The 72,089-nt window shown below is 43.5% G+C and overlaps 1 protein-coding gene across 2 annotated transcripts; it reads right to left on the bottom strand.

The window, feature by feature from the left end:
* Positions 1–27,905: 27,905 nt before the first annotated feature.
* TENT4A (terminal nucleotidyltransferase 4A) lies at positions 27,906–71,647 on the bottom strand. Of its 2 annotated transcripts, none has more exons than XM_029053987.2 (13): positions 70,831–71,647; positions 48,984–49,107; positions 47,998–48,044; positions 46,968–47,088; positions 45,038–45,145; positions 42,697–42,825; positions 37,771–37,984; positions 36,713–36,839; positions 34,619–34,719; positions 34,282–34,457; positions 33,154–33,312; positions 32,103–32,267; positions 27,906–30,307 (listed from the first exon to the last, which is right to left on the bottom strand). In XM_029053987.2, the coding sequence occupies exons 1-13, from the start codon at positions 71,460–71,462 to the stop codon at positions 30,119–30,121; spliced, it is 2,292 nt and encodes a 763-aa protein (XP_028909820.1). In that variant the 5' UTR covers positions 71,463–71,647; the 3' UTR covers positions 27,906–30,118. The 2 variants fall into 2 exon arrangements, with proteins under 2 accessions (XP_028909820.1, XP_028909821.1); XM_029053988.2 differs by having other exon boundaries at positions 27,906–30,304.
* Positions 71,648–72,089: the final 442 nt, after the last annotated feature.

The raw sequence follows: 72,089 nt of genomic DNA, 5'->3' as shown, positions 1-72,089 counted from the left end.
CAAAAGAGAGATCTCAGATCACTGTCTTTTGTTCCTCCAACTCGCCAACTCCGTCTCTTTCTAGCCTTCATACCTAAGCAGAGTAGAGATAAAGCTGGTTTAACAAAACAAAAAAGCAAAATATAAAACAGACTGGGGCCAGGTTGGGCTCCAAAATTTTCATTTCTATAAGCTCTAAACATAACCATTATGCATAACAAGCCAGGGCCACATCTTTAAGGAAACTCCAGTAGGGATTCCTGGCCTTTACCTCTATCAAAGTTTCCCCCAAGCTGTTTTATTTGGACCCGGTGTAAGTCAGAATTCCTAAGAATCATCTCACCCCAGGGTCAAAGGCAAAAGTTCCGTTAGAAACACTACTTTAATGGAGATTCCTCAATGAAAGTTTCATCCAGTAAACACTGGCCATATAATGGGTTCAGGCAGAATAGTCTAGATGCATTAAAATTGCTTTTTTCTTTAGGGCCAGTGGAATTTATTTAGTTCCCACTTGGGGCAATACATTGGGTACTAGGCGCTTGGGAGGTACACAGTGATGAAATGACATATTCCCTGCCCACAAACACATGTGTCACTTTAGACTGTGAGCTCCTGGTGGGCAGGAAACAGGTTCCCAACTCTGTTGTACTGTACTCATTCATTCAATCATTCATTCATGAATACTCTCCCAAATGCCTAGTACATTGTTCTGCACACGTTAAGCACTCAAATACCATTGACTGAGTGATAAGGGGCTTCCACTCTACATGGGGAGTCTCACTGGACAGTCAACCTGAAAGGAGGGGTTAAACTTGAAAGACCATTCAGGAAACAAAATTCCCTAAACCAAGATGAAACTCCAAATGCCTTCATTTTGAAACCTCCTCTGCTGCTTTAGACATCGACAACTAACCCTGAGTCCTGCCTGGCTGTTATTTGCAGTCATCTTCATGCTTCTTCTTAACAGATCAATTTTAATTTACATCTACAGCTAACTGCAGCAGGGAGCCTCTAACCTTCCCAGCAGACTCTCCGGAAAGTTACTTATTCTTTAATGAGTGTTAATTGAATGGCATGCTATTAAGACTCTTATCATCCATGGAGGAAGTGTCTGTGGGAATATTTTTTTTCCTAAAGCCAGACTGAAAGATAAACATACCTCACTTCAAATGTTGAAATCATTTAGTGCGGAGGTTGAGTTTGATTTGTTCTAGTTGTATCTACCCCACAGTTTAACGGGGTGTTTGGCACATAGTTATTGTGCAAGGCTGTAGAACAGGTAGAACAGGGACTGACCCATGTCCCAACCCTGCTTCTCACCTTCGGCCAGGACACAACTCATCATTCTGTCATGGAGTAGTCTGTGAATCATGATGAATATCTCAGGAAAGCCTCATTTGCTTAACAACTTCCATCGTCCATGATGATGATGATAGTGGTACTATGTGTCAAGCACTGTACTAAGCGCTGGAGTAGATACAAGCTAATAATTAGGTCAGACACAAGTAGGTGGGAGAATAGGCATTTCATCCCCACTTTTTAAATTAACTGAAACACAGACAAGTTCAGTGACTTACCCAAGGTCATACTGCAGACAGGTGGCAGAGTTGGGATTAGTTAAATGAGGGAAGAAAATGAATTCTTTGTTTCCCCACTAACTCATGTCCAGGAAAATGCAAGAGGAAAGATGCAGGCTGGGCAGGCATGAGTTCATTCATCCATTCATTCATTCGTATTTATTGAGCGCTTACTATGTGCAGAGCACTGTACTAAGCGCTTGGAATGTACAAAATTCTCCCTAGTGTGCCTATAAAATTTTTTTCGGACTCAAGGATCTTCCCTTCATTATATTGCTTCTTAGAAAAGTAATATAACTGTATAAACAACTTCTGAGGAAACTGTCTAGTGAATGTGAAATTATATTAAGGGTCATTGAAGAAAGCATTTGCATTCAAGGTTTAACAAGTACAACAGTTCTGGACTCCCCTGGTGATAGCTTTATATGAATGAGAGGTCACTCACCTTCTAAAATTAAAAAAAAAACCAAACCTCATCTCAAACGCTCCTCGCACCCCACCTTCCACTAAGAATGATAATTTCACTACTGCAATTACATAAATATCTGACAAATCGGCACTAAAAACAAGGCAATCCAAATGATGGCCAAAGAATCAAGTAAATCATTACTTTGTATAAGTTTAAGTTCCAAGCATTAGTAAGTAGCATGTGCTTCAATCATAAGGATTGCCTTTCATGGAAACAGGGTCTGACAAACCTCCATCACACATTTACTAATTATTTTGTGTTTTGAGCTAATATGCTACTCGCTAAAGAGGTGACTGATGTATCTCCCTTATATTAAAGGCCAATCAACCTAGTATCTAGCAATCAGAAATGGGGTTGCTCATTTCTAATGGCAATTGTGGTATTTAAGGGCTTACTATGTGCCAAGCAATTGCTAGGTACAAGCCGATCTGAGCAGGCACCATCCCTGTCCCTCAAGGGGCTTGCAGTCTGGGAAAGAACTAAGAGGTTGGTTAAACTGTCACCGTAAAAATCAGATCGAGAAATAGTGACAAACCTCCAGTTTCCCCAGAGTCAAAATTTTCTTCCCGGGAATAAAGTCGGAACTTTATTGGAGCTTTTCTTATGATTCCAGAGATCTCTACACAGAGCTTGGGAAAGGACAGGCAGCCATATTTCCACGAAGCAGGTGATGCTTAAAGGGGCAGAGCAGCAGGAACTACTAAAGCCATGGCTAAAGCTGGGTTTTCACTGTCACGGCATCTTCTCCAAATGCAAATGACAACTGTTTAGGAAAGAACCGCATATGTATAACTTGGAAACTGATTTCTGATTTTACCCAGTTTCCACCAGCCCATTTTTTTTTTTTTTTAAGAAAATGACTTATACCTGAAAAGATGGATTGGGTCTCTCTGCTCCAATTTGGCTGCTTCTGTTTGCTGATGCTCCTCACCTCCCACTCCCCTCTCCTCTCCCTGTTCCTTCCACTCCAAAGTAACCATATCCCTCCTCTTCTTTTCCCTCTCTTATCCTTGCAGAGGTACACAGGGAGCAACGCTGTCGCTCTGACAGACAGTGATGCAGAGAGACTATACTCATCCCACAGGAGAAAAATATTTTCAAAACACAATTAAGTGAAACCTGAACTAGCAGCAGAACCTTCGATGTGGCAATTAGAAATGGGATAACTCTCTTGGAGGAAAGGTTTTGAGGGGTACAACATGACAGGCAGAATTAAAAGTCACCAGTCATTACAGGTAGCAAGAAAAAGAAATTAAAGCAGCAGGGGACATTTATCATTTTCTCCACTCTTTTGCCCTGGCTTTAAACACGCAGAGCTTTGAGAGATTCACTTAACTCAGTAATCCTCAGTAACACTTTCCATCTAGTGATGTCCTTGAGCTACCAGAGACCCACCCTGAACAGTCCACATCAACCTCCCCCGAAAACAAGACCAGGTTCTTCTGGCAGCCACGCTTCCACAAACAGCTGCTTAGCACCCGTCACTTGGGTTCGCACCGGCCGCGGCAGCAGCAGAGCAGATCTGACAGGCTGGAGTGAAGAATGCAAGGCGAGAGCCCAGGAGTTGGAGGCTAGCTCAGCCTGCCCACTGTTTGCCAAGCTGAAGCAGCTTTGGGGAGCTCTGCAGCTTGATTTCCAACTCCACCCCCCACCTCACCCCACCCCAGCTTCCTTGAAACTCTCTTGCCACTTCCCAAGTGCAAAATGCCAAGCAACCAACCTTGTATCATTTGCATTTAAATTAAAATGTACTAAAAATACACAGTGGCTCTGACGCTTAAATGCACTTAAGTCAATATGATTAAACCCAGTCAATCATATTTACTGGGCATTGTACTAAGCACTTGAGAGAGTACAGTATAACAGACATTGCCTGCCAAAACTGAGCTTACCGTATAGAGGGAAAAAACTCTAAATGCGGCATCTATCAATCAATCATATTTACTGAACACTTACTCTGTGCAGAGCACCGTACTAAGCACTTGGGAGAGTACGGTACAGTAGAATTAGCAGCCACGTTCCTTGCCCACAAGAAGTTAACGGTCTAGCCCGTGTGATATGGTGACTGATTGCCATTGGGAGACTCTTTCCCCTAACTTGAAAAATGAAAGCACCATCTCCCTCTCGCCCTCCCACGGCATCCATGGTAGAGAGCTGTAGGGAGAATCAGATGAATACACTACTAGGTACTTTTCCATTTTCAGAACATCCACCTCACATTTGCAGCAGAGGAAATGAGATGGAATTTTTCTCGCATTCTGGAGCACAAATTCCACCCAAAAAGGCAGGGTGAAGAAATGACTACGCTCTTCTTTCAGCTTTCATGAACTGAACATGTGTCAGTGAGGGCAGTAGAGTGCACACAATAAAAAAATGTGCAGGCAGAATTGGAGTGGCAATTTCTGTAATGATATACGAGGTGGAGCACCAACCACTCAACCACAGCTGCTCTAGCCATTCACACGTCATAGTTAGGTGAAACATAACCTTGCAGTAAGAAGATGCATGGAAGGTAATTCTGGTTTCCATGGCTGTGGCTTTTAAGCATAATCTTAAAAAATGTGAATTTAAATTTTCATTTCAGGAAGTCAGAAAATTTAAAAACTGCTTTACTTAGGATACGTTCCTGGTCTAGTAACAGTCCTGTAACTCCTCAGATCAATCAGAAAAGTTCAAAATGTATTTCTGTTCTCCAACAGGAATCAGTGTTTTGTGCCTATTCACGTACTACTTCACCCATTGCTAAAATAATAAAAGATACACCATACACCTAAATATCCTATCTGAAGTGGGCATTTTTTAAAGAAAATAATTCTCTGAGGTACACGATATTGCTTTTAAGACCCTTCCTCCATGTTTTTCCTGTATGAAATCTCAGAATCAGCACTAACACAGGATCAAGAAAGCCCATGACGGGGGTGGGGAGGGCGCAGAAGTCGCAAGCAGGTAGCCAGGATGGGAGTACGGGCAAGGCAGGGGAGAAATTGAGAGCAGGGACTGTGAAGCTTGTCACGGTGCGGCCAGCAGTTCTGATAGTCTGACCACTCCAGCAGCAGATGGCCCTCTTAGCAGGCTGCCCAGGCCATCATTACGGGAGAAATTAGCTCAGCAAGCAGTGGTCTCCAGCCGGACTCAGATACGTCCAGGTGTTTGGCTTGAGGCCGCAGACACAAATGCACAACCCCAATCTAGCCTCTCAGGCACTGGCCCTGCACGGAACAACCTGGCTAGATTCGTTAAATTCCAATTTCTTCTACAAGGGACCATCTCTGTTGTCCACGAACCAATTCTAGCTTTCCCTGTCACTCAACATAATCCTTCTGGCGCAATCTCTGCTAGACAGCTTGCGGAGTGTTATCTCGAAAACAAAAAGAAGCTCCCCCTAGCCTTAGTGTCTCTTAAGAAATATGCCTTCCTACTGAAAAAAGCCAAAAAGCATGACTGTTTCTAAGATGGATGTGACTATATAACTTTTTTATGGTGTTGGTGAAGAACTATATGCCAGTCACTATACCAAGCACTGGGGTAGATAGAAGCTAATCAGGTTGGCTACCATGTCCCACAAGGGGCTCACAGTATTAATCTCCATTTTACACACGAGGCACAGAGAAGTGAAGTGACTTGCCTGAGGTCACATAGCAGACAAGTGACAGAACCAGAATTAGAATAATAATAATAATGGTATTTGTTAAGTCCTTACTATGTGCGAAGCACAGGATACAAGGTAATCAGGTTGTCCCACATAGTCTTAATCTTCATTTAAGGGGTGCAAAGCACGGAGAAGATCTGAGTTCAGGCGGGGATGTCATCTGTCCATTCAGAGTGGAGGGGAGAGGGGTTGGAAGGTCATCTTTGCTTGATGGGATCTTTAGCTTCATGTCACTAAGTATGTGCTTGGAGTTCAGAGTCCAAGCGATACTTGTTGAGTGATCTTGGGTACAGTAGAGAGAAGCAGTATGGTCTAGTGGAGAGAGCATGAGCCTGGGAGTCAGAGGACCTAGGTATTAAACCCAGCTCTGCCATTTACTTGTGTGACCTCGAGCAAGTCACTTCACTTCTCTGTGCCTCATTTGTCTCGTCTGCAAAAAGAGAATTCAGGACCTGTTCTCCTGTTCTCTCTCCTACTTAGACTGTGAGTCCTATGCGGAACCTGATCATCTTGTATCTACCCCAGCACTTAGAAGAGTGTTTGCCACATAAGTGCTTAACAATTACCTCAATTACAATTATTATTAGGAGTGTTTAGTACAGTGCTTGCACAATGCAAGAGCTCAAAAAATGTCACTGATTGGTGTACCTAAACTGAACTGAGAACAATAAAAATGCAACTTGCAGCGAAAGCCATATTTTGTCTAGTTTAACAAGAACCACTGATTTGGGAATCCAGATCTGGAGTCATTTTTGTCTGCTCCGCCCTCTGAGGTCTGTATCCCAGACAACCCACATGTGCCCCTCAGCCATCCAGAAACATACATAAATTAGGTGTTTAATTTGGCAGCATAATCTGGGCCAATTCAACACAATGAAACAGAGCTATCAGCATTTATCTTCGTTACCTTGCTGCCTGAGCCGTTTGAAATACAAACTTGGGGGGGGGGGGGCAAAAAGTACTATCTCTTCCTTCTCCCCTGACTTTTGTTTGAGTGCATTAACTTGCTTCCTTCTGAGCTCATCCTCTGGTTTCACACCGTTAGGCCACACCGTGCAAAGTCCGGCCCCCTGCAGTTTTGTCTCACCACACAGCACTGTAAAAGGAATTAAGAGGGAAAGGGCCTTGCATTTGTTTTGTATTCGAGGAAGGAGCATAGTGTAGTGGGTAGAGATAGGCCCTGAGAGTCCGAAGGTCCTAGGTTCTCATCCCCAATCTGCCACTTGTCTGCTGTATGACCTTGGGCAAGTCACTTTGCTTCTCTCAGCCTCAGTTACCTCATCTGTAAAATGGGGATTGAGACTGTGAACCCTACCTAGGACGGGGACTGTGTCCAACCTGATTTGCTTGTATCCACCCCAATGCTTAGTACAGTGTTGGGTACTTAGAAGGCGCTTAAAAAACACCGCAATCATTATTATTACAAAATACCATTCAGCTGAACTGAGACATGTAGCCACCCTCCCACCACCCCAACCCTGAAATTTCCTTGACAAAACAAACTGAACTTCACCTGGCATTTAACAATCTTAGTATCAAAGTGCTCCTTCTCCTTCAGTGTTCTCACACCAGGGGAAAACAATGTTCGGAATTTCAGTCATAAGGAATCTTCGTTTCTTAACTCTGGATTCCACAGCTGGATCCTTTTCCTCTTTTGGGGGGATGGCAGCCAAGACAGTTTTTCTGCAGGCCTCCTCCATCTGTCTTCCTCATAAACCTCTCACCCCCCTAAAGAGCTGTTACTGTGCCCTTCCCTTTGTTGCCCTCAGCCGCAGTGAAGACCAGACAGAACTTAACAGTACAAAGAGGTGCCAGGCAAGAGAACTCACCCAACTCACTTACCAACGGCTTTGAGTCCCTTTGGACAAAAGTTTGGATTCCATTCCAGATTTTTTGGACATGAGACTTTGGAGAAAGGGAAGTGAGGAATTAATCCTCTTTAACAGGAAAATAGCACACTCCAACATAATCGGGAGGTATTTCCACTGTCGCCTGTGTGTGACATGGCCAGATTTTCTCAAACCCAAAGTGGGGCGGACTCCTGGGATGGGGGCAAAAAGGAAAACAATTGGGAGGGAGGTGGGGAATAATGGTAGAAAAAGGAGATGAAGAGAGAGAAAGGGTGTGCAACTGAAAAATAGAACAAGAGAGAGATAGGAAGAGCATTAAAGATTGGGAAGAGATTAAAAGCAGCACATAAATAGCAAAAGTACACAAGGCAAGACGGCCCCACCATTTGTAAAATGCCTGGGCCAGTTCCCTGAGCCCCCAGCAAACACACAAAAACCCTGCTGCCTAAGACCTTTTATCTCCTCCCTAATAAATTTGGGTAACTCCTCCATTTCTTCCAGCTGGTCACCTCTTTGACAGGCTTTTTTTTTACATTTGAACAACAATTCTTATCTACCAGTAGGGAAAAGGGTCTGAAAACCAGCTCTGCTGGATCAGTGAAACGGCATCCTAATACGAAGATATTTTGATCGGAAAATGGATTGCTCTACCCACCAGGAGAAGAGGAGTGAGGCAGAAGCCAAGGAGCTCGGCTGATTAATATTCCTATCCACTGGCAGTGAAACAAGACCGAGATTAAGCACTTCAGCTGTACCCAAATTGGCCTGGGTATCATCTGGTTCACGGATGCTTCAGATGAGGAGGGCAGACAGAAGAGGGGTAGTTGCCCAACCCAAATGCTTGAAATAATGCATATCTGGAAGCAGTTTAAAAAAAAAAAAGAGTCAGGTCCAGAATCCACAAACAGTGATTGATTACTTTTCTCACCTAAAGAAAAGGGCAGGAGGAACCGAAGACCTAATTCTGTGTCTTAATGGTCAAATTGATCACGGTTCCATCAAACTTCACTTCATTTAAAACCTATCCAGTTGAGACCCTCTTCATTATCCGCCTCTATTAATAGGATCCGGTCAACCTGAAACCGGTTATCGGGTGACACCCAAATGATGTAAAGAGTGTTAAAGAGGTCATATTAACATTTTCACAAGGAAGAACAGAGGCAGGATCAAATACCAAAAGGAGTTTTTTCTTCTTTCTCCAAAAGGAAAAAAGCAACTAAAATTAAAAGTCCAAAGGATCATAACTATATAATGGCTTAAACTCGATTAGCATACAAAAGGAACTTGGATCTTTTAAATAAGAGGTTTTTTTTCATGGATTAGATGAAGAACTTTGCTGCCGATGTGCAGGATAAAACAGTAGTAGATGTTGCTGATCTTTTCTTTTTACAAACCCCAAAATCTCTTCAAAATGAGGAACTCCTTACCAGGAGAAGAGATGTATGAATGATAGGCTCCTGAAGAAGAGCAAGACTGGAAGAGGTTTTTTTTCCTGCAAATTGACTTCATAGTGCTCTACATTCAGGAAGGCTGCCAGGGTGTGTGTAAGGGCTGGGGAGGATCTTAGGAAAGTTAAGGTCTATTAGGCAATAGAACAGAAGTTGGCAGACCTAACACACATGGCTGACACCCTTCAGCCCCTTGGCAACCCTCATCTCCCAGATCTTGGGAAACCAGCAGCACCAATGGACCGTGGACAGGGAGAAAGAGGGGAGGTGGAAAAAATGCCTTTCGCTATGTCTAAAATGTCTCAGTTGCTGGGTCCTCTAAGGTCAGTAAGTGAAAGCAGAGACCTGCGTGCCTGTGGATTTAGGGAAGCGGTGTGACCTAGTGGAAAGAATGCAGGACTGGGAATCAGGAAAACTGAGTTCTAATTCCAGCTCGCCCACTTGCCTGCTATGTGAACGTGGGCAAATCACTTAACTTTCTTATGCCTTCGTTTCCCCATCAGATGCAGGGAGATTCAATGCGTCAGCCTCCAAAATGACCTCCCTGTCTCCTGTTTCTCCCCACTTCGGTCAGTCGATCGTATTTTTTGAGTATTTACTGTGTGCGGAGCACTGTTTTGAGTGCTAGGGAGAGGAGCACATCAATGCAGGAGCAGATATATTCCCTGCTCACAACGAGCTCACAGCCTAGAGCAGGAAACAGACATTAATTTAAATGAATGATATATATGTACGTAAGTGATGAATAAAGGGAGCGAGTCAGGGCGATGCAGAAGGTGAGAGAGCGAAGAGGGAAAAGAAGGCTCTACTGAAGTCCACACTTCACTCTATTGTCCGGATCATTTTTCTACAACGACATTCAGTTCATGTTTTCCCACTCCTCAAGAGCCTCCGGTGGTTGTCCGTCCACCTCCGCATCCAACAGATACTCCTCACCATGGGCTCTAAAGCGCTCCGTCCCCTTGCCCCCACCTACCTCACCTCCCTGATTTCTCTCTACAACCCAGCCCGCACACTTCACTTCGTTAATGCCAACCTACTCACTGCATCTCCATCTCGCCTTTATCCCAGCTGCTTCAGACCCTCTGCCCTCGGGGACTTGCAGAATCTTTAGCACCTCAGTGCCCAGAGGTGGAGGTGGTGGGAAGAGAACCATTGTTCTTGCCAGACCCACTGGGGTCCAAAGTCCAGGAAGAGAGTTTGCACAGAAGGAGGGATGGAGTGGTTCAGCAGAGATTAAAAGTGGAACAATTTGACGTGGGGCAGATTTCCTCCTCACCAGAGAGCAGAACCTAAATCTGGCCCCTCCTAAGATTAAACTCTAGTCCTCGGTTCTCCTTCCCTTGAACGTCGGTTGCATCTTAAAAACACCTCTCTCAGGAGAAAGAGGTGCCACATGAGATTCAGTTTATGGACTTGAAAAAAAAAAACCCAGGGAGGCTCAGCTTTTTGGCTCAGAATGAGGGAAGTTCTTTCTAACTGTAAAGTCGAAAGGATAAAAAAGGCTTTCATTTTGTCTCTAAGACCCTCTGCTTAGCTAGCGGTGGGATGAAAGCCATTTCCAGGAGCTATTGGAGCTGCCAGAATAAAGGATCAGCCTACTGAACGAGCTGATTTTCCCCAGGCCAGTTGAGCGGCTCAATCCACTGACTCTCCATCATCTTACTTCACCTGGGCCCCAGGTATTTTAATGTGGTTCACATGATCAGTTATAGAGGTGAGAAAAGGAAATTGATTGTGATTTAAAATATGAGCATTAAAACTCCTTTATCGGGCTTAAATTAATGAAGAGTTAAGCATGACTGCAATCCCTTTATATTCTTGTCAGAAGCGTAGGCTGCAGTGACTGTATTCTGCTCTCTCTTAATTTGAGAAGCAACAGGGCCTAGGAGCTGGAAGGAGTTGAGTTCTAATCCTGATTCTGCCCCTTTTTTTAAATGGTATTTGTTAAGAGTTTACTAAGTGCTGGGATAGATACAAATCAAATAGGTTAGACACAGTCCCTGTCCCACATGGGGCTCACAGTCTTAATCTCCATTTTACCAGATGAGGTCACTTAGGTACAGAGAAGTTAAGCGACTTGTCTGCTGTGTGACACTGGGTCTCAGTGTCAGGGCAGATGCAATTAAAAAGATCCTTTTCTGCCAGAATAGATTTGGGACTCTATTTGTATTTTGCCAGAGTGGCAAGAGTCTTTGAACACAGCTAGGCATGATGCTAATCCAGTGTTATACTCTACCCAGTACTTTGAACAGTGCCTGGCACATAGTAAGCACTTAACAAATACCATAATTATTATAGTTATTAAAGAGGCCAGATAAATCACCACTTTGAAGGGCCAATCAATCATTGAATCAGCCAATGGTATTTATTGAGTGTTTACAGGATTTGGTCAACAGGAAATAAAAATCAAAAATAAAGATAAAGAGCCTTCCTTGCTCTCCTTTAATGTGTAGCGTGTAGTTCAGGATTATTTTAAGGTAGAAGCAATGGGGCCTAATGGATAGAGCATAGGTTTGCGAGTCAGAAGGACTTGTGTTCTAATCCCAGTTTTGCCACTTATCTGTTGTGTGATTTGGGGCAAGTCACTTTACTTCTCTGTGCCTGTTGCCTCGTCTGTAATATTGAGATTAAGACTGTGAACGTGATGTGGGACAAGGAAATGTGTCCAAACTGATTAATTTGTATCTTCTCCAGAACTTAGAACAGTGCCTGGAACATAGTAAGTGTTTAACAAAACCATAAAAAAAAAAAAAATAGGTTTCCTTTCAAACCGAAGATTTGGTCCTTGAAGACAAAAGCCATGGAAGCTTAGTAAAGGACACACATTCAGGCATAGTTTGCAACACTACCTGCTGATTTTCCAACAAAAGAGAGAAGTTCAAAGTGAATGAATACCCTAGACTGTTCTCCCTACCGCTTAGTACAGAGCTCTGAACACAATAAGCGCTGAATAAAGTCCATTGATTGATTTCTCTTCCTATATATCTTTTAACTCAGAGCTACTAAATTGATTTTTGAGGTTAGGTTTCATTTTGCCTACTCTACATTTAGACACTTGAAAGGGGCAGGAAAAAAGACACCTATGTTACATCTGTCCAGTGTGCATGCCTGGCAGAAAGACAAGATTGAGAAGCAAATACAAAGACCTGATGATTAATTTTCTTCTTCGTGTCTTAAATTAAGTCAATTCATTATTCAGGGATAGTTCAGCAAAGTAAATGATTTCTAGCATGTGTGCATAAGAATAACTTTTCATATGCATAGATTCTTTCCTCCTAATAATAAAAGAGAACACAGAGAATAGTTTGGAATATCTCATAAGAACACTTCTGCAAAATGTGAACCGCTTATTACTGCTAAATTGCTATCCCTGGTTTGGGTCTTTCGTTTTATAGGACTTCCCACAGAGAAGAAAACATTTGGAGCCAAAAGCTGCAAAGGCCTGTCTGTCCCAGGGCCTCCGAACAACCAGGATCTAAATTTGTAAACTGTTCCAGGAGAGTGTGTTGTGATGACTAAGAGGAGCCAGATTTAATCCAAATTGGTTCTAATTTCACATTTTTTGCTATGTGATATCTGAACAACCATATATCAGGGCAACAGTGAAACTGGCCAACGGTTCAGCATGGGGACTCAACCATCAGTGTATTGTATTTATGGAGTGCTTACTGTAATAATAATTGTGGTGCTTACTCTATGCCAAGACCGTTCTAAGGGCTGGGGTAATAATAATAATAATGATGTTGATATTTGTTAAGTGCTTACTATGTGCAGAGCACTGTTCTAAGCGCTGGGGTAGATCAGAGGTCATGGGTTCAAATCCTGGCTCTGCCGCTTGCCAGCTGTGTGACTTTGGGCAAGTCACTTAACTTCTCTGTGCCTCAGTTACTTCATCTGTAAAATGGGGGTTAAAACTGTGGGACAACCTGATTACCTTGTACTGCCCCCCCAGCGCTTAGAACAGTGCTTTGCACATAGTAAGCGCTTAACAAATACCACCATTATTATTATTATTATTACAGGGTAATCAGGTTGTCCCACGTGAGGCTCACAGCCTTCATCCCCATTTTACAGATGAGGTCACTGAGGCCAGAGAGGTGAAGTGACTTGCCCACAGTCACACAGCCGACAAGTGGCAGAGTCGGGATTCGAACCCATGATGGGTTCGAATGGGGTAGATAATGCTTACAGAGCACTGTACTAAAGTGCTCGGGAGCGTACGATATGGCAGAGTTGGTAGACACATCCTCTGCCAGCAAGGAGATTACAGACGAGACAGGAGTTTACAATCTAAAGAGGAGATTAGAGTCAAGTGATAAAGCACAGTCCAGGGAATCAGAAGGATCTGGGTTTTAATCCCAGCTCTGCCACTTGTCAACTATGTGCCATTTGGCAAGTCACTTAATTTCTATGGGCCTCAGTCACCTCATCTGTTAAATGGGGATTAAGAGTGTGAGCTCCACGTGGGAGGTGGACTGTGTCCAACTTGCTTAGCTTGTATCTACCCCACTGCAATGTTCAACAAATACCTTAAAAAGAGAGGTTAGCGAGCGAGGGATTATGGTGCACAGAAAACAGCTTCTCCTTTGCTGCTCTCTACCCACTTAATCCCCAACTATGAATACAATACAGTATTCATCTTCAAAATACTTTTCAAACCTTCTGTTCCAGTCTTAAAAAGAAAGGAATAATAACTGTGGTATTTAATTACTTGCTGTGTGTCAAAATTCAGCTGTTCTAAATTCAGAAGAGACCCAAGTTAATCCAATAAGATGGAGAAAAGGTATTGAAGCCCCAATTTACAGATCAGGGAACTGAGGCACAGATCAGTTAAGTGACTGGTCCGAGGTCAAACGGCAGGCAAAGTCAGCATTAGAACTCAGGTATTCTAACTCACAACCTGTGTTCGTTCCATGCTGCTTCCTAGGGATATTCCTCTGCGGTCATTATCCGTGTCTGGTTTTCCAAACCTGTATCTCTGCCGTTAGCCCTGTTCGATTATTGATTTACTGAAGGGCAAGGATCACCATTGGCCCAGGACTGCTTCAGGGGAGGACCTCAGCGTTTTGGGTAAGTTCAGCCGGCCATAGCTAGCCGGTCTTGTCGCTCAGATTAGAAGGTGATCTGGAGACCGGACCCTGAGCCTGCAGCGGAACCCAGGATCTCTCTGGTCTCCGTCCCTGCCAAGAGTGGGCTTCTCAGCCCCCGTTTGGTCTCGGCCCCGAGCTGAAATGCTCGCTGACCCTGTTCCGTGTGAATGTCTGGATTTCCCCCTTCCCCGGGTGCTCTCGTTCTTTCCATTTTCAACCTAAGTTTACCCCTCTGGTCCAAATAAAATGTTGGCACCCCTGTCATGCAGCATGTGACCCTGCTACTCAAGGAGAAATCCAACTCTCCAGGATAATGTTCTTTTGGCAATCCAGCAGAGCTGGAAACATTCCAGATTCAAACCAGGCAGGCCAGGATGTGAGGCCTGAGTCCGGACTTCTCGACCATCAGGAATGCTGCTGCGAGGCACGGGGAAATTCATTCATTCATCCAATCATATTTATTGAGTGCTTACTGTGTGCAGAGCACTGTACTAAGCACTTGGGAAAGTATATCACAACAATAAACGGTGACATTCCCTGCCCATAATGAGCTTGCAGTATAGAGGGGGAATGTCACTTTTTATTGTTGTATTGTACTTTCCCAACTGCTTAGTACAGTGCTCTGCACCCAGCAAACGCTCGATAAATCCGATCGAAAGAATGAATGAATGAATGAGTATGGGTCTTCTGGACAGTCCAAGCTTATCTGCGGTGGGATGGGGGGACAGCAGCGGTGGCCAGTCATATCAATCAGTATTATTTATTGAGCACTTATTGCACGCAGAGCACTGTACTAAGCACTGGGGAGAGTAAGACAGAGCTGACAGGTTCCCTGCATCCCCCCAGCCCCATCCTCACTGGATGGTAGTTGAAAGGGGGTGGTGGGAGGCGTGTTTTGTTTTGGGGGTGACCCCGGCTTGGCCCTGCCTTCTTTGTCCTCCCCATCTCCCTGCCAGCCACCTGAGGCCACACCCTCACTTTTACTGGGGCCTCACCTTCAACCTCCATTTCTCACCGAATCCAAGGGCGGCCCCTCTGTCCGGTAGTGCTGGGGTCGTAGAAACCCTATTGTCTGATGAAAAATGGAGTGAATAATTAATAATAATAATTATGGTACTTGTTAAGCACTTACTATACGCTAAGCACCATTCTTAGTGCTGGGGTAGATACAAGGTTGCACACAGTCCCTGTCCCACATGGGGTTTGCCTTCTTAATCCCCATTTTACAGATAAGTTGCCTGAGGCCCAGAGAAGCAAAGTAACTTATTCATTCAGTAGTATTTATTGAGCGCGCACTTACAATGTGCAGAGCGCCGTACTAAGCGCTTGGAATGTACAATTCAAGGTAACACAGCCGACACGTGGCAGAGTTGGGATTAGAACCCAGGTCCTGCTGACTCCCAGTGATTCTGACCGTCCACAGAGAGCTGGAAGAGGTCTACACTGATGGTGCTTTCGCTCAGCCCGAATGCCAGGTGTCACTGCTTTCTCTCCATTCATTCCACTGCCTCTGTCAGACTTCTCCTCATCCACCTCAACCTGCATCTCCCTGAAACCCTGAGGGCCAAGCAAGGCCCCGGTCCGACCACTGTACCTCCCGGACTCAATCCTGAACGGAGACAGTATGGACCACGCTGGCTTTTCGCTACGTGCTTTTCTCAAATTTTAACAAAGGCCATTTAACCAGGTCAGCTCAATCCACACTACATAGCTGAACTGCAAACGGTTGCACCTGTCTTCTAATCAAGTGCCTGAACAGAATGCCCCTCAGATTTATACACTTAGGTGGAACAGAGAAATTCCCAGACTCAGGAGAGGAAATAATCACGGCAAGAGGAATCGTTTAGGACAGTCGTGTAAATGGCGATAAGCAGTACAGAATAATTTACGGTAGCAAGCTCCTTGACACAGTGCGTTGCATTTCCCTGTCCGGGCTCTTGAGCCGTTAACTGGAGTGCTTATCTACTTCAGTATCCTTAATTCTGTGCCACTGAAGGGCCCTAACATTCTCATCCGCTCTCAATAGTAAAGGTGAGGCCAAATGAGAAGGTTAACTACCCTGTTGAAGAGAAGAGAGAGTGCCTGATATTCTCTCCAGTCAGAAGTGTTACGTTTCATATCTGTCACACAGAGTAGTCATAGATAACTGAAAGGTGATCTTGGGGGAAGAAAAAGTATTTACAAGGGACAAAATCATCAGTGTATACAGAGAAGCAGTGTGGCCAAATGGAAAGAGCACAGGAGGCCTGGGTTCTAGTCTCGGCTCTGCCTCTTGCCTGTTGTGTGACCTTGGGTAAGTACTTGACTTCTCTGCGACTCAATGTTCCTCACCTGCAAAATGGGAATTAAAGGGCTTTTCTCCCTCCGCCTTGGACTGATCTGAATGGATTGGATTGTACCCCAGGGTTTATGACAGTGCTTGAGGAATGGAGAGAAGCAAGGCACCTAGATAATAATAATTATTATTATTATTATGGTATTCGTTAAGTGTTTACTATGTGCCTGGTAGCGGCATGGCATAATGGATATAGCGTCGGACTGGGAGTCAGAAGGTCATGGGTTCTAATCCCACTCTGCCACTTATCTGCTGTGTGACCTTGGGCAAGTCACTTTACTTCTCTGTGGCTCAGGTACCTCATCCGCAAAAAATGGGGATTGAGACTGTAAACCCCACATGGGACAGGGACTGTATCTAACCCAATTTGCTTATATCTACCCCAGGGCTTAGTACAGTGCCTGGCACATAGTAAGCACTTAACAAATACAATTATAATTATTATTACTATTATGCACCAAGCATTGTTCTAAGCTCTGGGGTAGATACGAGGTAATTAGGCTGGACATAGTCCCTGTCCCACTTGGGGCTCACAGTTTTAATCCATGTTTACAGATGAGGTAATTAGTCCCAGAAAAGTTAAATGACGTGCCCAAGGTCACACAGCAAACAAGTGGCGGAGCAAGGATTAGAACCCACGTCCTCTGACTCCCAAGCCTATGCTCTTGCCACTTGGCCATGCTGCTTCCCAAGAGGAAGCAGTCTGGAGCAAGACACCAGTAAAAGAATCAGCTTCGGTAGGTCCTTGCCATTTTGAATTATTCTTTTTTTTTTGGCACCGAGCCGCTGGTCAGGCGATATGAGACTCTACAGGAACTGTACAGAGGCGAGGAGAAGCTGAAGAGAAGATAAAGCCTGCCATAATTTTGTACAATAAAGAAGTCGTGCAGAAGTCATTTCATTGGCTTTTTCTAGGTGCCAGTAAGAATGGAGTCCCTGGAGCAGAACTTTTAATGAAGGTATTTGTTAAGTTCTTACTGTGCGCCAAGTATTGTTCTAAGCGATGGGTAAACGTGAGTTTATCAGTTCACACACAGTCCCTGTTCCACATTGTAGATTTGTTAGGGTTTACTACATGCCAAGCACTAGGTCAAGTATTCAATCAGAGAACATCAGTCTCTGTTCCACATGGGACTCACAATCTAAGAGAGGGGGAGAGCAAGTATTTTATCCCCACTTTAGAAATAAGGAAATTGAGGCTTGCCCAAGATCACACAGCAGGCAAGTGGCAGGGCCAAGAATAGAACTCAGGCCTCCCGACTCCCAGTTTGTCCGATTCTGAGAATATAGTATCCAAACCATCTTCTTGCTTCCTCTCGTATCCAAATGTTTTCTAAACTCTGCATGGTGATTTTCACATTCCACCATTAGCTGGATAAAAAGGAAATCAAGTTTAAAAAGTGTTCTCTTACAAGAAGAAATGCTGCTCAATTCAGATAGCAATTAAGATGGAGCAAAATATGCCTTTCTATTAAAGCTCCTCTGTATGTTTCCGGGAGGTTGTGAGTCATCCTCGCAGATTTATTTTCCATCCAAGCGCTGTGAAGTAACTCTAATCAAGGACTGAGTGTTTAGCCTCCTACACCCTCAAAGAGGGTTGAGGAACAAACGAAGTGCTGGAGTGAGGCTGGCACCTTCGAGAAATTCTTCCGACAAAACTCTCATCTCCCAATCTTCCTCAGCGATCCCCTCAGCTCCAAGTGCTTCGGCCAGCGGGGCAGACCCCGTTCGAAGCCCTGGGCTCTCTCCATCGTGACATAGTTGACACACAAGAAGCAGCCTGGCCGAGTGGAAAGAGCACAGACCTGGTAGTCAGAGGTCCTGGGTTCATTCATTCATTCAATAGTATTTCTTGAGCGCTTACTATTTGCAGAGCACTGTACTAAGCGCTTGGAATGTACAATATGGCAACAGAGACAATCCCTGCCCAATGACGGGCTCATGGTCTAAACCTGGATCTGATCCCGGCTCTGCCACTTGCCTACCGTTGACTCTGAGCAAGTCACTGCACTTCTCTGTGCCTCAGTTTTCTCATCTATAGTACCTACTCTCCCTCTTCTCTGGACTTGAGCCCTGTTTGGGGCAGAAACTGTTTTCATTCATTCATTCATTCATTCAATAGTATTTATTGAGCGCTTACTATGTGCAGAGCACTGTACTAAGCGCTTGGAATGAACAAGTCGGTAACAGATAGAGACAGTCCCTGCCGTTTGACGGGCTTACAGTCTAATCGGGGGAGACGGACAGACAAGGACAATGGCAATAAATAGAGTCAAGGGGAAGATCATCTCGTAAAAACAATGGCAACTAAATAGAATCAAGGCGATGTACATTTCATTAACAAAATAAATAGGGTAATGAAAATATATGGGTCATGGCACATAGTAATAAGTGCATAACAAATACCACTATTGTTATTAATAATTACTATTATTAGAAACACCTAGGAAGGAAAACAATCTGCTCCATTGGCAATTGGGCTTCATCTGTTACCACTGTCTCTCTGCCACTCGTGGCTTCTTACTCTCCAGCCGATCCTCAGTCTGGCCATCTTTGGTCAAGCTCCCGGTCTAGCATTGCTACACGAACAGGAGGGTCTTTGCTAGTCTCCTTGATAATAAAGCCATGTTTTCCTCCTCTATTATTAAGCTTACTATGTGTTAAGCACTTGGGTAGATGCAAGATAAGCAGCCCCAGTCCTACATGTGACTCACAGACTTAAGTAGTAGGAAGAATAGATTCGTTAGCCCCATTTTACAGATGAAGAAACCAAAGCACTGAGAAGTTAAGTAAATTGCCCCAGGTCACAAATCAGGCAAGTGGCAGAGTGAGGATTAGAACCCAGGTCCTCTGAGTTTCAGGCCCGTGCTCTTTCCAGAAGGCCGTGCTACTTTCCTCTATAAAAACTAAGATCCTTTTCATTGAATCTTTCTCCCTCTATTTTTCTTTCCCTCTCTTTCTCTTCCCTCCCACATGCCTCCATTCATATTCTTGTTCACTCTCTCACCTAAGTGCAAAAATAAAAAAAATGAAACCAGTTGTGCAGGTCAGGACTAATTCCCTCTGGAAAGACCATTACTGTAGAGTCCCAAGAGTGCCATATATCCTGGCGTGTCTCCTGCCTATGAACATCTGAGGCAACATCGGACTTGATCAGACCTGCTTTTTTATCCTCTGGGAATTTGAAATAATGAGCCACAGTTTGGGGGACAGAATTGGAAGACAATGGTGAGGGAGAGGGTTGGAAGAAACGGAAAGAGAGGTAATGTCCTCACCTGTATTAGAGAAAATATTTCTTTAACATGAAATATACCAGTTGCACGAGGGCAAGAGTCAACTGATCCGAACAAAACTGTCCATATGGGGTAAACCTCATGGCAGATTGAAAAATTTTGGCAGTCTCCTCATGCTCCTTAAAGGCCCTAACAATTTGATACTAGTGCTGTATGTCACAATTAAAAATGGGGTGAATTGGACAATGTATTTTCAGCTGGATCAGACAAAATATTTTTCCTATGACAAGCAAGTTTGACACTACTACCCGACTGGCCCAGCTGTGGCTTGATTTACAGGTTATTCGGGAGAAGCAGCAGCTTGGTCTAGTGGATGGAACAGGGGTCTGGGAGTCAGAAGGAACTGGGTTCTAATCCTGGATCCACCACAGGTCTGCTATAAGACCCAGGGCAAGTCACTTCACTTCTCTGTGTCTCTTCATCCAGCATGGCTCAGTGGAAAGAGCCTGGGCTTGGGAGTCAGAGGTCATGGGTTTGAATCCCGGCTCTGCCGCTTGTCAGCTGTGTGACTGTGGGCAAGTCACTTCACTTCTCTGGGCCTCAGTTCCCTCATCTGTAAAATGGGGAGGAAGACTGTGAGCCTCACGTGAGACAACCTGATTACCCTGTATCTACCCCAGCGCTTAGAACGGTGCTCGGCACATAGTAAGTGCTTAAGACATCATCATCATCATCCTCATCCATAAAATGGGGATTAAGATTAGCTTTTAGCACTTAAAAGTACCATAAAAACAGGCTTGAGACTGCTGGCTGAGAGCACCAAAGACTAGACACTGGCTCCCTTCTCAGCATGAATTTTGGGAAGACTGCCCAGGGCAGGAAATGAGGAGTTGGGGACAGGGGTGGGAAAGGCCAAAAATGCTCTCTGTCTCCAGGTAGATGGACTTTCAGGTATTCCCAGAGTGGGAAAGGCCGGGTGACTAGAGGTTTGTTGGTCTGCTGACATCAAATTGGGACCTAATGTTAGCTTATCCTTGTGCATATCTGGACAATAAAGTGAAATTTATGAAATAAAGGCCTAGCAGACTTTAAGGATGGAGCCTGTTTTACAAGGGGAAAAAACCCTTCCCAGTATAATTATGCTATTTGTTAAGTGCTTACTATGTGCCAAAAACTATACTAAACCCTGGAGTAGAAACAAGATAATCAGGTCAGACTCAGTTCCTCCTCCATAGGGGGGCTCACAGTCTAAGGGGAAGGAAAAACAAGTATTTAATCTCCATTTTTCAGAGAAGGAAACCGAGGCACAGAGAAGCTAAGTGATTTGCCTAAGGTCTCACAGCAGGAAAGTGGCAGAGTTGTAGTTAGATCCCAGGTCTTCTGGTTCCCAGACCCGTACTCTTTTCACTAGGCCACATTGCTTCTCCTGAAACTCTTTTTTTTTTTCTTTTTCAGTCCACTTTGCTCTGGGTAGAGTTTGCCTTCGGTGTTCTAGTAGAGTTAATCCAGTTTCTAAAATGAGTAATTTGCTTCCAAAGGAGGACCTGTTCACCTACAGGATAAGGCTTAAAGGGCTCAAAACGGTCTCAGGGAGAACATCAAAGAGTCTCTTGACAGTAATTCTTAATTCTAACAAGTGCATGAGAAGAACTATTTGCAAGCTATCTGTATAGTTCCTCCTATTCTTTGACCTCATGGACCTAAAGCAAGCGGGTTGTTAAAGATAGCTTATCTCACAGTAGGTTTTTCTGTAGAAAATTCTCAAAAATGTCATTTCATTTTGAGGGAAATTCAATGCCTTGATATTTTCTTTTTCTGCTGAGCACCCTTTTTTCTGGTTTCGGTAAAGTGATCATCTACCGTGCCACAGAACCTGCCAGTTTGTCCTAGTGTATGCACTAAAACCGCTAATTCTCTAAAAGAATATTGACTGGATAGCAAAACAATTCATTTGGGGATTATCTGAATAGCTGAGTTTGAGCCCTTAAATGCTGCAGGAGATAGCAAAATATTCTGGTGGCTAGAAATATCCTCATTCTAAAACTAAAGATTTCACAGACACTTTCTCAAACAAATGAGCACTCGCTGGCCTTCCCCCCTAAAAATTACCATTTTTTAAATGGGGGACCGGGTTTCAACTCTATCTTAAAACACCTCACAGATCTCTACCAGTATCCCAGGGGCCACCCTCTGACACACCAAGAGACTATTCTCTCACAGAGGTAGGATCCAGGGAGTCTGCCGGAGAAGTTGACAGGAGAAAAGAAGGAAAAGAATTTGTTTTTTTGCAGTTGTGAAAAATAAAAGCCTGATACAACACTGCCCCCTCTCTCTGGCAAGACAACTCAGCAGCCACCAAGATTTCAGCCGCAGCCCATAAAATGAGCTTTTCAATGTCTAGAAAAGGGGTGGTGAAGATTGGGGGCATCGCTGGATAAAAATTTGATATCAGAATCAGATATCACATTCAGTTCAAGAAAGTGTCACATCCAAAGTACACCGAATCAAAAGCAGCTCTGCAGAGGACACTGTAATCCAAATTTAGATGAAATAAAGACGTCAATCCACATCCAGTAATTATAAGCAGATAGTCGACTCAGAGGAGTCCCTCAGCGGGACCCAAACTGTGAGGCAGAAAGCTTTTCTTTATGAACAATTAGCACAGGCCCATTATCAAAATGAGCTATCGTCATTTGGGATGTGAGGGCCTTGCGTGTTTTGCTGCAGTTGGAGAAACGGTGCTTTGATTTTAAAGCCCCCAAAACGTCTTCGGTGTCAAACTCGACTCAGCAATGATCTCTGGGGCTTTTCAGTCGACTTTTCTCAGCCTAAAGTTTTAGAGTTTTTTTCTCTGATACAAAGATTAAAACACCTTCACTTAGCTCCAGGGTTTCCCCATCTGTCAGTTTTTAGGAGGTGTGCTGTACTCTGAGAAACTCAAATGACCAAGGGAAGGAGAAAAACACAGAGATTGGCTTGTTTTGCGAATGATCCCTATTCTTCCCCTGCCTAATTCAGATTTGTCTCAGCACACCAGAGCCTTAATTAACTTTTTCCACTCAACTTCACAAGAGCTGGAATCCAACTTCTCCTTAGTGTCTCATTACCCAAGGGAACCCAGAGGAACATTAGGCTCGGAGCAGTCTCACGAAGAAAAAAAATAAGCCCTTGAACACCTTTAGCTCCAAACAGTTCCCGGAAGAGTGTCGTCTTCAATCTGGACTCCTGATTAAGGTGTGTCACTATAAATGAATCCCCACAGTATGTGATCGGAACCTGCTCGGTTGCCTCGGAGGAACGCGGCTAAGGCCCATTCCTAGACTGTGAGCCCGTTGTTGGGTAGGAATTGTCTCTGTTGCCGAATTGCACTTTCCAAACGATTAGTACAGTGCTCTGCACACAGTAAGCGCTCAATAAATACGACTGAATGAATCCAGCAAAGAGACCGTTTGACAGGAAACTGGGGGTCAGGCCATCAATTAATTTGGAAGTTATGAGGACTCAGGGAATAAATGAGGAGCCATTTAGAGTTGTCTCAAGGGTTTAAGCTTCAGCCTCATTGAGAGGCTTCATTCCTTCAAGCAATCATCTTTATTGAGTTCCTCTAGACTATAAGCTCTTTGTGGGCAGGGAACAGTTCTGCCAAATCTATTATATTCTCCCAAGTGCTTAGTAGAATGCTCTGCACACAGCAAATAAGAAATATGATTATTAGATTGAGTGCTTCCTGTGTGCAGAGGACTGTGCTAGGTGTTCGAGGGAATTAAAGTAAATAGGAGGCTTGGATCCTGCCCTTGAGAGTTTGCGGTTTATTGGAGAACAGAGGCAAAGATGGATTTTGTATTCAGTTGTATGGCAGAGAAGCAGCATGGTCTAATAGAAAGAGCATGGAGCTTGGAGTTAGGGGAACTGCACTCTAATCCCAGTCCTGCCATCTGGCTCCTCCGTGACTTTGGGCGAGTCACTTCACTTCTCTGTAACTCAGTTTCTTCATCTGTAAAATGGGAATTCAACATCTGTTTGCCCTCCTGCTTAGACTGGGAGAGCCATGTGGGACGGGGACAGTATCCAATCAGATAACTTTACCCAAAGTCACACAACAGGCATGTGGTGCTGCTGGGATTAGAATCCAAGACTCCTGATTCCCAGTTCTGTGCTCAATCCACTAGACCAGGCTGCTTCTCGGTAAAGGAAGCAGGTTAGAGCAGTGTGGCTTAGTGGAAAGAGCACGGGCCTGGGAGCCAGGGACCTGGGTTCTAATCCTAGCTCCACCCTTTGTCTGCTGTGTGACGTTGGACAAGTCATTCAACTTCTCCACGCTTCATTTACTTCATCTGTAAAATGGGGAGTAAGACTGTGAGCTCCATGTGGAACTTCATCCAACCTTAGTTCATATCTCCTCTAGAACTTAGTGTTACAGTGTTTGGCACATAGTAAGCACTTAAATACCATTAAAAAATAAGAAGATTGAAGGAGCAGTCAGAGAGATAGGAACAGGACCAGATCACTATTGTGTCTACAAAACAATGACTGAAGAACATTTTTAGGAGAAGGGAATGATGAACAGGGTCAAAAAGCAGGTGAGAAGTCAAAAAAGCTAAGGATAGAATAGAGTCTATCGGAGAATTTGGAAAGGGTGCTCTTAGTAGTGTTAAGAGAATGAAAACTGGACTGATGTATTTCAACTCTCCCTCTTTGGTCAATCAGTTATATATTCTCCACCTGGTCCAGCTTCACAAGGGACTAATTCTGCAGATACTTGATTTCACCAAAGTTCTAAAGCACCTTGATTTTAAAGGCTCAGCAGTGCCCAGCAACTGGACAAAATGGAATTCTAAGAACCTAATCGATGTAAAGGACCAGAAGGGAAATCTTGCGGCTTTCAGAAGCCAAAGGAACTAAGGAGTCACACTGAAAGGATTTCCTAGGGTCACCTTAACCATCCCCATCGGAGGAAAGAATTTTACCAATCGTAGATTGAAATCTTTACACATAGAAAAGCAATAACGCTAAGGAATATTTTCCACCTTCTTTAGGAAAGCACTGCCATGTCCACAAGTCATTACACTTAGGAAATTCTTCCTTATGCCCTGCTTAAGTTCCCCCTTGCTGTAATTTAAGGCTATTTACTTCCATGGAGTACACAGCAAATCATCAACCTCCCTATCATAATGGTTGTTAGTTGACCCATCAACCTTCTCCAGAAGCTAAGTAATTGCGGTTCCTCTCCTCTTTCTTTAGAATGCCCACTTCCCAAATCTTTCATCATTCTTTGGACCCCTTCCAGGTCCTCTACTTCCCTGGCGGTTTGGTGCATCAGAGTGGGATAGGATCATCGAGATGAGCTTGATTAGAGCCCAAGCTCTATTGATTAAGCTGCCAGGGATTGTAAACTTTTTAAAAAGTTTTTTATGTGCTTATTATGTGCCGGGCATTGTAGTAAGTGCTGGGGTAGATATAAGGTTGGATACAATCCAACATGGGGCTCAGTCTTAATCCTCATAACTCAGGTAAAGAAAAGTGAAGTGACTTGCCTAAGGTCATCCAGCACACAAGTGGCTGAGCCAGGATTAAAATCCAGATCCTCCTGACTCCCAGGCTTCTTCTAAACATCACTTCCTGGCTTCATGCGGACACCCTGCTGATCCCCAACAGGTTTGTGAATGTTATACACGGTTCATTCGCTCCTCCAGAGGCAGGCTGGGCGCAGAAAAGAGAGGAAATGAAGTTAGAGATGTGTACATGTGTGCTGCACGTTCTGGCAAAACCTGCCTCAGTTCTCAGTGGAAAGGCATAGGGAGGAGCGCTAAGGGGTTACCATCCTCTCCTGTCTCAGGTGGCCAAAGAAGGGGAAAGAGGCTTTCCTCTCCCCATCTCTATTCTTTCTGAGATGAGACAATAAAAGGAGCTAGTGAGATCGTTGGTCATATTCCTTTGGCCCATTTCCATCCATCAGAGACATTGCCTTCAAGTCTTATTCTTTCTACCATGAAAGCTTGGGAGGAAACCGACCAAACTCATAAACCCCAAAAGGAGAGTAAAAGAAAAAAAAATTCAATAAACTAAAAAATAAAATCAAATAGCTGGAAGTGGATTCTTACAGATAATTACGAAGCTTGAGGTACCGGTTTCTGTGATGCTGTTTCTTCAGAAACATTAGATGCTTCTTGCAGCCAAAGATTGATTTTTTTTGTTGTAACATTTAAGCATCCATGGGATATTAAGTTCTGAGCCCAACATGGCAATGAACACATTCTCTACCTTCAACAAATGTGTGAATACAGAGACACATACACCTCTTCATCAGGGTCATTTAATAAAACAGTGTAAGCCAGGTTCTATCAATTTTAGTATTTGTATCCCCCATTAGACTGTAAACACTTTGAAGCGTAGGATAGCGTCTACCAACTTTATTTTGCTCTCCCAAGTGCTTAGTATAATAAGCACTCAGTATATACCATTTATTGAAGTTCTTCCAAAGGCATCTAATCTCTCTGGCCTGCTCCACGGTGTGAAAGTCAAGTTCCTCTTCTCTGGCCTCAGCCACGTGTCTTCAGGTTGATGCAACAACTGGATTACCTCAACTCAGATGGTTCTTTGCCGGTTTTAATCTGAGGAAGCAACTGGGGAAGAGTTGATGGGATGGAAGGCGGGCAGGCATGAAGCTAAGAGAGGATTCAGTCCCACATGCTCCCTCATTCTAAAAGAAGGTCCAGGGCCTCCTGGCCTACAATGGGCATTCCCTGCCCACAACAAGCTTACAGCCTAGAGGGGGAGTACTTAATACAGTCCTCCGCACACAGTATGCGCTCTCAATAAATACCATTATTCCATTGTCTGACTGCTTCTTCCAAGCCCTAGAGCCAAGCAATGCCTAGACAAAAAAGAAAGAACAGGAAGAGAAGCAGCACTTTAATAAACTGAGTGGTCCTGGATATTTTAGCACACTTTCACAGATTCCAACTTGATTTTAATGAATGGCTTGCAGTTGGCTCTATGCCCCTCTCCAAGACTTAAAATAATAGGGAATCACATATACAGGAGGTTACTTCTAGTTTTAGATTACTCTGAGTACTTGGGAAAAAGTATTTTCTCACCTTAAAATATTCTGATTTCCCTATGTAGCCCACTTGCTTCAACAATTTGCATTTGAAAACCTTCTTGAATACCCTCTGGAGTGTAGGATTGGGAATCAGGTCTCTGCTCTGTTCCAGCCCTGCCTCTGTCCTGCTGTGGGACCTTGGGCAAGTCACTTAACCTCTCTCTGCTTCATTTTCCTCATCCTTAGAGTAGGGGTAAGATTCCTGGTCTCCTTTTTAGATTAAGAGCCCAGAATGTGTCAGGACTGCATCCAATCTCATTCATTCAATTGTATCTTTTGAACTCTTACTGTGTGTAGACCACTGTACTAAGCGCTCTTAGTATAGAGCACTGTACTCAGCTCATTATCTTGTATCTCTCACAGAGTTTAGAAAATAGTAAGGGCTTAATAACTATCATCATCATTGCATTTTTCCCCTATAGGAGGATCAAGCTTCATCTGTTTCTCCCTAATTTAAGGCTTTGTCCTGTGGAGACAATGAGGCCAAAGGAAATGTCACACTTGGCCAGAACAAGGGTCCTCCCACTCCACCATTCTGACAACGCCACCACAGAATGCTTGAAGGACTAGCTAGTGATAGTTGCCCTCTGGGAAATTCAATCTCAGAGTTCGGGTATTCCTCCAAAAGTCTTTAACTTTCCTCTCTAACAAGTCTGCCATGGACCTTTCATCAGTGGATTTAATTCAAATCCTTTCTAAACCTATCCCTATTTCCTGCCTTTACAGTTTCCTGAGGAAACTGATTCCATATGTATACTCTCCACTTTGGGATGGAATATTTCTTTCCATTTATTTTGAACCCACCACAATTGAGTTTCCATGGAGGCCCCCTCATCTTATCACTGAGGGAATTTGGTGAAGAGTTTCATGGTTACCTGAGCCGCACTGATTATGTAAACTTTAATAATTATAATAACGGTATTTGTGAAGTGCTATGTGCCAAGCACCGCTCCAAGCACCACGGTAGAAACAAGGTGATCAGGTTGGACACGGTTCCCATCCCTCACGGAAAGATGAACGAGCAGTGCTTTTCTTAACCCTCACTTACAGCCAGTGGTTATTTAGTTCAACCATTAACCCAACTGTCTCGGAATTCAGAAACCACGGACACCCGAAATATTATTTCTCCTACTGGGGAAGGGTATGGCTTCAGAAAAATGAACGCAAAACTGGTCTCCAAAGTTTATTAAAAATCAAAGAATAGAAAAACTTTACATAAAAATATGTCAATTTTAGCTTCCACATTGTTGTCCAGACACACACACACGCACGCACACATACACACGCACAAAAAAAAAAATCTAAACATGATATCTTTGTTTAAACCTGTAGCAATAACCACAGTGGTAGTCAGGCCAATTCATTTGGTTCACCATGACTGAAATGGAACGTGATACCTGTGTTCTATGAACCTAGCTTTAAAAATGCAGCTACATAAGATACCAACTAAAGTTTCTGTAGTGGTTTCTTTAATGTAGGTTTATATTCAATATTGCTAACGTGTAAAGATTAGTAATATAGGTCTATGTTTCCATTTTTATAAATATCTGCTTAAGAATAGGCTCACAATTTAAATATTTTGTTTTAATATTTTGCGATCCATCTCACTCGCCAACTGCAGAGAAAATGTGCTACTCTAATCTGGAATGCCTCCACTTCCAAAAGTCTGCAGTTGCGGTTTATAGATTCAAATGACCGTGAGGGCTAGTCCTGCTTCAAAGGCATACCACAGACATTTTAAAGCTCTATCATGCTAGACGCCTACCGCTCGCCGTAATAATCGGATCTCAATCCAACTCCCCGCTTCCGCACGTCCTCTAGATGTCATGGTAATAGGTTTTCATCTCAACGCTCTCCACTGGTGGACTTCGAAAAACAACCGACCTGTAGTGTTTAGCGGGGCTTAAAACCCCTCACTTTAAAAACGGGAAGTCGGATGGCATGCGAGATGCAACCAACTCCCAGGACAACTGTGGTGCTTCTAAAACTCAGGGTGAGGCAGGATGTATATTTTTTCCTATTCAAAAAAAGGTAACAAAGACAGTGGTTGTCATGGTAGAATACACTTGCATAGTATACCTGTATGCATCTGTAAATTAAGTGCCAGCCACAGAGACTCTGTGGAGCACTGGGCTGTGCTCTCTTGCAATACATTAAAAGATACTTCTTACGGTGCTCTGAGAGGCCGAAGTATTTTTTATATATTTGCTCTTAACAGAACGAATGCATACTGCTATACAGATTCCTTAATGGAATCAACATAATTCCTTTCTCCACATTCCTAAAACTGGGCACCTTTTTCAGTAATGATATTCAGACCCAACCGACCATTACAGGTTACATGACAAACTGACTGAAGCATTTAGAGTTCACGGCTGTATTTTTCTTCTTCGATTCTGTAACGTGACAACCCTTTTCTCACCCTTAGAAAGTTATACTTCTGGCACTTTAAATGCTGGATTTATTGTCTAGCTAAAAAGGAAAAAAAAGATTAAAACTAAAACAAAACCCATTGGTCAAAGCAAGACAACTGATAAAAGGCCAAACGAAGGAGCTAACAGGCAGAGGAGCTTAATCCCTTCGTAAGGCCATAAACCAAATCTGCCCTTTTATTGTGAATCAAGAAGCCTCAATTTTTTACCAAGGGGGGTGGGGGAGAAAAAAATGAAAACCCTCATATGATGTTTGGAACAGTGCTAATCAGATAACCTGTCAAAACTATGAAACCAACTTAGAAAATGCAACCTGGGAAAGGATCTAAGTTTAAAAAAAAAATCCTCCTCCCCTTAAATATAACTTATGTGGCAATATGAAATTAAATTAAAAAAATTCTGAGTTATTGCACAAATTAAAATTTTTCAATATTTACAGAGCAAAAGAGATCTGAAATTTGAAAAAAAAACCAGGAGGGCAAAAATTGTTTGTAGTCTCCCAACTGTACCTGCTGGGGCAAAAGGGGTGAAAAAAAACCAAAAACCAAAAAAAAAAAACAAGTCAGGGGTTGAAGTTTCCTCTTTCTTTGACAAAAATAAAAATCAGTAACCCAAACCGCAAAGGAACATATGCAGCCAAAGCTAAAATGCCAAAGCATTTCATGTTCTTGCAGTTCTCTTTCCAGAGCTGCTTCGGCACTGAATGAATAATCCTGGGAAGGCAGAAAACCACTTCCATGTTTAATAAGGCTTCACAGATAAGCACAACTACTTCTTCTTTAAGATGGACTTGACCACCACACAAAGAAACATGCAAAATTATCAGCTACAGATATTTCATAATACCCATAAGCTGATGTGCTGAATGCTGGTCTCAGTTCCCCAGTCCGGTGTGCAACGTCACTCAGCTTCAGTCTGTAAAACGGGGGCAGATGACCGTGCCATGAGCCATTATCTGCTGAGACTGATTGGCAAACTGTCTCTCATATGTTTTTTTCTTCTCCAGCCTGTCCGGTTGTACTGGTGATGTCCTCTGTTCCCCACGGGCTGCCTCATGCTTCCGCTGCCGACGGGATTGTAACCATTTCCTGGGTTATGATTGTGTGTTCCTTTCATGGAAAACTTCATTCCATTGTGCTGCTAAATAGATTTTTAAAAAGAGCTCAGTTTTACAAACAGTCCGACAACAACGAAACAAGCTGGCGTCATTCTGTTAACAATAATAATGTTATCTGTTAAGTGCTTACTGTGCATCGAGCCCTGGGGAAGGTACAAACTACTAATCGGGTTGGATACAGCCCCTGTCCCACGTGGGGCTCACAGTCTCAATCTTCATTTTACAGATGAAGTAGCGGAGGCGTGGAGAAGTGAAGTGACCTGCCCAAGATCACATAACAGACAAGTGACGGAGCCGGGATTAGAACCCAGGCCCGGGCTCTATTCCCAAAGCCATGCTGCTTCCGGTGTCTTTGGAAAGCATTCCACACTAGGGTGTGACATCAAACTGGTTTGAGAAATGGGATGACATGGCCCCTTTTAATAGCAAGCACAAGGAGGCCCAAGGTTACAGACAGTATGCATATGTATATTTCATTACAGTGCAGATCATCTAGAGAAGCAAAATACCGGGCAGAGACTACCGAGGAGGCACTTATTTAAATACTGGAAAACACACTACCTAATACTGTAAATACCTACATTAAATTCTTGATCATTTAGTGTCAGTCATTCCTGTCATTAACTGTAAGCTCTTTCATATAACACTTTACATTTTATATACATTTATATTAGATTTTATATAGAGGGGAAAAAAAGGGTATGCAATTTGATGGCAGAAAAGTGATCATTCTATGCCCAGTGATTCATTAGAATTTTTTTTCCCCTCTGGCATATCAAAGTCAAAACTGATTTTAGGAAAAGCATTTCAGAGCTTATTAAATCCAAATATGATGCATGCAAATACATCTTTTACATAATTTCAAGGAATCTGAAGATACTGGGTTTTATTGGAAATAGAAGTTTCTCCGCCAGTTTGTTTTTCACTCCTAAAACAGATGAACCATGGGCCTTAAGGTCAATACAAGGAAGCCTTAGGTTACACTGGACTTGTGTCTGGATCTTTATCATCACTTGACCAATTGTCAAGTTCTGGCACCTTCGAACCAACTTTTTCCTAGCGTCTGAAGCTACTCAGAATAATCATCATCATTACTAGGCACATACTATGTGCTAAGCTCTATGGCAGATTCAGGAAATCATATACAGGTCTAATGGGAAAGGAGAACAGGTACTGAATCCCTATTTTACAGATGAGAGAATGGAGGCATGCCCAAAAAGTGCCAGAGCTATCATTATGAGACCATGGAATTTTGCCACCAGGGTTCCAATTTCTTAGTAAAAAAATGACACAGTTTATTTTAATTAATGGCCTTTTGGGGAGGTAGGGGAGCCTACCCTAAACAAAAACCTGTTCTACTACTACAATGTTAAAAAAATTATCAAAAGTAAACTCCTAAATTATTTGTCTCCTAATTTTATAATTTTGAAGCCTGAAAAGAGGCAGGGAGAAGCCACAGTATTTTTAATTAGTCTTTTGTTAAAAGACTTAATAGCAACAACAACAAAAAACCCCCCAGCAAAACAAGTGTGAATCCAGGGCAACAGAGGGAGACCAAGGCCAAAGCAATAAAAGAGGGGAAGGGTAGAAGGAAGAACCTAAATCTGAACTCAAGACAAGTTCCTAATTCTTGAAGACCAAACAACAAATGAGCGTTCAGGGAGTTAAGCAGCATCTTCACGGGGCCGGTGGGGGGAGGGGGCTGATGATCATGTTTCATAACAAAGGTATCAAAGAACAATCCCCTTGAAGAAAGAACATCTGAAAAGTTGGCTTTAGAGTGAAACGTCATCAACACACAAACTTGTGAAAGCGTACCTTGTGATATAAGTGGGGGCTTGACAGTGGGTTAGGAGATGCGGAGGGAACAGCAGGAGAGGACAGGTGGTGAACGGCTTTCAGAGACGGTGTTCCTTCGATACCAACTTGTCTGCAGGGGAGCGGTGGAACGCCGATGGTAGGCGGGGGAATAGTAAACCGCGTCTAAAGAGGAGAGAGACACGGATCTTTCAGTACTTTGAACGCCTAGGATGATGATGTGCTACCACTCGTTCTTCACACACCGGAGCCGTTTTTGATATTAAAATGTATTTAGTTCACTTTTAGTCATCAATTATAATAGCTGAAATAGCCAAAGGGAATTCACTGTGTATTTTCGACTGGGGTCAATATTTTGTACAATGAACTCTGTATCATCTAAAATGTCACAGAACTAGAGTGTTCCTAGACTACCCAACACTTGGAGAGGAAACGCTCAAAGCACTTTGAAGCACTTATCTGATGCCTTCATGGTTAAATGTTCAAAAATAGAATTGAAGGAATCATTTTATTCTTCCTTCAATAGGCTTTTGTGGGCAACAGTTTCGTCTGTACGTACTCTCTCCTGACAATCAATTTGAAAACCAAATAAAAAAAAAAAACAAAACCCAAAGCTTTCCATATTTCATGTAGACTGAAAAATTAAACTTTGAAAAAGTATGCTAGGAAATCTTACAAAAATTCACCAACTCACAGTATGTTTTAAATAGATTTTCAAAAGACACTAACAGTGGACAGTGATCATATGATTACTGAATATCTCACTTTCTACAGAGAGAAAGAAGATAAAGCTCACACCACTATTAACTAAACAAGTCTGCTTCTTGAACCCAAAATGTGATGAAAAATATTTAATTTTCCTGGAGGCTGAAAATTTCCAATGCCCATTCAACATATCACACCTAAACAAGTTCCTCCATTAGACATTTTTCCTTCAATTGGATCACAAGCATCACTGGGCCATGTTTCTAGCATAACTTGATTCCTTAATATTTTGGATCCATTTGGCTTACCCGGTTTAGGATTATACAGCCATAATAAATGACATTACCTGATTATTGGTTGTCATTATCAAAGTCCTAGCAGGTGCAGACTGAGGTTTACCATTAGGCATTTGCAATGCTGGAGGTAAACTGGCCATAAGCTGAGTTGGTGGTTGCAGAGTAAATTGGTAAACATTAGGAGTTGTGCAAGGTGGCGTATCAGAATCCTTTTAGAGAAAAAGGGGAAAGGGAAAAGAGCTTTAGAGATGAAGGTAACTTAAAAAACCAAGTAATTCCAAAGCATACAGCTCGGCTTAAAATTCCACCCCCGGTCACTGCTGACTACATAAAGATGGCAACTGCAGCTATTTCAAGTTCTATGGAACAACCGACAAAAACCAATTAAAAACCAATACTCAGTTACGCCACAATGCCTAATTTCACAACACAGAATACCACTGGGGAATCGGGGACCTTTTTCTTCCAACAGTGCTGGCCTGTTTGGGCTCCGTCATCAACCACGTTATCAGGAGACACTGCTTGTGATCAACACACGAGCTCTTGCAGGGTAGGAAAACTAAATGCATATGGTCTTATAGATGGATATGGGTCATCGGAATACCCTGGAGATGAGTTCGGTCTTTGTATAAAAGCTCTGTCTTCCGAGAAAAAGACAGTCCCCCAGATGGCCCCCAGACTGGTCTGTCTGAGTTTCGAGTTCAAATCAGGACTGTTTTTCACAAGTACGGGTTATCTCTTCCAAATAAAAAAGTACAGAAGTGAATATTATTTTTAAAATATGGTGACAAAAAAATCAATCACAATTATTGAGTGTTGACTGTGAGCAGGGCACTGTAGTAAATGCTTGGGTGAGTACAGATGTTTCTATTACATTGTTCCCTGCCCAAAATGAGCTTACAGTCTACAGGACAAATAGGTTTAAGTCTCTATAATGCTTTTCGGTACCAAAGACTAACGTTCCAATTGTCTCCACAAGTTAATGAGGCCCAGAGAGGTTAAGCTTAGAGACAAACTATAAAAATCTACTTGTATCTCTTGGAGAGCACATTACGTAACAGCTTCCCCTTTTGACACTGTACAGATGCCCTCCGCCCAAAAAAATAAAAGAGCAGTGAATTGTTCAGCATCTTCCGATAAATTTAACTTCCACACAAATCATAATAAAATCAACTTACAATATCACTTCCAGACAGTGAAGACACAGAAGAAGCAGACGAACCAGAGGAAAGAGGCTGGATGCTGCTGGTCAAAGATAGAGTCAAACGCTGGCTATACGGTGATTCATCGTCTCTGTTTTGTTGCTGTTCCCCATTACATGAAGTGATTTGCTCTTTCATTTTAATTCGATTATCTTAAAAAAAAAAAAAGAGGACTTATCAAATAATGCTTTTCAAATAATTCTTTATCCCCATGAATTTAGAGATTGCTTTTTGCCCATCCCCAGAGCGAATTAATAAGATCTTCAAATCATATTGAAAACCTGGGAATAAGAGAGGTAAAGAAAATTCTTACCAAGATCGGGTGACAAATTAATTTTGCTTCCCCATTTCTTTTTGATCCATCCTCTGTAATCAATCACTTCTTGGGTCACTTTGATAATTCTACCTAGCGTACTAAGAAAAAAGTTTAGAGGTCACTAAAAACCTGAAGCCAAAATTAGCTTGTCTCTTTATTACTGTTAATTTATGCAAGGGAATGTTAAATTTAGCAAGGTGGCCCGTCTTGCTGAAGAAGATATAAGGTGAATAATGTTTTAGGACATCATCATGATTTCAGGTATCGAGGCAAAGGAGAAGCATTCAGGCTAGCAAGAAGCCTTTGGAGAGGGGGCTGGTGTGGGTAGGAAGAGGAAGACCTTACTATCATACACACACACACAGAAGGTATCCAAATATATACTTCTTCACATTTCGGACATTGAGAGCTTTTAACCCTAACACTCTTAATCTGATCCGGTTGTGAAGGTGGGCTAACTCAGCAATTTCATAAAGCTTAAGTCCTACTTTTTCAGCTTAATTTTCCTCCATAAATGGTAGGGGAGAGGGAAGATATTTAAAATCAGCTTTTGCACACTGTCATTCTATATGCAGAACTCAATGGGATTGTGACATGTTCCCTCTCTCAAACTACCTCAATATGAGTTTAAAAGGAAAAATAGAAAAAAGAGTTTTCAGCAATGCAGAAGACCTCAGGTCTCAAACATTAGATTGAAACACTAGGTTACTGCTAAACGAGTCTTGACTTTAAGCAAGAAACTACTGACTGAAATAAACTCAAACACACCAATTGAAATTTCCTATGCTTAAAACTGTTTTAATTTAAAATTAAATTTAGCCAGTACTCAGAAGTTTGGAAATCTTTTGAAGACGTTAGCTTCTCAAATTGCTGAAAATATATTAAATGTATACACTCTATGTTTAAGTGAATGGTAATTATTTACTTGTTGTATAAGTAAATTGTAATACTGGTGATAAAAATGTAAAGATGGATTTTCTCTACCACAATGAGATTCTATATTTATGTTACTGTAGCTTACAATTTCACCTTTTTTCAGTCTTATTCAATTTTCATTCATGCTAATATATTCATTCATCCACACAAACCACCAGTGGTATTTTCTGAGCATATACTGTGTGCAGAGCACTGTATGAAGTGCTTGGGAGCATACAGTTTCAGTACACACAACAAAAATTAATTTCCCATAATTTCCCATAATTGATACTCCTCATGGACATAAGTGATAGAAGTGGGATATGTGAATATTCAAACATGGAACCATTTATATTAGTGCCAGATTACATCCTAATTAATTTACTACAGCAATCTCTGGTTTTACGGGCTCCTTCATGATAAAGCTACTGAATTTTCATCATGCTCTATTTCAGATAATAAAGCAAAATTTACTTTGGCTTAATCACTTCTTCCCCCCACTCGGAAGTCAACTTTTGGGATCTTGGGACCACATTTATGGAATTTACCTCACCTTTTCTTGGGGAATCTCTACTTTGGCTTACCACAGTTTTCACAGACCCAAATAAGAATTAACTGAGGAAAAGCAATAATTACTCGATCCTATTTGCAACATTTCCCTCCACTTCCCAAAAAATAGATTCTACTGTAGAAATTGTGCATTCTGACCAACTCAGCACATAGGTCAGCTTTTTTATACCCCTCCTCCCACCATGCTAGTACTATTCCTTTTCAACACAGAATCATTAGAATGCTCCTTCTACTGTGAATTTGGATCCCTGGAGACACCACTGGCATTCTTTATACCGCAGGAAAATTGGAAGCAAGGTGATCCAGGGAAAATGACTCCAACAAGAAACCAACACCAGTTCTACCAAGTTCCCAAATAATTTGATAGGCAAACTTTACCTCTTCCCTGCAACCAAAAATGAATGATGAGGTTGAGGGAAATCTGAATTTGTGCAGATTTATAACTTTAAGAGCAATGTCTTAATCTTCTAAAACTGTGTGTAAATAAGCAGTGAATTACATAAACCAATTCCTCTATAGCTTCCCTGATATAACAAAAGAACTCACAGCCTTTATACACAACAAGGTAAGTTTCAGAAGAGACTAAAATATCAAGAACTCAATTACCTCTCAGAATCTTTGTTTGGGAACGATCTCGCAAGTGGAGACACCGCATGACTGAGAACAATGTAGGCATAATCAAAGACTTGCTTCACTTGTATGGCACCATAGGAACTTCTGCCCACATCATTTCCTATAATGGGATGGACAGTTATCAGGTTTATAAAACATTTAAACTTTAACCCAGAAAGTGTTGATGCTCATTTAAGCTTTCAGTCAGGATAAATTCCAGGCTTCCAATTTCTCAGATATAAAAAAAAAATACATCAACCACGATATACATTTTATAATTTGTATAACTTTTGATCCCAATCTGATAGCTATCAGTTTGGGGTATCAATCAGCACAAACTAACTCCTAATTTTCAGTTATCCAATATGTCTACTTTCTACTGCTATTTCACTGCCATCTAAAATATACTAAAGAGGCACTAATGTGAGATGAGTATTTTTCAATCAACGTTTTTCCCAGTGAGAGATTTTGTAAATCCTTAAATTGATGAAAACACTACAAAATTAATGCAGACCTAAAGCCTAAATTCAAGCAAAATTACTCAAATCCACAGTAAACATATAACCTACATTTGGCACAGTGAGTTAATACTGGCACATAGTAGAGTGTTTTAAATAGTAATTTTGATTTGACAAGTTCAAATAGAAATAGTATCACAAGAACTCCTGACCTTTGCAATCTAGCATTAAATACAAAGGAGCAAGAAAGACATACTTCATATGAACATGCATATGACCTATCATGAAACGTTATAAACACCTCCACAGGGAGAAGGTATATGCAGTGACTTCTCACAAACAATGTAAAGAAAAAGAATGATGTGATGATTAATCAAAAATATTTCAGCTAGGTAAAATACACTCTTACAAGTACCAAAATTAGAAGCTATGAACTCTCAGAAATGTTAACTCATTCTGAATCTCTTCCAATTCAAGCAAAGTCATATTATGTCTAAATTTTAAGACTATTAAGATGACGACTCTTTCCATAGTGGCCCACTTCTACTTCCCCCGAATTTTAGGAAGAAATTAGGAGTTATCGACGAATCTGACCTGGCAGAAGAGGATCTTCAATGCACAACATGGATGGTCTATACCCATTGGTCATGGCTTTCATGATTTCTTCTTTGGCGATGTAGGCACCTCCATTTTTTATTCTAATACCAGTTTTCAAGTAATTAAAATTTCTTCCATACAGTTCAAAAAATTCTACTAGGAGCATTCCAAGGTTTTCATCAGCTCTTCTGGCATCAATTCTTGGATGCAACTGCAAAAGCAAATGCATGCTATTTATATGGGTAGAAATTAGTTTTCTAAAAAAAAATCCCTACACTATATAAAAATTCTAGTGAAGAACTGGCTTTGATTCTAGGGATGCATGTCTACTTCTCTGTTGGTTTTTTTTTTTAAAGTATTCTGCCCCCAAAAGGGGGCAGCACTAGAATGCAATGTGAAGACAAGTAATTTAAAATATATCAAAACAGAGATTTCTAGCCTGCATGGGAAGGTGAATGCTCACTTACAGCCTATTATATGCACCACAACTAATACAATCTTCCACATTAGCTATTAATTTTGGCTCACCTTACTATCACAACCCTGAATTTTCCTTTGAATGACAAACTTCAAAGCACCTACGCAAGCTGTCTTGGAAACTATATAATTGGGAAGAAAAAAATACACAGATATATTTATAAGAAATAAAGGACCGCCCGGCAGGCTTTTCTAAGCAATACTTTTTATGTGGAAAATAGAAAGTAGCCCCTTTGGACTCGATCAATCTTCAACACATTGTTATATGAATTCTTCCCTCTCAGTATTCCTTGAGTTTTAGAATAGATGCCCTAAAGCAGGGCTGTTGAATTATGTGTTCTCCAAAGTCACAAAGGAAGTCTATACATGCATACACAATTACAACCTTCACGTTTTCAAGGTGTGCCAACATGGTTTACTCTTTATTACTTCTGAGATAAAACAGTCATCTTGAAGACGTTTCTTGAGAAAGTCCATGGAAACAGTTCATTCACCCAGGTCCCACCCCACCTTTTTTATGATATCCGTTAAGCGCTTATGTGCTTATCAGCCAGACACTGTCTGAACCACTGAGGTACCTACAAGTCAATCAGGGACAGTCCCTGTCCCACACAGGGCTCACAGTCTTAATCCCCATTTTATAGATAACTGAGGCAGAGAAAAGTTGAGTGGCTTGCCCAAGGTCACACAGCAGACAAGTGGCAGAGCCAGAATTAGAACCCAGGTCCGTCTTACTCCCAGGCCTGGACTCTATCCACTAGGCCCCACTACCTATCACTAGGCCACTAGACCCTTTAACTGGGTTCAAAGAGTTCATCCATCCCAAGTCCAGCATAAATATATAGCATCTGAATGTATTCACATGTCCATATGTAGCACATTTTTGTTAGGAAAAGGGTTTAGTAATTATTAAACAAGGCCCCTGGGTGGGCTAGAAGGGCTTAGTTCCAAAATATGGGTAATATCAAAACATGAACATACCGAGATTAGTGACTGACCCCAAATTTAGAAAAGTCCTCTTATTTAATTACGCATCCTTTCATCTCCAACATTCCTACCTACTCTCATTCTCCAACCCAGTCACATTTACCAGGCCTCATTCACAAATGTTTATATTTCCTTCTGTTTCTTAGGCACAAGTTGCTTTCCATACGTCCATCTCCTTATCCCACTCCCTTTCTGCTTTGTCCTATTTTTCCTGAATCCCATTCTCCTGAGCATTTCTGGTCCACATTCCTCCTAAGGGGGGGGGGGGGGGGGAAGAGAGAGAGAGAGAGAGAGAGAGAGAGAGAGAGAGAGAATCTCCCTTTCTAGTTTTTTTCCCTCCTTTATGCCATTTTTTTTTGGCCCTTCCTGTTTTTTTTTGCTTGCATCTTTCATATTGACAGCTATTAAGTCTCAAAATAATATCTTATGAGATCTTGGGGCAACTCAATTCTCCAAGAATTCAGCTCCACAACAGAGCCTCACATGCACTGGCCCACAGTGGAGAGGGGTGCAGCGGGGCAGAATGTTTAGGGGTTCCAAAACACCTCAGTATAATGGTTACAGTCCTGTTATACATATTTGTATATATGTATAACTACAATACTATACTTGACATACAGATATATACAGTTCAATGGTATTTATTGAGCACTTACTCTGAGCTGAGGACTGTACTAAACACTTGGGAGAGTACCTTAAAACAGAGTTCGCAGACAAGTATTGATTAAACAATGGTAATTACTGAGCACTTACATGCAGAGCACTGTATTAAGCACTTGGGGTATTCTAAAGTCTACAGGGAGAGAAACATTGAAATAAATTACAGATGAGTATGTGTGTAAGTGCTGTCAGGCTGGGGATACGATAAATATCAGCCATAAGCTCCTTGTGGGAAGGGAACTTGTTCACCAATTCTGTTACTCTGTACTCTCCAAAGTGCTTAGTACAGTATTCTGCACACAGTAAGCTCTCAGTAAATACAGCTGACTGATCCAAGTATTTAATATCAAGTACACAGGCAACACAGAAAGGAAGGACAACTAGGGGAAGTAAGAGCTTAGTGGGGAAGTCCTCTTGGAAGAGATATGTTTTTAATAGGGCTTGGAAGATGGAGAGAGTGGGGGTTCTGTCTGCTGGATATATAGGGGGAGGGAGCTTCAAGTCAAGGGACGGTGTGGGCATGGGATCAGGGGCAAAAAAAGCGAAATCTAGTTACATTCAGAGAGTAGGTTGGCATTAAAAGGAGCTAAGAGTGTGGGTTGGGCTGTAGTAGATGAGATAGGAGGGGGAGAGCTGATTGAGTGCCTTAGAACCAATGATAAGGAGTTTCTTCTGGCTGTAGAGATGGATGGGAAACCACTGGAGGATTCTCAGGAGGGCAGAGATGTGGACTGAGAAGTAATTTTAGAAAAATCATCAGAGTAGCAAGAGGGAAGTATGGAATAGAGAGAGGACAGAGAGGAGCCAGGGAGGTCAGCGAGAGGCTGAGGCAGATGTCAAGTGTTGGGCTAAGCGGGGTAGTAGTTTGGAGGAAGCGAAAAGGGCAGATTCTAGAGATGTTGTGACGTTAGAACCCAGCTCTGGGGCCATAAATTTTACAGGAACAACTGTTGATACACATACGCACTGGTCCTGAAGTGACATAAAATCCCCTTACGATCCAGGCAGATGCTGAGCCTAAATATGTCCCAGTTTTAAGGTTCTCAATTTGATCAAAGTGCTCAAGAGATAAAAGCTGAGCTAAGAAAAGGATCGGAGGACACCCTACAAAAGAAGATGACTATTTCCCAATCCACCACGCTGCTTCTGGCTACCTGAGACAGGAGCTGTGACTTCAATCCCTGAGGTGACCTGGCAAGGGCTAAGAAGAGACACACCACTACCTGGCTCTGGTGGGGGAAAAAAAATCCTCATGAATCCTCCTGAGGCAGAGTAAGGCAGAGGCTCAGCAGAATGAGCCTGTTCATCTCAGCTCCTAGGAGACAGCTTAGTGTATTACAATTATTAGGACCACCTGACACAGTGAAGTCCCAGTGGAGTACTAAGAGGTAAAAGTATCTGTAGTTTGCTCGCAGAAGTTCCTTTCTTGGGGTCAGGAAAAGGCGAGAGGGGAAGAAAGAGGGTTCAGACATGACTTAAAAGAGGGTTAATGAGGAAAAAGTTAGCTAGATAAGCAGGAGGATGATGTTTAATATTCCAGATAGCTCCGAAGAATGTATCTAAAAGTGGAAAAACAAAACTAGTCACTTCACCATAACCCATGTGCAAGAAAAAGCACTGGTCATGAGGACAAGGAGAAAGCAATTCAAAATTACAGTGTGGCCAAGAAGGGATCACTCAATGAAACACTTGGGTCATCAGGATCAATTATGAACACCATCTGATGATAATTTACAGAATACACACAGTTTGCAGAGCTATATCCTAGAAGACAAGAGAAGGCAGGAGCTGTCATTTAGATTGTGAACCCTATAAGGGGCAGGGACCATGTCTAATTCCCACCTCTGTATTCTTTCCCAACGCTTAGTACAGTGCTCTGCACATAATAAGCATTTAAACGCTCTGTATACAGTAAGCACTCAAAAAATACCACTGATTGATTAATTGATACTCCCATTGTCTGTCTATGTTCTTCAGAGCAAGGATTTGTCTGGTTGCCTATCGTAATTACAGATGAACACTGAGAATAAAGGTATTTTAAAATCTTAGGGAACTTAAAACAACAACAAAAAACCTCTAAAAACCTCATCCTGGAGTGGACCATAAATCCGATAAATGCCCTGCACACAAAGAAATCTTTCAAAGAGAATCCCCAAGGAGAAGGGGAAGGGAAATAGGAAGGGGTATGGCTAAAGAAAAACAACCCTCTTCCTACCTGGTCTTCAACACCTCTGATTTTTCATTTGGACATTTAGCCAGCCACCCTTTACCCTGGGACCATTTTTCTATCCCTTTGTTTTTGGTCTTTTCTGGAGACTCACAGTCACCACAAATGGACAAATCACTCTAATAAGGGTCTGATCAAGGTAACGTAGAGTGACAAGATTATTTCAAGGTCTTTGCACGTCATAAACCTAATACACCCTATCGCCATTTTTGTTCTGCACTACCCTGGTAACTAATTCTACTTGTGCTCAATTATGAATCCCCAGGGATTTTTCCACTGTACTTAGCCAGCTTTCCTGCTCATCCTGTATTTGCACTTATAATCTCCTAAAGGTATTGTGTTACACTTGTCTGTTCGAAATGTCATCTTTGCCTTGTTGGCTAATTTTTTCCTAATAAACCAGTTCCTTTGATTTTCCGGCTTGGCCTTTGTTGTACAGTCTTCTTCAAAGTGAACTCTTAAGTCTTTCATCCAAGCATCACTAATGATAAATTTTTAAAAATTATAATCTACTTTTTTTTTAATCTCTGCTGCGGTCTAAATGTTTCTTGGAGGAAAAAAAAATTACATACCTGTAGAAAACTAATGGCCATTAAAATTAGGCTGTAAGAGCTAATTCCACCTGTAAAAACTTCATTGAGGTCCCTTTGCAGAAGGAACTGTTTCAATACTAAAATCAAGTAAGGCAGCAATGAATATTTCTGTAAATAAATGAAAAAAGTAGCATATTAACTTCTCCATATTCCAACAAATCCAAGTCACAATCGGAAATTAACAAGTGAGATCTGGGGAGTGAAGTGTGAGTGTGTTGGTGGGGAGAAGAGAAGCGGGGGCAGGAGGAGAGAGTAAAAAGGGAGGAGGGACACAAGAGGGGGCTTTGTGAATTAGATGCTACTGAATATACTTAAGTACCTACTACAGTGCTCTGCACATAGTAAGTGCTTCAATTAAAGCTGATGCAGTTTGATAACCTAATTTATCCGCCTTGAAATATAGCCGTTTGCCAGTAGGATCCAGCTTGGGGCAAATAATACCCCAACGTTCTGAAAGGGTAACCTGCCTTCCTCAGCTCATTACTACCAGAGTGATTTAGACACTGGGGACAATATGGCTCATTTGGCAGATGTATTGAAATTGATGAGAACTGTGGCTCTGTGACTGCATCTTATGCCTAGATGGGCTAGGCAAATGCACTTTTAGCAGACCAATTAAATTAGCACACCTCCCCTTTTTCTGAAATTACTTTCAATGCCGGAGTAAAGAAAGCAAGCCACTTAAAAGTCCAGTGTGAGATTAACTGAATTAATATTAAGAGGGAAGAAGAGTTTTATCTGGCAGACAGCTATTGCTTAATATGAACCTTTATTTCAATTTTCTGGACACACAAAGTACAATCAAATGAGTAGAGCAAAATCTTCCAAAAACAAACTTCCTCTACCATATATAGGAGTAACTGCTGGCCAAGTTCTTTAATATGTTTAGTTCGAGTGATTTTCACATTCAAAAGCAAGCGTTACTGAAACCCCTAAAGGGGGGAAGAAATGTTGTTCCTAGAGAACTCTGGGCTTTCCATATAACCTGCATTCAAGTGCAACCCGTATAAAATGCAATATAAGTACCATTTACTAAGCACTTACTTTGTATACGGTTTTTGTTAAGCACTTACTATGTGTGAGGCACTGCACGCACTAAGTGTTGGGGATAGAAACAAGACAAACAGGTTCGACAAAGTCCAGGTCCCACATGGGGTTCACAGCTTTAATCCCCATTTTACAGGTGAGGTAACTGAAGCACAGAGAAGTTAAGTGACTTGCTGGGGTAGATACAAGATGAATGGGACCCAGCTCCTGTCTAAGTAGGAGGAAGAATAGGTACTGAAACCCCACTTTAAAATTAAGTAAACAAGCAAAGAGAAGTTAAGTGACTTGTCCAAGGTCACACAGCAAGCAAATGAAAGCAGCATGGCCTAGAGGAAAAAGCTTGGGTCTGGGAGTCAGAAGACCAGGGTTTTCAGACCAGCTCCATCACTTGCCTGTGACCTAGGGCAAATCATTTCTCTGTGCCTCAATTTCCTCACCTGTAAAACTGTGATTCAAAGCTGTCCTCCCTCCTACTTACACTGTGAAACCCATGAGGGCCAGAGGCTGTACCTGATCACATTTTTTCACATCTATCCCAGCACTTGGGAGATACCATCTACCAATTTCTGTGGTATCATACTTTCCCAAGCGTTTAATACAGTGCTCTCTGCCCAGTACACATTTAGTAAATACCATGGATTGATAGCAAATGCCAATGCCATTTAAAAAAAAAAAAGCAGTAGAATTGGGATTAGAAGCCAGGTCCCCTGATTCTCAAAGCCTTGCTCCTTCCACTAGGCCACACTATTTCACATATTACATCAGATATGTAAAACTTAACTAGTAGTATAGACCAATAACCCCAAATTGTTAATCTGGAGCATGTGAGCCTTTTAGTTTATTATAAAGAAGTCTTCCCTGTGGAAGACTTCAAACCCCCACAGAAGGAATCCTCTAGAATGCAAGCTCGTTGTGGGCAGGGAATGTGTTTATTGTTTTATTGTACTCTCTCAAACGCTTAGTACAGTGCTCTGCTCATAGTAAGCGCTCAATAAACTGAATGATTGGAATATATTTTTAATTGAACAAATTTTATAAAACTCTCCCCAACCGTTAAAGAGTTCAGGCTAAGTCTAATTGGAGTTGCAGCCATAATTTAATATTGCTCACCTTCTCAACTTCTCAAGTGAGCAATATATATCACTCCAAAATATACAATTTAAACAAGTGTAAAAGTTCTCTAAAACCAAAAAGATGAGGATGAAAATAGGATACAACTCTCAGAACACAAAACTAATTCAATTTATAAAATTCCATTTTAAACATAGGTTACCTTCATATAATCCTTGATAAACCGTGCTGCCTTTACACCAGTTTCCATATTAAAACTGATGTCTACTTTCACATCTGTCTCCTGGTCAGTGAGTTTTATTATTGGTACCTGCAAATATTCATACATTATTTCTTCTCATTGCACACAATGAATTTTGGTTCAAACACAAAATTATTTCTAAAAACCATTTGTTCCCACAAGCGTGTTAGAAACGTCCACAAGTGTTAGCACAACCATATATATGTAGAAATTTTTAACCATCAAGTTTCATATGGGTAGGTGCTAAGCATTTACCATCAGCAGAATTTTCCAAAAACAGGCAACACATGATAACTACGGTATTGTGAATGAATCAGTCTGCACTGCCTGTTGCTGTGGAAATAAAGCTAATCAGAAGAGTCTTTTTGTAAGCCCCCTCTCCACGATTTTCATGACTGTCGGCAGGGAAAACTTGGGTTAGGTTCTACCACACTGATGCCTTGAATAAACACATTCCTAGAAATTGTTGTAATTTAATTTAAACTTAAAAAAACATCTGGGAACAAAAGAACATCTTGGAGGCACTCCCATCGAGAAGAGTACATGAGCAAATCTCCATCTTGTGTATACTGCCGCCGACCCACTGCTCATATTTTCCCTCTGACCTGAAACTCTCTCCTCCTTCACAAACAATAGTCCACCACTCTCCGCACCTTCAATCCTTATTAAAAATTACATCTCCTCCAAGAGGCCTTCCCTGCCTAAGCCCTCATTTCCCCCACACCCTCTCCCTCGTGTCGCTTATGCACTGTACGTCTGTAGATGGTAAACTCCTTGTGGGCAGGGAGTGTGTCTATCAACTCCATTGTATCGAGTCACCTTTAGGTACTTGATATTCACCCCATCCTCAGCCCCGGAGCACTTATGCATATATCCGTCATTTATATAAGCTTGAAGTTTCCCCACTAAAATTTTCCTCCAATCCCAATTTCACCCCACTACAAAGCTGCAGACTCAGTGAATGAAGAAAAAAAATACTACAGTGCTCTCCCTTGAGATAGGCTAAGCTCAATTTTGCAAATTAAGCACTTCCCTTTTACACCTTCCAAAGTATTTTAGTTAACTCACGGATGTGATTAAAGCCCATTCAATTTAGGATTAGATAATGACAACTGGCATAAGAAACAGTTAACAAGATAGGTCAGACCCAAGCCCTGTCCCACCCGGGGCTTATAATCTAAATTGGCATGAGGGAAAACAAAATTTGAATCCCCATTTTACAGATGAGGAAGCTGAGACATCAAGAAGTTAAGTGATTTGCCCGAGGTTACAAAGACAAGTGGCAGAGCTGGAATGGATTAGAACCTAAGTCTTTTGACTCATAAGCCTATGTCTCGTCCACTAGGCATGCTGCTTCTCCAAGAGTCTTTTGGCTGATTAGAAGGTAAGAGAGAACACTTTGAAAATTTAATCATTACATTTTGGAAGGCTTCACATGTATATCCAATTCAACGCTTTTCAATTTTGATTCCTAGTTGCAATGCAACTACATTTCCCATTTTTAAATATTATGTTATTTTGTGCCCCACCCAACTTGGCCTTGTATGTGAAAACCCTGGGAATCCCTAGTGCCTCCAATTTCATATACTCTACTTGTATCTAAGACGACGAGGGAAAATTAAATAAAAATACGTCTGCGCTACACTGCCAAGAAAGGTTGGATGTTCCTACAAATTCCAGCGGTTAAGACTCCATTACACTTGTTTATTCTCCAGCACTGCTCACAGCCCCAGATCGCTACATTACATTGAGGTTTAAATTATGCAGGTATGCTCAGATGTTAGACAATAACAAGATACTGAAAAGAAGAATAACGATCCTAAAACACAACTGCACATACAGATTGCTCGGTTTTCTAAAAGCAGCCGTTCCCTTCAGCTTTTCTACTTACTGTAGCTTTGTCAAGTACTTTAATGGTCTTTGGCTCAGCCACGCTGTGTTTCCGTAGTGCTTGTTCTAGCAGTTGTAGAGGCGGGCGCTCCCATTTCCCAAAAACTACCAAGTCTATATCACTACAAAGGTAAATACAAGTTAGTCATCTCTGAGAGCAAAAACGTAGTGTGAGTCAGTACGGCACATATTGGGGCCCGAAGTGTGCACCTGAGCGGGTAAGGTCCACTTTTGGTAAACTGAGATGATACATCGCTGTCCAACAGCAATGAAGATAGTAGGTCAACTTAAACTAGAACCCAGGTCACTTGATTTCCCCCCGCTGAGCTTCTCCCCTCTCAGTCTATGGATTTTCTCAGAGGACCCATAACTTTCCAAGATGAGCAAGAATTAATCCTTCTTCGCTTTGAGATCTAAGATGTGTGAGGGGAGAATGTGCTTGTGTATTAAATATGAAAACTAGAGTTTACAAGTTTAGCTGAAGATTTAGTAGGAAAATAAAAATCCTGAGAGGTTAGTCAGTTCTGCCAGGAAGCTCGTGCCCACTACACATCTTGTCTTAGAATGGGATGGCAGAATTAGGGAACATTCTCCCAACATTGTGCATTTCTATGTCAGACATAGAGCAAGTACTAGAACTTAAGTTTTTCTTACTGCAAGCATCTTCCAAAATGCAAAATGCAGATTATAGGCTCTCTAGATTAACTCTAGATCATAAAATCTCTTCAATTTTTTCCAAATGTGCAATTAAGAATGAAATTAAATGGAGATAGAAATTTGCTTCCCCCTAAGTTTTTCCCCCAAGGTATATTTTTTGGGGAAGTGACACCCCCACCCCTCCCCCAAAAAAACCCATATAATCCTTCATCTTACTATCTATCTGTAGTATTTATCCTAGTTGGTTAAATAACAAGATAACTAGACTGTGGTGCTTAAAACAAAACTACCCATTCATACCAATCAGATTCACCGACTCTTACACACTCGTAAATTACAAAACAAGAATAAAAGAAATGTACTTTGCAACTTACCTAGTTGGAAGGTAAAGTCCTGTACTAAAACTGCCAAATATCTGTACCTGAAAGAAAAATATGCATTAATAAAATATTTCTGTGTTTAAGTTTAAAGTATTCTAATACCTCTGAGCAAATTAAACAAGGTCTACCCACAGAGAGGGAAACTGGGTCACAAGAAAAGCCTTCTCAATCTACGGAAGGCTCTCCCCTGTACAGCGACCCACCAAAGCCACTTCTTTAGAACCCAAAACTCCCCATACAGGTAAATTGCCTGATAGATCTTGCTATATCAGTCTACAAGGTACTCCTAAGTGGACAAGCTCCCTGTTTGCTTGCCTGAAACTCTTCACAATCAGAGTTTTGGATAAAGTCGGATTTTAAAAAACAAATTTGGTTGGATCTCCAAAGGTGGACTCGTGTGCAGCAAATAGGTAGGTGGAATAGTTTATCCATTACTGGCTCAAAGAAATCTAAGGGGAAAAAACAAAAAAAAACAAAAAAAAAAACACAACTCTGGTTTTACACCACAGAAGTTTTCCAGAACAAGCTAAACACACTACAAAGGCACTGTTATAGATTAAAATCCTCCTAGACTTGTTAAAAAAAAAATCGGATTGCCTGTCAAACTGTTGCCAAAAAAAAAAGAAAAAAGAGATTCTAATCATCCCTCCCAAAATGGTTGATTTTTGATTAGAATTCTCTCAGAGGTAAAGATCATGAATGAAAGTTGGAAATACCCATTAAGATTCCCCAAACTCCAGAAAGGTCAATTTTTCTATTAATCTAATATTCTTGTTCAGAAGCACAGCACATCGTAAGCAAAGCACATCTTTTAAACAGATAAAGGCTATATGACTTCATATGAACGCCATTTCCTGAACTATGAAAAGTTGGGAATTTGGAACAATCAACCAAAACCTGGAAAACATGTGTTCAATGTGCAAAATATCTATTACTAAAATTAAAATAAATTAAGCAGAATTTCTCAAAAATGCACTTACATCAGCTGTAGGCCAAAGATCTTTTATGACAGTTTCTATCCGTTTGACTACTTCTCGTCTCATAATACCTTCTTCAGGGCAAGGGGACATGAAGTTATAAAAGTCAATTATTTCCTCATGAAGCCTAGTAAATAGAAACAGAAGGGGAAAAATGTGACATCAGTACAGGTAAAATTGAACTCCCCAACTAGAGAATTTTATTTCCATCACAAAAATATTGGTTTCAACGCTTCTAAACCATCATTTAAATCTCTTTCTCCTTCCCCAGAATGTATACCATCTGTCTCCTTCTTACCTTCCTGCTCTGGACTTTTCTTCCACTTGCCAGCCCCCGACGTGGAATTTTCCCCTCTCCCATCTGCCCAGACAAGTCCCTCCCCACCTTCAAAATAATGCTGAAAAGTCACCCTGTCCTCCAAGAAGAATTCCCTGATTCATTCCTACCTCTTGCTCCACAGTCAAGTCAGCACGTGATTCACCCTTATCAGATAATTTTATTGGTATATTAATTCCACTTGGACATATTTTGTTATTAGCTTTCAGTTTTCCCCTTTTTTCCCCAATGTAGGTATATTTATTTCTGCCTGGCTTTCCATTTAACTGGAGGCACCTCAGGAGCAGGAACCTTATCTTCTGTTTTTATTGTAGGCTTTATTTTCCTACCGTATTTGTTAAGCACTTACTATGTGCCAGGCACTGAGCTGAGCGCTGGGGTAAAGACAAGCTAATGAGATTGGACACTATCTACGTCCACTGAGGCACAGAGCAGTGAAGTGACTTGACCAAAGTCACACAGCAGCAGACAGGTGGCTGAGCCAGGATTAGAACCAAGTCCTCCGACTCCCAGGCCCCCGTTTCACCCATTAGGCCACTCTGCTCCTAAGTGCCTAGCACACTGCTCTGCACATAGCAGGTGATTAATACCGATGAGGCTATATATACACACACAAAACATCCTGGAAATGATATTAGAATTATTTTATCTGAAATTCCATTCAACTCGATTAATAGAAGGACTGGTTGCTCGGTGAGGCAGACGCCTCTTAGAAAACAATTTACACTCGAGAATATTAGTGAAAGTGTTAACTAAAAGGGAGAAAAAACATTAACAGTGAAGGAAAGTGATACATTCTAAACCAATTCATCTCCCAAGGTTTGATGAGAACGTATATGAAATAAGCAATAATATAGGAAAATATGTATCATCTCAACTCAAATACATCTATCTACCGACAGTTAATACTGTGTGTATAAGATAATCAAAATTCACGAACATACTTCAAGGAACAAAGGGAAAGCCTTCTCACTTTCTTCCCCACAAATACTTCTCTCCAGGCCTTCAGATTCTTCACCCCACCATTGATCCTATCTCCAACTGGCAGATACTGCAGCTGGTCCCAGAAGAATCAGATATTCAGGGTGATAACCGCTCACTGGAAAATCTGGCTGTTTAGAGGGGAGACTGAGTGGCATGGCTGCAGTGGCAGAGATCTTGCCCCATGTCAGTACTTTCCCAGAAAAAGCCGGTCTGGTTCCATGCAGGCAGCACAACTGGCTAATTCAGGCCAAAAGTATTTTTTTTTTTTTAAGACAGAAAGAATTTCTAAATCTGGAAAGAAGTTACATTAAAAAAAAAAAAACCTTTTGCAGAAATGACTCGAAAATCAGAACTTGTGAAAATCTACTTTAAGGACTATATTACATATTGAGTCATAGCACGGAATTGATCTGCAAGAAAAAGCTGTACTAGCACTAAAACAAAAATACTTTCAGGTCCTTTTCAATGACTGACATTAACGTAGGTGCATGTGGAAAAAATAAGAGGACTGTCTGTCAGGGCCCATTTGAATTACTTTCCAACACGTAGAAATATACAGTAAAGACTGACTGCTCATGTGCTGTATTTTATAAGATGTTTTTAACCTAATTAGAGGTTGAGTTGAAAGTTCCATTCATTTCTAGGAAGACAAAACGATAAACCCAATTCTTCCAAGTTCTATAGTGAGTAGAAAATTAGGCACTTTGCAGGGGGTAGGGAGAGAAGAGCATTAATCCTTTCAGATATTTAGGGAACCATTCATTTAGTTCATTAATTAATTGCAAAGCAACATGGCCTAGTAGATAGAGCCTAGGCCTGGGAGTCAGAATGACCTGGGTCCTAATCCCAGTTCCACCACTTATCTGCTGGGTGGCCTTGGGCAAGTCATTTAGCTTCTCTGTCTCAGTTACCTCATCTGTAAAGATGGAGATTAAGACTACAAGCCTTAAGTGGGACAGGACCTGTGTCCAACTTGATGAACTTGTATCTACCCCAGTGCTTAGTACAGGGCCTGACACACAGTAAGCGCGTAACAAGTATATGAAAAAAATTCTTATTTTGTGCTCTCTGGTTGTCTGCAACCAGCTTCACCACCACCACCTCCACTACCAAACTCCTTTTAAATTTCCAATACTTTGTCTAGTGCAAGTGAAAACCACCCTCGACGATAGTGTACAGACTGGATTCAAGCCCTCCTTCCATTGGTCCAACCCAGAATACAGATGATCTTGGAGAGCAATGTTGCCTAGTGGATAGAGCACGGGCCTGAGGATCAGAAGGACCTGGATTCTAATCACCTCTCTGCCATTTGTCTGTTGTGTGACCGTGGGCAAGTCACAACTTTTCTGTAACATGGGGAATAATACTGTGAGGCCCAGGTGGGACATGGTCTGTGTCCAACTTGATTAGCTTGTATCTGCTCCAGAGCTTCGTACAGTGGCGGGAACGTAGTAAGCGCTTAACAAAACCACAAAAAGCTTTTAAAAAAGGTACAGTTTCTCCCAATTCTGACTTATTGGTATGGTCTTAACTTTTTCCACCCACTCCTTTACTATCTCCTTTATTCAAAAAGAAAAAGGAAATAGGATAACTATTTTCCACTGATAAAATTTATTTCCAACCTCAGGACCTATATAGCTACATTCAGTTATTAATTCAGCTACTTTATCCTAATGTACCTATCCTACCTGATAAATCTTTGTTGTCCTTGGGATTCCACCGTTTGTCAATAATTACTGTCTACCGCCCCAGTCCCTCCCCCCACACTGAACTGTAGGGAAAGTTGGTCTTTGTTTTGTCACATTCTCCCACCTGCTTGGTACAGTGCTTTGCACTCAGTAGGGACTCAATGAGTATCCTTAATTTGATTTTAGGCAAGCGTGAAGGAAAATACTTTTCGAAAGCTACCCTCCAGTCTGTGTCAAAGTATGTGAAGAGCATCAAAAGGAACAGTATCATTGTCTCCAAAAGCATTGCTCTGAATGACAACTGCATCAAAAATGATTAGAAACAGACTTTTGAGAATTATCATCCTAGAGAATTACTTCCCGGTATGCCAAATACAATGTTTTCATCTTCTCAAAATTTAACAAGACTAAACAGTGTATTTTGGTTATGACAGCATGTCTTGGCAGTCAACCGCATTCAACCTCATGCCTAACCATCAGGTTGTCAGACAAATACACAATGTTGCCTTGCTGCTTAATTAAGCCACCCAAAACTTTCAATATCCCTATGGTAATCAAAATATCCAATTCTCCTCCCAAACAAAAAGTATGTTATCAAAAATGTAATCTCTCTTTAAATATGACAACCAAGAGAACATCGCACCTGTCACACTAATCTAAGGAAAAAGAAATTACACGACTCATAGTGCTTTTTCCAAAATCAGAAAATCATATCCTCCTGGTAAATTAGGCACTTTGGAAGGAGCCTTAAGCCACAGGGAGGCAACAACAGTGCAGACTTGCTGTCTTTACCAAGGAATACATCATCAATGGTATTTACTGAGTGCTTACTTTGTGCAGATCAACTCTACTAAGCATCTGGGAGAGTAAACTTCAGAAGACCGTGTTGGTGGACGCATTCCCCGCCCCAAATGAGCTACCCTATTTTCCTATAGACCGGTGTAGAAATTCAATTGCATAAAGCACCTGAATATTAAAGTAATTGTTGCGCCATAAACTGAGTACAATTTAGCAAAAGATAATTACACCATTCTCCTAAATTGGCAGGGCTTAGATGACATAATTCCTGCTCTGTATTACATTTACAGGATTTCTAATAGTATGGATTTCAGCCACTACTTTAAATCACACAATCATGTTCTTACCTTAGAGGACCATGACTATAATTTACGTGGCTAACCAAATGGGATTCATAAAACTATTTCAGTTGCTGTTAGGCCGGCTGCTTTTTCACATCCCGAAACATTAAAATCCCAACAGGACTTCGATTCTCCCTCAGGCTGCGAGGAAGTCCCACCAAGAGAAATGATCGGTCAATCAATCACTGGTACGACGAGCCCGGTCACCTGGGTTCGACGGCACCACGTAGGAGCTGCATTCAGAAACTGGGCAACCCTCACCCCCTCGCGATCACGGCTCCCCCGAACGCAGTAGGGCACCGACTTCTCAACCGGTCTCACGGCGTTCTGAGTCCTGCTGTCGGCTGACCCGGTAGAAGGGCACTCTCTGGGAATCAGAAGCCCTGAGTTCTGGTCGCAATCTATCTGCAGCCGCCTAAAGTGGGCAGAGGTTGTGGGGGGCACTTCACAATACGCTGCACTGTGGCCTAGGGAGGCAGCGTGGCCTAGTGGATAGGGCACGGGCCTGGGAGTCGAAAGGACCTGGGTTCTAATCCCAGCTCCTCCACTTGATGATGACGGCATCTGTTAGGCGCTTACTATATGTGGAGCACTATTTTAAGTGCTGGGTTACATTCAAGCAAGTCAGGTTGGCTACCGTATGACCTTAGAAAGTGACTTCATTTCTCTGGGCCTCAGATACCTCATTTGTAAAATGAGGATTAAGACTGATAGCCCAACATGGGACAGGGACTGTGTCCAATCCCATTTACTTGTATCCAACCCCGGACTTAGTACAGTGCCTGGCACATAGTAAGCACTTAACAAGGACCATTATTATTATTATTGTTTAGTGGCTAGGCCCCAAGAGCTCCCTCAGCCACAATTCCCATTTGTATTCAGTTCCTAAGCCTGTACTCCAAGATGGGTGCTGAAGAGATGTGGATAGTTTAGGGGTTCCATATTACCCTCAGCTTTCCCATAGTATGTGTTTTCCCTCTGCATTCTGGATAGAATTCTCACAGGGAATTAGGGAACATTTCTTCCAACGCTTGTCCTTTTCTGGGCCGAAAGTGATATGGTAGAAGAAATGACTCTGCATAAATGCCCAGCAGCAGTCAAGCTGCGTAGAATACAATGTCGGCTTTCCTAACATGGGGTTCATAAACAACATAATCTTCGTGCTTCAGAACCAAAGTATATTTCGTACACTGAGGAAGTCTTAAAATACAGCTGACTTAGTTATTCAGCTATAAGTCTTCCTACACATTTCCCAGACTTCCTCCTTTCTCCTTCCTGCCTCCAAGTCTCTCGTCCCGTTAATCTACTCTGCACAATTCACCTTCCTGAAGCACTGCTCAGCACACAGCTCTCCACTCCTCCAGAGCCTCCGATTCCCCCCACATTAAGCAAAACCTTCTTAGGAGAGGCTTCGGGGCTCTCCACTGACCCGCCCCATCTTTACACGTCTGTTCTTTGGACCTGTTACTCCTGAGCTCACACTCTTAGTTCTTCTCACCTAACTGTACCTCATTCTCAACTAGGAATAAAATACAGAAATATATCTTTATTTGGATTTCAACTTCATAGCCAGTTATTGATTGCTATTCAGTCGGAGCCAACTACTACTTCTTATAGCCATGTGATTCCTCCCGCTCACACTATTTGGAAAGTTTTGTCTGTAAGTCACCTCCATGGGACTGCGACCTCCTCGACGGTAGCTAATGTCTCGTTTCCTGTTGGGCTCTCCCAAGCACTTAATACAGAGCTCCATACACAGTAGGTACTTAAACATTATCCATCAAGTCCACCCAGTTTTACAGAGTCTTCACAGCCGGTTTTGAAATGAACCCAAAACGGCTACTCACAGGGCAACCAAGTTACACGGATGGGGAAGAAGGGATTGGAGGAGGGAAACAATCCAGCATCGCACTAATCTGTCTCTCCCAGAGCTGCCCTGGTGTCACTGTAAGAAAAAGCCTCTGTCGGATGCACTGAATAGCACTACAAGTCCCACGCTAAACTACTAAGAGCAGGAGGACATGCTAAGAGCAGAAGACTCGTAGATATTCCCTATTGAGGCACGATCCACTTCACCCTGGCAGGAATCTCCCACTGTAACGCACTCTCTTATGCTAGAGATAAGATAGAATGGCTAGATCCAGCCCGGCAACAGTTATGTAAAAATCTGTAAGCTCATCGAGGGTAGGGAATGCGTCTGTTTATTGTTATATTGTACTCTCCTAAGTGCTTAATATAGTGCTTGGCACACAGTAAGCCTTCAAAATAGGACTGAATGAATTAATGTATCCAGGGCTCCTTTGATCTTAGTGCACTTCTACTTATCACATGGGAGACATGCTCATATAGCCAAAGCAGAAGGGTTTTCTCCAGACAGGGAGGAATACACCGGAGAGATCAAATGTCCAACATTGTAATCAGGGGTCTACCATCCAATACTGGGGTTTGTAGCTGGAAAAAGGACAGTGGCTGAAAGTTGAAGCACTTTGCAGTGTTCCGCACACAGTAAGCGCTTAATAAATATGACTGATGGCCTCGAGCTCTGATCCAGACCTTTGCTGCTCCTCTCTGTCCCTGATTCCCTTTTGGCATTCACTGGTCTTTATCAGCTAAGGTATGCATGGGAAAGAGACATTATGCAACTCAGGGGGGCAGAGGTTCTAACAGTGGTAAAGCTCTGCACACAGTGAAGGCAGCAATGAGTCAAAGGACAGATTAAATGTGGTCAGCTTTGCGTTCCATGGGACACAGTCCCCCACCCACTTGTCCACACACGCAACTCCTTTGCTTCATAAAGCCTCTAATGTCTAAAACCAGCACTGCTAACTTGGAAGTCAGAGAGGCTTTCAACAGCAACCGTAAATTGGCTTTGAGAAGTCAAGGCTTTGCTTTTCCTTAGCTGCTTCAAATCAGTACAGAGCCACACAATTGCAAAAGTAGAATTTTTCAAAGATGGTTACTCCGTTAAGCTGAGACTCCAGAAACAAGGTAAATTTTCTCCTACTACTACTAATAATAATAATGGTATTTTTATTACATGCCAGGCACTGTACGAAGTGCTGGTGTAGATACAAGCAAATCGGGTTGGACAGTCCCTGTCCTATGCGGGGCTCCCAGTCTCAATCCCCATTTCACAGTTGAGGCCCAGAGAAGTGAAGTGACTTGTCCAAGGTCACATAGTAGACAAGTGGCAGAGCTGAGATTAGACCCGTGACTTTCTGACTCCCAGGCCCATGCTCTATTCACTATGCCACGCTGCTTTGTTGTTTTCCTCGGATTTAATCCTCCTCTCTCCACTCTTCTAGTCTTGCTAACACCTCCCCATACTTCTGGATGTCTTTAATGCAAATTCTCTTATAAGAAGCACTGTGCCTAGTAGAAAGCGCCCAAGATAGGAATCGGGCCACTGGATTTGGCAAGGAGGTCTTGCTGACCTTTGAAAGGGTAGTTTCTGTGGAGCGAAAGGGGTGGAAAGTAGATCGGAGGGGGTTCGAGGAGAGAGTTCAAGGAGAGGAAGTGGAGGTAGCAGGCACAGACAACAAGGAGCCTAGAGAGAAATGGTAGGAGGAGATGGGGTAATAACCGCAGAAGGTTGTGGAATCCAGGGTACGACGCACTGCACAAGACTCTTAGCGTGACACTGGAGAAGTGGAGGAAAAGGAGAGAGTGAAAGCGATAAGGGGACAAAAGTACAATGGCTTCTGCAGATGAACAAGTTTTGCCCACAACGATTTTGTTTGGGTTTTCTTTTTTTATGGTGTTTATTAAGCACTTACTATGGGTCAAACACTATTCTAAGTAGCGGGATGGATACGAGTTAATTAGGTTGGGCACAGTCCCTTTCCCACATGGAGGAGAGCGAACAGGAGACCTGAGGCACAGAGAAGGTAAGTGATTTGTCCAAGGTCTCAGAGCAAACAGTTGGCAGAGACAAATTAGAATGCAGGTCTTCTGACACCCAGGCCCGTGCTCTTTCCATTAGGCCATGCTGCTTATCACACCCAAAAGTTCTACTATGGCACCATTGTGAGTGCAAAAATTTTTCTTTTTTTGTTGTTCAGATTCTTTTTTGCTTCACAGAGTCCACAGCTAGTTAACTAAATGAAACCAGCATAAAAGCAGCAGCGTGGCTCTGTGGAAAGAGACCAGGCTTGGGAGTCAGAGGTCCTGTGTTCTAATCCTGACTCTGCCACTTATCAGCTGCGTGATTTGGGGCAAGTCACTTAACTTCTCTGTGCCTCAGTTACCTCATCTGGAAAATGGGGATTACGACTGTGAGCCCCACATGGGACAACCTGATTACCTTGTAGATACCCAGTGCTTAGAACAGTGCTTGGCACATCATAAGTGCTTAAATACCAAAATTATTAAATTGTTATTAAAACATTTACATATCCTGAAGAAGTGCAATTTGAAAGGTTGCAATGAAGATCTTATTCTGCGTAGTGAAGTAGAGAGAGTTATGAGTTTCCTTTTGGTGGTATATTTGTTATCAAGTTTGCCTATTTGAAGGAATAGCAGGTTCTTTTCAGCTCGGACCCTTAATTTTCATTAAGAAATGTTTCACGGCACTCAAGTGATTTACCAAAATTCCCAAAAGAAAACCAAGGCCTAGTCAAAAATTCAGAAAGTAAGTAGGAAGCAGTGTGGCCTAAAAGATAGAGCCCAAGCCTATCAGAAGGACCTGCATCCTAATCCCAGCTCCAAAACCTGTCTTTTGGGTGACCTTAACCCAGTCACTTAACTTCTCTACGCCTCAGTCACCTCATCTGTAAAGTGGGGAATAGGACTGCGAGCCTTTGTGAGACAAGGATTGTGTCCAACCTAATTAATGCATCCACCACAGTGCTTAGTACAGTGCTTGGCACATTGTTCGTACTTACTACCAGTAAAAAAAAAAAGTAGGCAATCCATACTTATGCAAACCCATAAATGACAAGATTGCTTCTTTCTGCATACAGATGTCAGCACCCTGATGCCTGGCAGTCAAGAGGGAAATGGGTGGACAGACTGTTGTGAATTATTTAAGGGTAAATTTCACCGTGTAATAGTCTCTGCCTATTTCGAATAGTGCCACATGATTGTGTTAGCTAGGGGCTATAATCTTTGAATGCAGAAAGGAGAGATTTGATTTAAGGCAGGTGCTTTCAAAAAAAAAAAAAAAAGGTTTACTGGCTTGCCATGATGAGATGGAAAAAAAAAAACTAGGACACAGCCCTGGTAAGAAAGTGATTATCCGGTATTTAAGCAGGAAGAAAGGGAGGTAGTAAACAACTCCTTTAGAATGCAGATTGAGAGATCATTTAGGATAGGCCTCAAAACGTGGTTGTACTAGAGGCTTGCACACCCCTGGCTGTCTCAGGGCTTGCTGCCATGGCACCCACATGCTCCCTAAGGCCCAATTGTGAGGAAAAGGGACCTTGCCTAAAATGCAATTGCAACTAAGAAGCTGGGATGAAAATTTTCTGTAAACCAAGAGTCAATTACTACGAACTTAGGTCTGTATTTCTTTAGCACTTTGATACTTGTCCCAGTCCCACAGCAATCTGTAACTGATTTTAATGTCTGACTCTCTTTCTAGTATTTGTTAAGCACTTACCATGTGCCAGGCACAGTACTAAACACTGGGCTAGATTCGAGGTAATCAAGCATGTCCATGTCCCACAAGAGGCTCACAGTCTTAATCTCCATTTTACAGATGAGGTAACTGAGGTACAGAGAAGTGGAAGTCACTTGCCCAAGGTCACACAGCAGATAAGTGGTGGAGCGGGATTACGACCCATTAGTCCTCTAGAAGCTTGTGCTATGTTGAGAAAAATCTGATCTATCACAAAGGGGTACAGATTGGAAGGGTTACGCTCATGGAGGAGTTTACACTTATGGTAGTTTTTGTTTAAGGAAAAGGGGAAGAATAAAGACAAAGAAGGTCAGATGTACCGTTACCAGTTATGTGTCACAAATATAAATTCAACCCTTATGTAGGTAACATTTACCCACTAATGGTCTCATAAAATTTTTAAAGCTCACATACCACAGGACTACATTTCTCCTGCTTTTCTTTATTTCAACGCAGTCATCAAATCATGAATACCAAATAGACTTAACTATTAAATATCCCAAATTTTTCATCACTAATTGTTAAAGAAAACTCAATAAATGAACTGACTAGTACAGTGCTCTGCACACAATCCCTCAATAAATACTGACTGATCATAGATGAGCAAGTGATTTTGCCAAGTGTCATGAATACTAAATCTTTACTGCCTGATGAATTCTAAATCCTACACTGACCTCAGTTATCAATTTACTGAAAAAAAATCAAAATTTAAACAACTTTCTTGTAAGAGTCTGCTTTTCACATGTGTTTTAATTGCATGATTTGGTATCTCTATTCCACTTTGTCTCTGAAAAACCATAGTCCTTCCACTTTTTTCTACTTATTCTCACTGAAGCAGCATAGCCTAATGGACAGTGTGGCCTGGGAGTCAGAAAGACCTGGGTTCTAATCCTGGCTCCACCTCGTGCTATGTGATCTTGGGCAAGTCATTTAACTTCTCTGCACTTCATCAGTAAGATGGGGATTAATACTGTCAGCCCCAAGTGAGACATGGACTGTGTCCAACCTGATAGATAAGCTTGTAACTACCCCAGCGCTTAGAACAGTGACTGGCACACAGTAAGCACCTAAATACCATTTAAAAAAAATCTATATGCCAAGATCTCACATTCACATTTTACAGATGAAAAAGTAAAGTGAACTGTCAAAAGCCACATGGAGCAGGGACCCACACCAGAACTCCTGATTCCCAGTTTTGTGGTCTACATTCAGGGATTTGAACAGATTTTCAAACCCCTTTTGGATCTACCAAATCCAAAAGGTAATTTAAGGCCCAAACAGATATGTCATAAATAATTTTTAAAAGGAAACTTGTTAGATATAGCCCATACAACACATTATGTTCTCACTTAACTTACTATTGGGAAAATCTGCTAAAGAAAAAAAAATTCCAGTATGTAAGAATATCCCTCTGCCAGGCAAAACTACTTTTCTTCCCTCATTGAGGCCCATGCCCATCACCCCCGCCAATTGTTCCGGACTTTTAACTCTCTACTCAGGCCCCTGTTCCTCCCTGATCCCATCCCACACCCTCAACAATCTGGTCACCTACTTCATCACAGAAATTAACATAATCAGGTCAAAGTCACCACTTCCCCTTCTCCATCCCCCCTGCTTCCAACCCTCTCCCTTATTTTCCCATCCTTCCCTGCAGTATCCTCAGAGGAGATCTCCTCCCTCCTCACAAGTGCCATCCCCTCTACCTGTGCTTCGGACCCCACTCCCGCTCACCTTATAAAAACTCTCGCCCCTTCCCTCCTCCCCTCCTTAACTTCTATCTTTAACCGCTCACTCTCCAACGGCTTCTTCCCCTCTGCCTTCAAACTTGTCCACGTCTCCCCCAACCTAAAAAAAACCCCTCTCTTGACCCCATTTCCCCTTCCAGTTATCGTCCTATCTCCCTACCCTTCCTTTCCAAACTCCGAGAACAAGTCGTCTCCACTCGCTGCCTTGAATTCCTCAACTCCAACTCTCTCCTGGACCCCTTCCAATCTGGCTTCCATCCCCTCCACTCCACCAAGACTGCTCTAAGGTCACCCATGACCTCCTTCTTGCCAAATCCAATGGCTCCTACTCTATCCTAATCCTCCTTGACCCCTCAGCTGCCTTGGACACTGGCGACCATCCCCTTCTCCTCCACACTCTACCTCATCTTGGCTTCACGGACTCCGTCCACTCCTAGTTCTCCTCTTACCTTTCTGGCCGTTCATTCTCGGTCTCCTTCGCGGGCTCCTCCTCCCCCTCCCATCCACTGACTATAGGGGCTCCTCAAGGGTCAGTTCTTGGCCCTCTCCTGTTCTCCGTCTACACTCATTCCCTTGGTGATCTCATTTGCTCCCACGGCTTCAACTATCATCACTATGCAGATGACACCCAAATCTACCTCTTCTCCTCTGTTCTCTCCCCCTCCCTCCAGGCTCGTGACTCCTCCTGCTTCCAGGACATCTCCACCTGGATGTCTGCCCGCCACCTAAACTCAACATGTCCAAAACTGAGTTCCTTATCTTCCCTCCCAAACCCCGTCCTCTCCCTGACTTCCCCATCACTGTGGATGGCACGACCATCCTTTCCGTCTCACAGGCCCGCAAACTTGGTGTCATCCTTGACTCTGCCTTCTCATTCACCCCACACATCCAATCCATCACCAACAGCTGCCGGTCTCACCTTCACAATATCGCCAAGATCCGCCCTTTCCTCTCCAAACAGCTATCGTGCCGGTACAAGTTCTCATAATATCCCGACTGGATTACTGTCAGCCTCCTCTCTGATCTCCCTTCCTCCTGTCTCTCCCCACTCCAGTCTATTCTTGATTCCACTGCCCAGATCATCTTCCTACAGAAACGCTCTGGGCATGTCACTCCCCTCCTCAAAAACCTCCAGTGGTTTCCTATCATCCTTTGCACGAAACAAAAACTCCTCACTCTTGGCTTCAAGGCTCTTCATCACCTTGCCCCCTCCTACCTCACCTTCTCTCTTTCAACTACCCACCCCATGCACTCCGCTCCTCAGCCGTTCACCTCCTCACGGTCCCCCGTTCACGCCTGTCCCACCATCGACCCCTGGCCCACGTCCTACCGCTGTCCTGGAATGTCCTCCCTCCTCATCCCCGCCAAACTCTCTTCCCCTCTTCAAAGACCTACTGAGAGCTCAGCTCCTCCAGGAGGCCTTCCCAGACAGAGCTTCCCTCTTTTCCTCTGCTCCTCCTCCCCTCCCTCTGCTCCTTCCCCTTCCCCTCAGCACGGTGCTTATTTGTATATATTATTTATAATGCTATTTATTTTGTTAATGAGGTGTATATCTCCATTATTCTATTTATCTTGATGATATTGTCTTGTTTCGTTCTGTTCTGCTCTGTCTCCCTCGTTTAGACTGTGAGCTTGCTATTGGGCATGGATGGTTGCCAAATTGTACATTCCAAGCGCTTAGTACAGTGCTCTGCACATAGTAAGCGCTCAGTAAATACTATTGAAGAGAACAGATGGGAGAAAAGAGTGGAATGCTGTACACTTATTAATAATCATAATAATAATTGTGGATTGTGTGCCATGCACTGTACTAAGTGCGGGGGTAGATACAAGACAATCAAGTTCCACATGGAGCACAGACTTTAAGTAGGAAGGAGAACAGATAGTGACTCCACATTTTACAGATGAGATAACTGAGGCACAAGAAAAGTTAAGTGACTTGCTCAAGGTCACCTAACAGATGAGTGGTGGATCCAGGATTAGAACCCAAGCCTTCTGACTCCCCGGCCCATGCTCCTTTCCCTAAGCCACGCTGCTTCTCACGAAGTAAATTCCTTATTACAGCGGGACATAATGAAAAACACCGACTGGGTGAAGTAGTGACAATAAAAAAGGGGGCGAGGGGGGCTGGAAGAGAAAAAACAGGGAAGGACAAGTAGAATCTAGGTACAACTACATAGAGGCAAGCCCTCCTGAAACAACAAGTATCCCAAGATTAGCCACAGACTAAATCCACTGGCCTAAGGGTGGCACAGGTCCAGTGAGAGTCTGCCTGGGCTGCCTGGATCAGCATCATCTGAACCTGGCACTGAGACACGCCAGCAGCCGCTCACTTAGAAGTGGCAACAATTTATGCCAATTCAACAGAAGATATGGTTTCCATTCACTTCCCTGAAGGGGAGGATGAGGGCAGAAAGGCACAGACTGTATAATCTTGACTCTTACCGACTTTTCCTTCAAAATGTTGCACGCTAAAAATGGATCAGGCCTCAAAGATTTGACATTCTTTCCTTTAAACAATTTTACCATTAGGCTCTTTAATGAAGAACTGGAAAGCACGTCTAGAGGAACAAAGGATTCTGAGAAGCCTTTCAAACTTCTGGAAGAATTGGCAAGTAGCTTCAGCCACATTATATAGAAATTCGGTAGAGTAAAAAAAAGTTTATTGAACTTTAATTAGAACTGCAATTCTCTGTGGCTCATGTTGCTACTTTGATAGTATTTGGGAGAAGGAAAAATAGCTGGGTAAATAGCTCACCAAATGGACCGTGAAAATCTTGAGAGCCAAGTTACATTATTATCAGAGCTGACGAGATTTAAAACAACTGACTATATAACAATGATCCTTTTCCCCCTCATCTGTTTAAAGATGAGTGAACTAAAGATGATGTTCATTTAGCTAGAACCCTTTGGAAAGTTGCTGGGAAGGGACTCCCCAGCCCCGGCCCGAGGCAGTAGGGCAGTAAGCCGCTGGGATCCCATGCTACGGCACTATTACTGTGGTCAGAAATTACCTGGGAGGGGAAAAAGATCCTTTCCTCTCTTTCCTCCCACTGGAGGTGACAGAATCTGGGAGTTATTAAAAGAACAAGATTTTGGGACTGAGGCATGACCCTTAGGCCCAAGAATCTCCAGCATCCTCCAATAGATTGGAAGCTCCTTGTGGATACAGATCAGGTCTACCACCTGTACTGTACTCTCCCACTCAGTACAATGCTCTGCACGCAGTAAAGGTTCCATGGTCTTCTACTACAACTCAGCCCACCCACTTTGCTCCTGTGTAATGCTAAGCTTCTCACTGTACTTCGATCTCGTCTAACTCACCGCTGACTTCCCACCCAGGTCCTGCCTCTGGCCTGGAACTCCCTCCTTCCTCATATGCGACAGAGAATTACTTCCCTCCACAACCTGCTGACCCTGTATCTACCCCAGCGTTTAGAACGGTGCCCGGCACATAGTAAGCGCTTAACAAATACCAACATTATTATTATTATTCAAAGCCTCATTGAAGGCACACCTCCTCCAAGTGGCCTTCCCTGACTAAGCCCTCCTTTCCTCTTCTCCTACTCCCTTCTGCATCACCCTGGCTGGCTCCCTTTATTCATCCCCACAGAACTCCTGTATACATCTGCAATTTACATTAACATTATATTGATATTTACCTTAATATCTGCCTCCCCCTCTAGAGTGTAAGCTCACTGGGGGCAGGGAATGTGTTATATAGTTATATTGTACTCTCCCAAGTGCTTAGTACAGTGCTCTGCCCACAGTAAGCACTCAAATACGACTGATAAAACCACTGCCTGAATGCTCCTCTCTTTCCCTCAGTGAACCAGAAAGAGTCAGCTTTCAGAGGTTCAAGCGACTCACAAAAGTTCCAAAGTTGGAGCTGGCTGATTCTGGAATATTAACAGCTGTTGTCATCGTGAAGGGAGTCATTAGTACGGTGCTCTACATGCAGTAAGCCCTCGATAAATAGCTTTTATTTTAAAACTTTAAAGAAACACATGGGGGGAAGGGGGAGAAGAGATGGAACATTTCTGCAGGGGGTGTTGCTGGCAAAGTCCAGTCCATTATTGGCAGTAAAATGTTAGTAAACGGTCACTTCCAGGAGGCTGCCCTAGACGCCCAGATGCTAAGTCACCTTAAACCAGGGCTTAGCCTATGGATGCCGCCAAAATTGTACAGTCGAGCATCCAGACACAGATGTTCAAAATAAAAACTCATTTCTCCAAGTAAAACCTTAAGATTCAAAATCTTTATTTCCCCCCATTGAGCATGGGCTGCAGAGTTTGACTAAAATGAGTAATTTTCTCAGTACCAAGACTGGCAGAAAACATTTTGTGGCTGAATAAATACTAATAATGTATTGTGCTAATTGAGCTGGCTGTCAAGCTACAGACCAGATATATTTTTATGCTTATCACTCCCTCTTCTTAAAAGAAGTTTATACATGTACCTGTGTATCTCGCTTTCAAGGATCCAACTGAAAATAAACCATAACGACATGAACAGGCAAAGAAGAAGTCAGTCCCAACTATCCAACCCACACTGGTACAAGGTTCAAGGGAATTCAAACTCCGGATGAAGTTACTGTCATCTTACATATCTGTGACGAAGTCAAAAGTCGACGAGTTAAAATGTATATCTGCTTTGAATTAGGCAACAAATGAGGAGACTGGTCTCACAAAAAGAATGGTAGAGGATTAAAGCTACGCTTGCAATGGGATGCTTAATCAATCTGTCCACCAGGCATCTCAAAAAGATGAGGGGAGGACCAGGTGCTCCCACAAGCTTCTTTTGCGATTCTTCTCTTCAGGATTCTGTATTTCCTAAAGAAGAGGGTAGTGCTGTTGATAACAGCTGTACATAAACTGCAGATAAAAAGCGACAAATTAGAGAACAAGTCTTTAATATGCTTCCTTGCTCACAGCCCTCCATGCCTCAGCAGAAGCAGGACTGGCAGGAAAGAGAGCCTGCCAAAGGTGCTGTGCTAGCCACTATCACTACTGCAATCAATTCTTCCGTGCAGGTTCTCGATCCTGAAGTCTGAGCCTCAGTCGATCAATGGTATTTATTGAGCGCTTATCGTGTGCAGGGCACTGAGGCTCATCTGTGGTTCTAGCCCTGGGAGACGCCATCATCGGCGAAACCCCAAGTGGGGGAAAAAACTACACTGGAGGGCTCATTTTGAAATTCAACATTTTCAAGAATCTAGGAACAACAGACCCCCAACAATAGAGCTGTGACCAAAACCTAACTACAAAAATATCTACAGCACTTCATTTTCCACAACACCTTCAGTTCAGTTAGCTGTTTACTATTATGGTATCTGTTGAGCACTTGTTACGTATCCGGAGCCGTACTAAGCACTGGGGTGGTGGATACAAGCAAACTGGGTTGGACACAGTTCCTGTCCCACGTGGGGCTCACAGTTTCGACCCCCATTTTACAGACGAGGTAACTGAGGCTCAGAGAAGTGAAGTGACTTGCCCAGGGCCACACAGCAGACAATTGGCGGCGCCGGGGCTGGAACCCATGACCTTCTGACTCCCAGGGCGTGCTCCATCCACTACGCCATGCCGTTTCTCTACCTATGAGAGATGGGGAAAGCTCTGACATCTCTACCTTCCAGTGGAGTAAATGGGCAAAGAGAAGGTAAATGGCACGTGTAAGGCTACAGAACAGGTCAATCAATCCACTGACAGTAATTATTGAGCACCTTACTGGGTGCAGAGCACTGTATTAAGCACTTGGGAAAGCACAACAGAGTTGGTAAACGTGATCCCTGTGCACAAGGAACATAAAGTCTACAGGGGGAGAGAGACCTTAGGGATTACATTAGGGATACGGGAGAGAGTAGAGGATAAGAATATTTATATAAGTATCGTGCAGCTGGGGTGAGTATCCAAGTGCTTAATAATAACGACGGTATTTGTTAAGCGCTTACTAGGTGGCAAGCACTGTTCCAAGCGCTGGGTACACAGCCAAGTTCACAGCTGATTCAGAGGTGGGGAGACAGACGGGGCTGGGGGGCAGGGGGGAGAAAAGAGGCTTAGTCTGTGAAGGCCGCTCGGAGGAAATGGGATTTTGGGGAGGGTTTGAGGTTGGGGAGAGTGGTGGCACTTCTGACGTGAAGGGAAAGGGTGTTCTAGTCTCCCGAGGGAGAACGTGGACAGGGAATCAGCGGTGGGAGAGAGGAGACAGATACAGAAGGCAGGCTGGTGATAGAGGAGCGGAGTGAGCGGGTTAGGCGTCGCAGGAGATCGGCGAGGTAAGGTAGGAGAGAAATCGAGTGACTTAAAACGAATGGTAAGGCGTTTATGTTTGATGGGGGTCCATGATCGGTGACCCTACTGTGAGCCCCAGGAATCTCTAGTCACACGCCACACTGAGCCTGAATGCTTGTATTGGGGTGGGGGGAGAAGAGAGTGCTCGGATGCAGGAATACAAAGACGGCAGCAAGCGCCTTGTGGCACACGAGAAGCAATCTGTGAGCACCCTCCTTTTTTTGAAGAACTCTGTGAGGAGAGATGGCAGTGGGTAGGGTGATCCTCATCCGAAAAGGGTCGGGATGCACTGTAGTCAGCAGTGGAATCGAGGAGCGTTCTTTTCTTTGTTAACTTAAACTACTTAAACCCCAGATCGATTCTCATTTAGCACGCAGGCCCTCTCTCCCACTCAGTACATTTTTTAATGCTATTTAAGCCCTTAATACGTGCCAGGCCCCGGACTAAACGCTGGGGTGAATACGAGCTAATCGGGTTGGACGCCGTCCCGGTCCCACATGGGGCTCAGTCTTAATCCCCATTTTACAGATGAAGCAACTGAGGCACAGAGAAGTGAAGAGACTTGCTCAAGATCACACAGCAGACAAGGGGCAGAGCCAGGATTAGACCCCAGGTCCTTCTGACTCCCGAGCCCATACTCTATCCACTAGACCACGCGTGAATCGAGTACATAAAGACTACTAGTTTTTAGAACTCTGTCAGGTTACGTCGACCAAAGCGAACACGAACTCAATCCCTTTGAGAAGTCGTGTGGCATAGAGGAAAGAATCTGGGCCCACAAGTCAGAGGACACGGGTTCTAACCCTGCCTCCGCCACATGTCTGCTATGGGACCTCGGTCAAGTCGCTTCACTTCTCTGTGCTTCGGTTCCCTCATCTGTAAAATGGGGATAAAGACCGTGAGTCCCACGGGGACAGGGACTATGTTCGACCTACCCTGAATCTATCCCAGCGCTTAGAACAGTGCTTGACCTGTAGTAAGCGCTTAACACCACAATTATTCATTATTATCAGTTTTCCTTCTAAGTCACTATTTAAAAACAGGCATATATTTTCCTCCCAAATTTTTTAGTCTGCTTGCAAAATATATATACATATATAAGCAGCGTGGCTCAGTGGAAAGAGCACGGGCTTTGGAGTCAGGGCTCATGAGTTCGAATCCCAGCTCTGCCACTTGTCGGCTGTGTGACTGTGGGCAAGTCACTTCACTTCTCTGGGCCTCAGTTCCCTCATCTGTAAAAATGGGGATTAAGACTGTGAGCCCCACGTGGGACAACCTGATTCCCCTATGTCTACCCCAGCGCTTAGAACAGTGCTCGGCACATAGTAAGCGCTTAACAAATACCAACATTATTATTATATATATATATGTATAATGATTTACTCATCTGCCAACACATGTCATTTAAGACAGAGACGAAAGTTGCTTTCAGTTGCCTTCAAGTAAGTTGAAATGAAGGATTTTTATTTCACCCAAAGAGGAAAAAAAGTGCAGTCACCTCCTCACCCGACTCTGATGGAGGGAAGATGGGGGGGGGGCGGGGGGGAGGGGGTCCTTACGGATCTTTAGGCAGGGGGAAAAGACTTTTTCTGTTTCGACACTGCGTAGTGGGCACACGACTGTACATTTCAGCCACGATTTTGCTCTGATGAACACTTGAAGGCTCAGAACTGTTTCTTTTTAAATATAACGGTCCCTAGTCATGTGACTGCCCTCTTCTTCGGTCAGCTCAATTTGAAACTTTCCTGAAAATTCCAAAAAATTTCCTTCTCGGGAAAGAAACCCAAGGCCGGGGTTCCTTCAGCTAAGCGCCACCACCGCCGCTTTGGGAACCGGGGCGATTCTCGGCACGTGACGTTTCGCATCCACCGGGCGATGCCCCCGGGAGCCGGGCAGGGCCTGCCCGCTGCTCCACGATTGTCCGGATCATCTGCCAGGCCTGACCAAGGATAATCGGGTTTCCTCTCCCCCGACCCGTTCTTCTTCAGGCCCCAAAAGGACCCGATCCAAGGAAAAAATCCGGGGTGCGCTCCGGGCTGGATGCTTGCACCCTCGCTTGCTTCCAGGCTCTTGGGCCTCTCCTGCCCCAGTAAGCGGGGAGGAGGGGGAAAAGTGGTGACTTGGAGATGTTTTCCATAAGGGGCCGTGACTTAATCCTCAAGCACTCTTGCTATTTTTACAGCCTGGCCCGAGCCAGTTCCAGACGAGGTTGTATGAGCAAGCATCCCTCGCCCCACCCTAGGCTCTTCACGCCCCCCCAACCCGCATCGAAGAGAAGGGAAGGGAATCAAATAAAATTTTTAAAAGTCACCCCCTTTGGACCATCCTCCCTCCATCCATCACCCCAGCCTCCCCAAAAGGAGGAGGTGCAAGGGCCATTTGCTAGCGCTTAGGGCCGCGATGGGAGTACAGTGCTCTGCACACAGTAGGTGCTCAATAGAGACGACTGAATGAATGAATGAAAGAGGCGCCCATCACGCTCCCCGGGGCCTGCCCTCTCAATCCCGTTATCCAGGTCTCCGGGGGGGGGGGGGGGGGGAAAGGGGATGCTCTGCCGGAGGTTCATTCATTCAGGGCCCTGCACATTGTAAGCGCTCAATAAATACTACTGAATGAATTCATTCCTTTAACGGTATTTACTGAGCGCTCACGGTGTGCACAGCACTGTGCTAGGCGCTTGGAAAGTACAATTCAGCAACAAATAGGGGCAATCCCGACCGGGCAACGGGTTCACAGCCCAGAAGCGGGGGGGGACAGACCACAAAACTAGTAGATAGGCCTCAACTGTATCGATATAGATGGTGTTATAGATCTCTACACCTCATTAATAGAATGCTAAATACATATATAAATAGTTCACAGTCTAGAAGGGGGGGGGGGAGACAGACCACAAAACTAGTAGATAGGCCTCAAATGCACCGATATGGATGGTATTATAGATCTCTACACCTCATTAATAGAATGCTAAATACGTATAGAAATAGCTCACAGTCTTGGGGGGGGAGGACAGATAACAAAACTAGTAGATAGGCCTCAATCGCACGGATATAAATAGCATTATAGATCTCTACAGATAACTAATAGAATGCAAAACACGTATATAAATAGCTCACAGTGTAGAAGTGGGGAGAGGGGGAAGATAGCAAAACTAGTAGATAGGCCTCAATTGCATCGATATAGACGGCATTAAAGATCTCTACACCTCACTAATAAAATGCAAAATACGTATATAAGTAATTCACAGTCTAGAAAGGGGGGGGGGGGGGCAGATATAGCTAGGAGACAGACCTCAATTGCATCGATACAGATGTTATTATAGATCTCTCCACCTCACTAATAGAATGCAAAATACGTATAGAAGTAGCTCACAGTCTAGAAGCGAGGGGGAGGGGACAGATAAAACTAGTAGATAGGCCTCAACCGCATCGATAGAGATGGCATTCTAGATCTCTACACATCACTAGGAGAATGCAAAATCCGTATATAAATAGCTCACAGTCTGCGGGGGGGGGGGGGGGGGGAATAGATAACAAAACTAGTAGAGAGGCCTCAATGGCATCGATAGAGATGGCATCATAGGTGTCTACACCTCACTAATAGAATGCAAAATACGTATAAAAATAGCTCACGGTCTGGGGGGGGGCAGATAAAACTAGTAGATAGACCTCAATTGCATGGATATTGATGCGATTATAGGTCTCTACACCTCACAGAATGCAAAATGCGTATCTAAATAGCTCACAGTGCAGAAGGGGGACGACGACGGATAACCAAACTAGTAGATGGGCCTCAACTGCAAGGGGGGGGGGGGGGGGAGACCGACCCCAGTAGATAAGCCCGTCAGTGGGCAGGGCCTGTCTCTATCTGGGGCCCAAGTGTCCATTCTAAGCGCTCAGTAGAGTGCTGTGCACCTAGTAAGCGCTCGATAATCACTGCCGAAAGAATGAACGGGCCTCAAACGCATGGCCAGGGAGGGTCTTGGGGCTCTGCAGACCCCACCGAGAGAAGGCCAAGGGGAGCGGCGGGGAGGGAGGGAGGGGAAGGCCTTACCCCTGGATGCCCGGGCTGTAGGTCCTGGTTTTCCAAGGGGTGCCGGGCCTGGGCTGCGGCGGCTCCTGCTGCTGCTGCTGCTGCTGCAGCTGCTGCAACTGCTGCTGCCGCTGCAGCTGGGGGAGGCCGTCGAGGGCGGCCCCCCGGCTGCCGGACAGCAGGTAGTTCATGCCATAGGTGCTGGCTTTATTCTCCCTTTTCCTGCGGCCCGGATGGTAGTGGTGCTGCTGCTGCTGCTGCTGCTGCTGGGGAGGGGAGCCGGCGGGGGCCCCTTGGGGAGGCCCCCCGGCGCCGCCCCCCTTGTGCACTTTGGGGTCGTGGAAGTTAAAAACGCCGCCGGGGCCCAGGCTCCCGCAGGACGACGAGGACGAGGACGAGGAGAAGCCGGGGCTCTCGGTGCCCGACTCGTTGTTGGAGGAGCAGGACGACGAGGACGACAGCGAGGGCGACTTGTGCAGGCGGCGGCCCCCGTCGGAGGGCGGCGGGTCCAGGGCCGGGGAGTTGAGGCAGAGGTAAGGGGGGAAGCCGGCGCCCGGACGCCCCATCCCCTGCGACGTCTCCCAGATCTGCATCCACAGGGCATTGGCCGGGCCTTTCTGCTCGGGCTGAATCCAGGCCACGCGGGGATCCATTCACGCTCTGCGGGCCTGCGGCCGGTGCGGCCGCTGCCCCTGGTGCGGCCGCTGCCCCTGGTGCCGCCGCCGGTGGTGCAACCGCTGCAGCCGGTGCAACCGCTGCAGCCGGTGCAACCGCTGCAGCCTTCCTCCTTTCCCTCCTTTGCACCCCCCGCCCCGTGCACACGCCGCACGCACGCCCGCACACCCGCTCCGGGCCCCGCTCGCCCTCCTCCCCCTCCTCCCACGTTGCTCCTCCTAATTTCCCGCGGGCCGGAGCGGGGGCGGCGATCCACCCAGCGCGGGGGGGCCGGCCATGGGCAGCGGGCGAGGAGGGCGCCGGGCTGGGCGAGGCGCCGCTGCAGAGGCTGCAAAAGAGCTGCTGCTGCCGCTGCTGCTGCTGCCGCTGCTGCTGCCGCCGCCGCCGCCGCCGCTCGGGGAAGGAGGGGGAGGGGACGGTCCCTGGCCGGGGCCGCCTCTGCGCATGCGCCCCCGATTTTAAATCCTCCCCTGCCCCGGCCGCCCGCGCTACTGCGGCTGCGCGGGGCGAGGGGCGCGGCCGGCCCCACCGGGCGGGCGGGAGGGGGGTGCGCGGGCGCGTCCGCGGCCCCGCCGCGCTGCTCCTCCACCTCGTCGTCCGCGGCC

The sequence above is a fragment of the Ornithorhynchus anatinus genome, chromosome X3 (genome assembly GCF_004115215.2).
Source record: "Ornithorhynchus anatinus isolate Pmale09 chromosome X3, mOrnAna1.pri.v4, whole genome shotgun sequence".
In the NCBI taxonomy this organism is placed as follows: Eukaryota; Metazoa; Chordata; class Mammalia; order Monotremata; family Ornithorhynchidae; genus Ornithorhynchus; species Ornithorhynchus anatinus.
The sequence above is the reverse complement of the archived record's forward strand: the minus strand, read 5'-3'. Positions and strand labels throughout refer to the sequence as shown.

Excerpts from the sequence above, each read along its gene's own strand:
- TENT4A (XM_029053987.2), bottom strand. The coding sequence starts at position 71,462 with ATGGATCCCCGCGTGGCCTGGATTCAGCCCGAGCAGAAAGGCCCGGCC. Across the intron at positions 34,458-34,618 it reads TAATTTGTCACCCGATCTTG|ATAATCGAATTAAAATGAAA; the intron begins GTAAGAATTTTC and ends TTTTTTTTTAAG. Across the intron at positions 32,268-33,153 it reads TAATGACAACCAATAATCAG|ACGCGGTTTACTATTCCCCC; the intron begins GTAATGTCATTT and ends TCTCCTCTTTAG.